Source organism: Protomyctophum parallelum (genome assembly GCF_964188405.1).
Source record: "Protomyctophum parallelum genome assembly, chromosome: 7".
Lineage (NCBI taxonomy): Eukaryota > Metazoa > Chordata > Actinopteri > Myctophiformes > Myctophidae > Protomyctophum > Protomyctophum parallelum.
In genome coordinates, this window is record NC_139705.1 from 1,563,759 (window position 1) to 1,635,847 (window position 72,089).

General features: G+C 42.4%; 1 protein-coding gene across 1 annotated transcript; it reads left to right on the forward strand.

Moving 5' to 3' along the window:
* The first annotated feature begins 8,363 nt into the window (after nt 1–8,363).
* LOC310861683 (uncharacterized protein) lies at nt 8,364–38,743 on the forward strand. The gene is made up of 8 exons (XM_083769249.1): nt 8,364–8,881; nt 30,872–31,022; nt 32,600–32,667; nt 32,920–33,029; nt 34,199–34,290; nt 35,504–35,970; nt 36,053–36,138; nt 36,189–38,743. The coding sequence occupies exons 1-6, from the start codon at nt 8,561–8,563 to the stop codon at nt 35,920–35,922; spliced, it is 1,161 nt and encodes a 386-aa protein (XP_083625375.1). The 5' UTR covers nt 8,364–8,560; the 3' UTR covers nt 35,923–35,970; nt 36,053–36,138; nt 36,189–38,743.
* Nucleotides 38,744–72,089: the final 33,346 nt, after the last annotated feature.

Here is a 72,089-nt window from a genome sequence, read left to right on the forward strand (position 1 = left end):
GTGTGTTCCTCCTGTGTCTCTGTTGCCTCTGTTGCCTCTGTTGCTGTCCTGTCCTCCTCCAGCCTCTGGGTTCCTTGGTGACAGCGCTGCCGCCATGAGTCACGGTCAGCAGCAGCAGCCTCCAGGTCCTCAGGCCTGATCTTACATTTCCTCAGTGAGGTCTTCAGCTGGTCCTTATATCGCTTCTTTGGCCCTCCTGCCAGGCGCTGGCCATGGTGGAGCTGGCCATACAGCACTCTACGGGGCAGCCGATCTTGGGGCATCCCTATCACGTGTCCGAGCCAGCGCAGTTGGTGCTGGGTGATCATGGCCTCAATACTCCTGCAGTTGGTCTTAGCAAGTATTTCAGTCTGAGGTACATGATCACGCCAGGTGAGGCCAAGGATGCACTGCAGGCATCCAACATGGAATCGCTCCAGGGCCTTGATGTTTCACAGCTGTAGAGGAGGGTGGTGATACCTGGTAAACAGAAACTTTGGTATGCACATGAAGATTGTTGTTTTGGAAGACCCGTCGCCATAGTCTCCCAAAGGCAGCTGATACCTGCTTGATCCGGTTTTGGATTTCACTGTCGATGCTGCAGTCTTCAGAGAGGATACTGCCCAGGTATTTAAATGATGGAGTTATTGTCAGTGGCTTGTGGTCAATGGTGAAGGCAGGCAGGGTGTGTGGGGTACTGGAGCTCCAATGGCAGACCACTTCTGTCTTGGTGGTGTTGACAGACAGCCCCATCCTGCTGTAGGCCTTGACAACCACAGCAAGGATGGACTGGAGGTCCTGTGGAGAGTGTGCCACAAGAGCACAGTCATCTGCATACTGCAACTCAAGGACCTGCTCTGTGGTCTTTGCCTGTAGCCTCCTGATATTAAAGAGGTTTCCGTCCAGTCTGAAATCCACTAAGACACCACTGCTGGACTCAAGCTCCTTATGGAGAAGATGGGTAACACACAGGAGGAAGACATTGAAGAGCACAGGTGCCAGCACACACCCCTGTCTTACCCCTGTGCGTACAGGGAAGGATTCAGACTCTAGTCCTCCGATGGTCACACGGGCCATCATCCCGTCGTGGAACTGGCGGAGGATGCTGACAAACTTGGCTGGGTAGCCAAACTTGCTAAGCACACTCCAGAGGAGCTCCCTGTTGACAGTATCGAAGGCCTTGGAGAGATCGATAAAGGCCATAAATAGGTCCTGGTATTGTTCCCGACACTTCTCCTGGAGTTGCCGTGTTGTAAATATCATGTCAACCGTACTCCTATTCTTCCGAAACCCACTGTGACTCAGGTAGCATTTCCTCTGTGATGGTATTAATGAGCCTTGGCCAGTACCTTGCCAGCAACAGAAAGGAGTGATATCCCCCTGCTGTTGCCACAGATAGACTTGTCACCCTTATTCTTGTAGATGGCGACAATGTTTGCGTCCCTCCACTGTTGAGGGATACTCTCATCTTCTTAGGCCCTCATTATACACTGATGAAGAGCACTGGTGCAGACGTACCCTCCCTCCTTCAGGAGTTCAGCCGGAATGTTGTCAGCGCCAGGAGACTTGTTGTTCTTTAATGCATGAACAGCTGCTCGAACCTCCATGAAGGTCGGTGGCTGACTGAGGTCATTGATTGGGTGGGTGTTCAGGTAGTTCTTCCAGTATGGTTTGGTCTGTAGAAGAGTGTTGGTTGAGTAGGGCATTGAAGTGTTCAGCCCACCTCAGCAGGATCCGGTTTTGGTCCTTCAAGTGTGTGAGGCCATCTGCTGTTTTCAATGGGGTAACTGAGCCGTTTTTTGGGCCGTATATGTTTTTATAGAGTTCTAGAAATTGTGCATGTCGTTTCTATCTGCAAACAGTTGTATTTCATGAGCCTTACTTGTCCACCATTCATTTTGCAGTGCCCGCAAGGTTTTTTGAGCTTCCCTGCGAGCTGCCTGCCACTGTTGCTTGAGTGTTATGGATGAGGGGTTGTAAGGTCGCCTTATGTGCTTTATGCATCTTGTCCAGTAAGTTCCTGATGGAGTCTGAGTTCTCATCAAACCAGTCTTGATGTTTTCTGACTTTTGCATTGACTTGACCAACACCATGTCCACCAAGTACTCCACTCCATATCCTGTTGTTTTGGCCTACACGAGCATTGAAGTCGCCAAGCAGTAGGATCTTATCAGTCTTGGGGATCTGGCGGAGTGCCTCATCCAGAGACTGATAGAAACTGTCCTTCACGTCGTTCTCTGATGGCATGGTTGGTGCGTACGCAAAGTGCTTCTTTGCAAGGGGGATACGGAGGATCAGCCGTTCACTGATTCCGACAGGTGCTTCAGTCAGGCTTGGTAGAAGGGTGTTCTTGACTGCCAGTCCCACACCATGCAGGTGTTTTCCACCAGGAGGGAAGCCTTTCAGGGATCCCTCATCCAGCATCCTGGTTTCACTCAAGGCAGTGATATCGAGGTTATAAATCCTCAGTTCAGCAGCAACTAGCGCTGTCCTGCGTTGGGGTCTGTCACAGTTGCCACTAGAGTCCAGGAGGGTTCTCACATTCCATGATGCCAGTTTCAAGCATTTCGTTAATATCGTTTTGTTTTTTGTTTTTTTTCGACCGCAGTATGGAATATCCCGACAGGCGCGGTAACCTGATCATGTCCAGGAAAGGTTTGAGTGGGCAATTTTTGGGCCACCTTTTCTAGGCCCCTCCCCAGTTGGGGTGAGCAGTGTGGTCCTAAATAGGGCTGCTCAGTCGCACAGGGGTCTGCCGAAAACAGCTGCCACTCAGTCCCAGCTGTTAGCGACTATAATAGCCCTGCGCCGCTGACGTGTAGAGTTCCAGCTAGAGGCTTCCAGTTTATTCAAACCTGCACCCGTCACCGAACACCCCAGCGCCGCCAGACTTCTTGGTTGGTTGCAGATGTTCTGTCACCGGGGTCAAAGTGGAGACCTGCGCAGAGAAGTTTTTAAAGTGCCACAGGGGTTGCGCAGTCCTCGATAGCACTACTTGACTGTAGGAGGGTGGATTCCGGTGTCAAGGGGAGCCCAAGGCGACCAGCACCCTCCCCAGCTGCAGCCTTTTGTCTTCCCAGACTAACCCACAAGGCAGCGGGGCAGTGGTTGGGTGATGCCAGGGCGTGTCCACACTGTGGGCCTGCACATCACACCTCTAGGGACCACTGCAGCTCCGAGATCCCCTGTCCCGTTAGCCTGGGCCCGCAGAGCCCCAGTTACCGTGCATGGCCACAAGGAGGCCTGGCAGGAGTCTTGGTGAAGGAGACTTACACCAGAGGCTGCTTCCCCGTTCACCACAACATGGGCTAGCCAGCGGCAGTCTGTAAGCGAGAGGTTAGCAAGCTGGTGGGAAGTAGACATGCAACCTTCCCTCTAACTACTGCACTAGACGCATATATAGTAACATTAAGGACTCAAATATTCTGATATTAATTGATATCCTTAACTTCAACTCTCTCCTCAGTATTTGGCACAGATTTTTTTTTTTATCTATGTAGAAACATTGCATGTCACCACTCCCTAGTCAATGTACATCATGTCCTATATGGGCTGACACCTACGTATACAACCCAACCCCTGTTATTATTTCTGTCAGGCTCCTTATTATTGTACCAGCTCAGACAAGTAGGGCTGTTCAGAATATGTGTGCAGTATACTATGCACACGCATGCTGATTGACTCACAGTCACAGATGCACAACTTAATACAGGCCTCTAGTGTGATGGTACTTAAAGGTATTATGACATTATTTATAACATAATTTTAACAACATTAAAAGTCGTGGCCATGGTCCTTCAAACGTGTCTAAAAAGTTTGAACACTCAACTCCACTCCAGTATTTCTTGCCAGGAGTTTTTGTGTATGTGTAATCTGCATCCTGAGAAGGCATGGAAAAACACATTCTTTTAGCCTGTAGATGTCGGTAATTCCCCCTTTCCTGTCAACCCAAGATGCCTTCTTTGACAACTTGGTAGGAACGTCACCGTCAAAAATAAAGAGTCTTCATCTAGGGCAGTTGGTATCCAGTGTAAGGACTTGTGTTGATCTAGAAGCCATTATTAGTAAGTATTACAAAGAAACAAAGTCGCGGTCAAAATGAGGAAGCAGGGAGGAGAGGCACTAGGGGGAGGAGAGGAGAGGGGCGGAGAAGAGAGGGTAGGCAGGGAGCAGAGGGGAGGGGGCGGAGGTTTAGCGGAGATCTACGTATATTACTGCCGTCCAACCCGATGAGACATTTTTGCATAATTATTCACAAAAGTCCAGAAAGCAGAGAATACACTGAATGTTCAAACTTCGTTTTTTTTTTGTGACATTGATGTCAAGAAAAGCCAAAAAAGCCAAAAAATCTACAAAAATGTGTTTTAAATGTCACAATCCCTTTAAGTAAACGTATCTGCAATGGAGAAATGTTGCAAGTAAACGTCCAGAATTCAAAATGTACTTGAGTAAAAGTACAAATTCGTATGAAAATGTACTACCATGAGTAGAAAGTACTCATTATGCCGAATGATTAGTTCTTTCAACTCATTAAAAACTTTTGAAAATAGCAGATCTACAAGCTCACGCATGCGTCCAGATGTGACACATTCCGAGCTTGTAGATTTCGGCCATTTTTAAATGGCCGAAATGTACATGGTTGAAGTGGTTAATGTATGTTTTGTAATAATAATACATCTACAAATTAACTACAGTTTTCAAATTGTAAGAATACAATATTTGGATCTGAGATGTATTGGAGTAGAAGTAGAAGTATACTGGAAATTGGAAATACTCAAGTAAAGTACAAATGTCTCAATGTTTTACTTAAGTACAGTACTTAAAGGGATATTTCACTTTCAAAAAACCTTTTGATCATTTCATCTTCTACTCAGGCTTATGTGAACACCCCAGACAGTTTTTAAGTTACTTGATTCAGTATTTAGATTAATATGCGCTCAAGGGCGCATACATATACTCAAGGGGTTAATATGCTGCATTACTACTGTATGTGTGCAAGACCCACACATCATTCGCTGATCTGCGGCAGTCAGCTGACCAATTGGGCGGGCTACTTAAGCTCACTTCTTGCCTTCCTCTGCATATGGTTCCTGGTTGTTATGTGATGTTTACCACCCCAGAACCACCGGTGGGCTCTGTTATTTATGTTCCCCATGGGTTTTTTTATTGTATATCTATCTCCCTGTTCTTTATGTTTTATGGTGGTGTTTAATCGTGCCGAGCAGGGAGAAAATGCAGCAGAGCCCAACACCAATATAAATATCATATGCACACTTGTATTCCCATTCTATAATAAATATCGGTTAAATGTATTCTTGAGTTAGCTGCCCCGACCCCTTGCTATGCAAACCCTTCAAACTTCAAACTCCGTTTTAACCATGATCGGACAAAAATGTAAAAAGAACCAGCTCATCCGCTGAACAAACTTAAGTGAGGTGCTGGATCCACAAAGGGAACATGAGAAAAATAAAGGGAAGCTCTGCACACTCAGATCTACGCACAATCAATGTATTTATTTAGCAAGCTTTCGGTCTACTGACCTTCCTGACCTGTGAGGGGGCCATGTTTTATCATTTACTTTTCATTTACTTTCATTTATTTTTAATACTTATTTTGGACAAGAACCAGGAGGCCGGAGGAGACTAAAGCATCAAAATGAATGAAAAATAAATGAAAACAGTAAATGAAAAAACACGGCCCCCCAAACATATAATGACAATAGGCCTATCAGTCACCAGAAAAAAAGGTTGGGTGTTTTCAATGATTCTATCTTGGTTAAAATGGAGTTAAAGTTTGTTTGTAGGAAGAGGGCAGGCAGCTAAAATGAATATCAAATATCTAAATACTGAATCAAGTAAACTTAAAAACTGTCCGGGGTGTACATAAGCCTGAGTAGACGATAAAATACCCAAAAGTGTTTTTGAAAGTGAAATATCCCACGCCATTAACGGCACCGATACTGCTACTCATATTATAGGATGGGTTGAATGCACCCACAGTACACATTTCACCACAACTAAAGGACACACACACACACACACACACACACACACACACACACACACACACACAAAGCTGTTTGTCCCACCACTTAACCTTCTAACACCTGCATTAATTTCTACTTGCAAAAAATAGATTTCAACCTTACTACTACTACTACTACTACTACTACTTTGTACTACTAGGACTGAGACTAAAAAATATGTTGAAAAAAATAAAAAAAATAATGTTTGATGAAAAATCTATAATAATTATATAATAATTATATAATAATATAATAAATTAATAATTTACATTTTGGGGATATCTTTCACAATAATGAATAAAACATGTTCTAGACATTCTAATGATCACAAAAACACATATATTACAATTATTTTACCTACTTTTATTAGTGTAGGCCTAAAGGTCAAAAGTCTTAGGTTAAAAACATTTCAAAATTGCACAGAGTCCAGACATTTTTTTTTTGTGTGAATTTCAGCCTCTGTGGGCGGTATTTATATGCAAATATCATAGCAGTTAGGGGTGAAGTGTCTTGCATAATGGCCTGGGACACCTCGACACATTGCCGGGCCACCCGGGAAGCGAACCAGGGACCTTGTGTTTCCTGGTTTCCCAGACAGCCTATATGTCTAACCATTCAGTTGTGCCCTTATCAGTGGGGCAAGCATTAGTCAGGTCAGGTCAGGTCAGGAGGTGTTGGTCCACTTGTATCACCGGGACCAGCTCCACATGCCTGTTGAAAGCCCCAGAGAAACCCTAGTGCTGCATGTTCTATAGGTGTGACCACACTGGAGAAACCACACCAGTGCATTTGGTTTCGTTTTACGCTCTCAAGAGTTAAATTATTTTTCTACAAATCAAGTCTACAAACTACACAATTAGAGCATGTTGAAGAATTGTTTGCCTGCGTTTGCCTGCTATCTCAATACAGCATGGAATAAATTGTATCCCATGATAACAAAATATTCCACGTTTTGGATCTGAGGGGGTAAATCTCATCAAACGGTGGTCTGTGGCTCAAATGCTGAATAAATAATGGATCTTGATATGAAAAGAGTTGGAAACTACTGTTGTAGATAATGCTGGGTGGTTATTGTTGTAATCTCTAAATGGACCCTCGTCTGGTTCTGACAGACTGGTAGTGTGTGCAGGCTGGGTGGTGTGTGATAATCCAGTTGCGTGATCTGTTCCTTTGGTACGGCGACTGCATGGTGGTGGGCCCGGGAGAACAATAACGTGACACGAGACAGTATCATGCTAAAGGTTCACAAAGTTTATTACACAAACAGGGAACATATATAGTGCTGGATCATAATGACGTGACAACAAGATATGAGACATAGAAACGTGACATGATAATGCAGCAAGGCTGACCTTACTGGTGCTGAGATGTCTCTCATAGCCTATCCATACAGTATGCTACAGTACAGGCAGTATGCAATACATATCAAGTACACTGTATCTCAAGTTCAATTACACAGACTTAGATGTACCAGTACCATACATGGAAACTTATAACAGTTATTGCTGTCAGGAAGAAATCTCATATTCTAAGTTTTTGTGTTTTTTGAGAGTGGCTGCGAGCCTTAGCCTGAAGGCCCGCAAGATCCTAAACTCTCCCCCCAGCCAAGGTGGGACTCTCCTTTAGGCTAGTGGTTAATATGGTGGGCTTCCTGCCGGGCATGTGTGTGTGTGTGTGTGTGTGTGTGTGTGTGTGTGTGTGTGTGTGTGGATAGGTTTGCATTAGTTGACTGGTCAGTCAACTAATGGTAACCTAGTATAGAAGCAAGAGAGAGAGAGATAGAAAACAAAAGAGAAAATGCAGAAGAGGAGAGGAGAGAAACAAACAATGCATGGATGAGTGAGAAAGTGAGAAAGAGGGGAAAAATGTGGAGAGAGAGAGAGAGAGAGAGAGAGAGAGAGAGAGAGAGGGGGGGGAGAGAGATGGAGAGAGAGAGTACAGCGAGCGAGGGTGGGGATGTTTTTGCGTACCAGTCAGTGCCGTGTCTGTAATGTGAACTGTGCGCATGCACGCGTGTGTGTGTGTGTGTGTGTGTGTGTGTGTGTGTGTGTGTGTGTGTGTGTGTGTGTGTGTGTGTGTGTGTGTGTGTGTGTGTGTGTGTGTGTGTGTGTGTGTGTGTGTGTGTAAGGGAGGATCCTCGCTCGCTCTCTAAAAGCCAGGAGTCAGGAGGGGCAGTTCGGCAGAACTGAACGGAGAGAGAGAAGGAGAGAAGCAGTCAGAAGTGAGAACACTCTGTCTGCACACTTCACTTCAACACACACACACACACACACACACACACACACACACACACACACACACGCACACACATGCACACATACATGCACATGTACTGTATGCAGGGTATGCAGGGTCACTGACCTACTGAAAAAGGTATACACACACACACACACACATACACACACACACACACACACACACACACACACACACACACACACACACGCACACAAGCACCCTTTTCCGAATTATCACACAGACAAACACTCCTGGAATCATCCTGGTCTTGCACTGACAAAATAAAAGGGATACTTCAGGATAACTTCATTTCCCAGGATGCAACAACAACAGTGGATTAACTCTGGCCTCCCGGGGGTCTGGACTGAGCAGCAGCAGCAGCAGGGCGTCTCCTCGGCCCACCACCACCGGACTGCCCAGAAACAGGCCGGGACCATCCAGGGGGGACTGGGGATCTCCGGGGCGAGGAGGAGAGGGGCCGATGGGTGGGTGTTGGTTTGGAGCTGGGTGCTGCTGGGGTCCCTGCTGCTGCCTGGGGCCTGGAGCTTCCTGTCCGAGGAGCAGGAGGAGCTCATCGTGGAGCTGCACAACCACTACCGAGGCATGGTGTCACCCAGCGCCTCAGCCATGTTACCTCTGGTAAGTACAACTACATGGTGTCACCCTGCAGCGCCTCAGCCATGTTACCTCTGGTAAGTACAACTACATGGTGTCACCCTGCAGCGCCTCAGCCATGTTACCTCTGGTAAGTACAACTACATGGTGTCACCCTGCAGCGCCTCAGCCATGTTACCTCTGGTAAGACAAGTGGTGGGAAAAGGACTCCCATTTTTTTGCTTACGTAAAAGTATCAATAATGTATGTAATGTAGAAATACTACGTAAAAGTCAGAAATACAATGTTTTCAAAAAAGTACAAAAATAAAACTAGTCATGCAGAATGTCCCATTTCACACATTTTCAAATGTTTAAATTGTATAACAATCTTGGCTGAAATGTATACAGATTTGAAGTGGTTAATGCATGTTTTGTAATAATACAAAACTACAAAGTAACTAGTAACTAAAGTTCTCAAATAATTGTAGTGGAGTTAAAGAACAATATTTGCCTCAGAGATGTAATATCCTATACTGAAATTTGGAAATACTCCAGTAAAGTAAAAGTATCTCAAAAAATGTACTTACAGTAGGTACAGTACTTGAGTAAATGTACTTTCATTTAAGTCACTTTACACCACTGGTAAAAGAGCTAGGGAAGTTTGTGATCTAAACTGAAGGCTTTATTATGGAGCTGAAAACAGGTGCGAGAGGCCAGCATGAAAGTCCAGAACAACAAAAGCACTCAAGTTGAGTCACATGATAATAACACATCATGTGATAAATTGCGGGGTATCGGATCGGCATAGATTGGCATACTTGCAGATACTGCATGATACTACACCGGTATCGGCAGCTTTTTCCAATACTAGTATCGGTATCAGAAAAACTCTAGTAAGTAGCCTTCCCTGGCAGGAGCATAACGGCTTGATGTACAATCCCTTGGCCATGATGTACATCCTCTGGTCATGACACTATAGTCCAGGGGTTTTCAACTGATTGTGAACCAGGGACCACCACCCTGACTTAGAATCAACCTGGGGACCACTGTTGTGTTGGGTGGGGATATGGGGTAAGGGCTAAGATTAATGCTTTGCCTCCCATGTGTATACATTCCACTGTTTCCACAAGTATAATTTCCTAATAATAATGACTCAACCAGACAATCCGCTGCACTTCCCGCTCTTGAGATGATAACTCCCTTTTTCTGTTGAATTTCTTGACCTCCAATTTGTCAGTAAATGACTACATGGACGGTCATCATAGGTCACCAGGTCATTCAGTTCACTGTTCCTCAACTAGTGGAAAGACATTTTTAAAAAATCAACAAATCCTTGTTTTACTAAATGAATGGTCAGGGACCACATGCAATACTTCCAGGGACCACCAGTGGTCCACGGACCACCTGTTGAAAACCCCTGCTATAGTGTGTCACTGAGACTATATACAGTAGTAGCCTACCCCCAAATGGCCCCAATTAATCCAACCCTTGATGCTGAGAGCAGGGAGTTACCTCTGGTAGTAGCATATTAATTAATTATCATTAGGAACTATCGTATATGCCTACATTTCATTTGTTACTTCTGGAAGGAGTTATTACGTCCTCTCTGTCGGGTTTCCAAAACTGTTACTTTTCAGGATTCAAATTCTAATCTACGTAGCAGATTTTTTTTAGCTTAGATCTGCTATTCTGCTATACTGTTGTGAGACACTATAGACTAGGGGGTCGCCGTCCCGCCCCCTTTCATGACGACGCCAGGCCCAGGAAATTATTCCCAATGCATTTTTCCCATAGACATTTCAAAAAGTATTTCTTTAAATACGGTTACGCCGCGGACAAAGCCAACTCGAGTCGTGACAAATCATGACAATAAACACAATATTTTGGACCAAACAAATAATTACAAAGAAGAAAAACAACAAAAAAAGTGTTGTAGGCTTTGTACGAGGCTTAAAAGGTCTTTAAATAAATACTTTTTGAAAAGTCTATGCGGAAAATGAACAGGGAATCATTTCCTGGGCCCTGGTAGGGGGCGGGACTGTGACGCTCTATTGTATGATAAAGTTATTGAAGTAAGGCACTAATCTACAAGATATTTCAGAATGGAGGTGCCCTGGGAGCAGCCATAGCTGAGGTGTCACATTAGGTGCCGCTTGGCACCTCAGCATTGATTGCCTACACCTGGCCTACAGGGCAAGGTTCTGTGGATTCGTCTTGAATCGTCTATAGACAGACACTTCCACCGATTATGCCATAATGTGTAGCCAGAGAATCAGAGGTCTTTGCCTATTGATATGTCCAGCAGAGAAATGTAAATTCAATGTATGGGCTCGTACGGCAGGGAAGACCAGCACTAGCAGACCCACACCCAATCCTGAGACCAGCCCATATGAACAAACGGTTCTGTAATGCTATATATATATATATATTATTTATTTTTTTGCCTTTATAATAATGATAATAATAATAATTATTATTATTATTATTTATAGTAGCACCTTACAAAACAGCGTTTCAAAGTGCTTTACAAAAACGAAAACAATAAAAGAAAACAGCACACAAAACAGGAACGTTTAAAACAATGCAAAACAAAATATTTTATATTGTTTATAGATGGACAGTCAGTAGGCTGACAGGAAATTGGGAGAGAGATGGGGGGATGACATGCATCATCATAATTTTTCGACCGCGGTCGAGATCACAATGCTACGCCAGACTTCCCGGTCCTTCATTGCCACCCCCAGTTCCTGCCTACTGAAGCACTGGTCCTTCATTGCCACCCCCAGTTCCTGCCTACTGAAGCATGTGTCGCTAGCGATGACATCAGGGAATGACAGCTTTCTACCTCTGGTCCGCCCTGAGGCAGGACTCCAGAGAAGAAGTGAAGATATAACCTCATTGTCAGCTCTGTAGCAGTGGCTCTTCTGGATCGGACCAGTGAAGAAACACGGGGAAGGTTGCCGTATATTAAATTAGTCGATGGGTGGCTCTTCCAAGACAGATTTTGTAGGCGGGTGTAAGTGCCATCCAACCGATTCTCTTGTTTCTTTGAAAGTGTCCATGTCTCGGAGCCATAGAGTCGAATCAGCTCCTAAATCAGCTCGGTCGTCCTAAATACTTTTACTTTAACATCTTACTAAGCTGGGATGACCAGATCTTATGCATGTCACTGCAGGCTGACCAGGCCATACCCTAGTTTGAAAGTCCTTTTGGGAAGAAGATATATGAACCCAAATACTTGTAGTCATCAACCCGTTTCAGAGGAGTGTTGTTAAGTGTTTTTATAATGTGGTTATTGTTGGATTTGCATATGTTTACGTATTCAGTTTTCGTCTCGTTGAGATAAAGACCAACACAGTTGGAGGCCTGCTCAAGAGACTGAAGGAGAGCCTGAGCGTATTCCAATGATTGACTGATAAGCGCAATGTAATCAGCGAAGTCAGTGTCGGTTAGGTATTTAGCAGGATGACGAGAGCTTGTAGAGGTGTAGTTGGTAGCCCTTATCATTGATAGTATCAACTGACATACGAAGAACATAATCAACAACAATAATAAATAGAAACGGGGCAAGTGTGTCACCTTGGAGAATGCCAGCAAGGATGGGGAATGATGGTGTTTCTCCGTCAGGAGTAAGGATGATCGCTGAGGTATTTGAATATAGAACTTTTGTGGCATTGATCATTTTGTCGGGGATACCATATAATTTAATACTGTCATACTGCATTACATGCATGAAAGGCCGTCGGGACCGGGAGTTGAACCCACGGCACAATGCCAGACTGGTTTGCCAGCCAAAGTGCCTGGACCGCTGAGCCACAGCCCAGGCCAATATGTTTATTTAAATCTCTGAATTGCTTCCACTCAGTTTTAGCCTATTCGTCAAATGTACAGTGGTTTTCAACCTATTTCATATCAAGGTCCATTATTTATTGGGCATTTGAGCCACGGACCACCATTTGATGAGATTTTGCCTCCCAGACCCAATACTTTATTTTGTTATCGTTCAATACAGCATGGAATTGTGTACAAAATCTTATCGATGTTGGTACCATAGGAGAGATGATGCAAACATTGATCAAAATAACACATTTTCTACATTCTCAATTTTTGGTTCAAATTAAGTAATGCAAATGTTTAACATAATGAAACCAAATCCATCTGTCCGATCTGCATTGGTTGCGGTGGTAACGACTTAACGACATAGGCATGGGTTAGCCTAATGCTTACTCGCAACGTGTGGAATTGTGACAGCTGCACTGTCCAGGTGTCCAGACTGAGACACTTCGTTCAGACCACGTGGGAATGTGTCTCAAAATCTGATTAGCAAAAATCATTGTCATTGGCTTTTCTTCCTGTTCAGACTTGATAAAAACCATTCTGATAAAAATCTGGATAGGCCCAACATCTGGCTCAGGCTGCCGGTCTAAACATAAGACAGACTTAGTAGCCTACATAGTAAGTTGTTATAGGTTTGCAGTTCCATTAGTTTATATTTATGTTGTATTGACTTTATGTTTTCAATTTCAGTGGGCAAGTGGGCTTGCTTGTGGAGTTTTGTAATTTGTCAATTGCTGCTCTGGAATCAATGTGCATAATTAAAGACTAGAACTGGAAAACACTAAACAGCTGAAAAAAGGGTGGGATTAGTTCTTTAAAAACCAATCTGACCTCCATCAGATGCCAGGAAGATGATTCAGTTTGGGGAAAAGATGGGAGTGAGAGAGAGGACAGCCATAAAGGAGGTAGTGTTGTAGTTACATAGATTAGAAGTGACTGTCCAATTACAGCACTAGAAAACCTGTCTGCTCATGTCAGCAGACTCAGCATCCCCCCCCCCACCTCCCCGGCCACTACTCTCTCCACCCCATGTCTCTTTCTCTCTGTCCCTCTCTCCACCGATCTCTGTGCTTGAGTGCGTGCATGCGTGCTTGCGTACACACACTACTTGTGTATTGTGTAATGGGACAAGAGAGTGGGTGGAGGTGTTTAACTCTTTATGGGGACATGACGTTTACTGGAATGTCTTTGTTCAACAGATTGATTTGTCCGTTTTTTAGTTTTAGTTTTGTTTTTAGGATTTAAAGTTTAACATTTAAACATACTTGACTAGTCTTTAGCTAGTCATGATACAGCTCCAATACAACAAAAAGATATTCAATCAATCATCTTCTTTTACTATACAAACACATTTAGAACTATAGTGTACCTTAGACCACAAGTATGCAAAAAATCATATAGACCCCCTTAGAACATTTATTAATTTGTGTCAATTAATTTAAATATGTGATGACAATTGCAAATAATATTTACTAATAGAACAACAAATCATGTATTTAATTACTATAATAATTAGTTTAAAGACTTAAACCCTAGCCTAGCGTCCCTATTCTGGGGTGAGGGAGCTACAAAATATTTATTTAACATTTTGTAGTTAGCTGGTTACACTACAAAATGTATTACATACTGTATATCACATACGTGAAATGTGTCCTCTGCATTTATACCCTTCTATAGCCTAATCACTAGGAGCAGCATAGGCAGATTTACCATTGGGCTAGGGCTTTTTATTTTATTTTATACAGCAAAAAAAAATCCGTCCGCGTGTCCGAAATACACCGCACAGCCCAGGGGGCCCCTGAAAAGTTGTCTAGCCCGGGGGCCCTATAGGGAGGGTAAATCCGGCCCTGAGGAGCAGTGAGCACTAAGCCATTCTTTGATGCTTGGGGAGCAATTAGGGGTAAAGAGTCTTGCTCAGGGACACACATCAACACATTGCTGGCCTGGCTTGGAATCAAACCTGCGACATCCAGAGCCTCTGGCTGCCAAGGCGGGCTCACTAACCACACTATTGATACAGTATTGATACTTTTAATCAAATAAAAATGAAATGAATGGCATTTTTGTAGCACTTTTTCAAGTGCTCAAAGCACTTTATTCATTGATAGGGAGGTGAAGTAGTCGCGAACAGTCAACGCCAGCATCCTCACTTCCAAGATTAATAGTGGCAAGCTCACACCGACCAACTCATTGGAGGCAATGTAGAGTTCAGTGTCTTGCCCAAGGACACTTGTAGACATGTAGACAGGAGGAGCCGGGATTCGAACCACTGACCCATGGATCATTGGACGACCTGCTCCACCTCCTGAGCCACAAAGTACAGCTGCCCTGCAGCATACATTGCGTAGCCTACTTAAAATTTGAGTAGCCAACTTCTGCCACCACTGGTTGTTTGGGAACTGGAATGTTCCCGGTTTGGTTATTAAAAAAATCAGAAAATGCATTGAGGGTGAACCCTCATTTTCGAATGCAGTCACAGATGCAGACAATAATGCAGACATTAAAACCACCAATAAAAGAAGAATGCACAATTAAAACACAATTAAAAAGTAGCAGCGATAAAGACAAAAATAAAACTGTGTAGGAATAAAACTGTGTAGGAATTAGTAAATAGAATAATAATAATATAAGAACAATAAGAACACTACAAAAAATGCTCAAAGCAATAACCTTGGAATTGAGTCATGTATTAATGAGGTCAATTTAATGTTGTTCTTGAAGCATATTCCAAGTATGTGGGGCACGGTAACAGAAAGCAAATCTTCCCAATGCCTTTTTCTTTGATTCAATGTGATGTGATATTTTTTCCACAGAACAGCCACAGTATACAGTGCTTGGGTCCAGTGGTGTAAAGTAACAAAGTACATACTCAATAATAATAATAATAAATATAGGTGCAAGCAGCTATAAGACGGAGTCAAGTCCAAAAAGAAAAAAAGCTGTACGCAATACACACAATGAGCTACTGTATATAAACATTGATTACAATTTACAATTTAGGCATTTAGCAGACGCTCTTAATCCAGAGCGATTTACATTAAGCAAGAACAAAAAAGCATGGGAATACATCACATAAAAACATTTATCATGAAACATGCGTGAGCTAAGAACGTAACAGTGGAATATCTATATAATGAAACTATACATATAAACTATACTATGCTATACATATGTAGGCTACTATGACGTGCTATGACTACATACAATGCAATTATAGTGATGTCTACATAACATGCTATAAGTCTGTATCAAATGCTATCTAAGTCTACAGAAATGCTATCTAAGGGGGTAGGGTAAGTCCTATGGGCCATGATGGAGTCTGAAAAGGTGGGTTTTCAGACTACGGCGGAAGATTGGGAGTGATGCTGCAGTTCTGACTGCAATGGGAAGTGCATTCCACAGTTTTGGAGCCAGAAGGGAGATGAGTTTGGGACGTGTGGAGCGTTGTCCCGGCGTTTTTAGTGAGGGTACTTCCAGCTTCCCTGCGTTGGCTGATCTGAGTGCGTAGGAGGGTTTGTAGGGTTCATTCATACTTGCAAGATATGGGGGAGCCATACCCTTGGTTGCTTTGAATGCCAGCATCAGAGTTTTTTATTCTGTGCGGGCAGCGACCGGGAGCCAGTGGAGGGAACGGAGAAGGGGGGAGACATGTCAGAATTTTGGCTGGTTGAAGACCAAGCGAGCTGCGGCATTTTGGATCAGTTGGAGAGGCTTAAGTGCACATGCTGGTAGGCCAGTAAGGAGGGAGTTACAATAGTCGAGCAGGGCAGTTTCTTGGAGTGGGCCTTCTTAAATCTGGACTGGTTGGTTGATCCAGCAGGTTGTTCTGTGACAGATGGAGAGAGAGCTGGTTGGAGACAACATGTTCACGCTTTTATAAAGAAATGAATGGAGTGATACCGGTCTGTAGTTCTTGACATCTGAGGGGTCAAGGGTTGGTTTCTTGAGGAGTGGTGTTAGTCTGGCTGACTTGAGGGCAGATGGGACGCAGCCTCATGAGGTTACTGAGGTGTTGATGATGGATGTGATGAAGGGGAGCAGATCAGGTGCGATGGTCTGGAAGGTTGGAGACGGGACAGGGTCTAGAGGACAGGTGGTAGGTCTAGTGGATGTCACTAGTTGTAGAACCTCGTCTGGGGAAAGAGGAGAGAAGGAGGACATGCATGGTATGTTGGGGTTAGTGTTGGTTGAGTCAGATGCCACTTTATGTGGGAGGGGATGAAAGGAGCTGCTGATATCATCAACCTTCTTCTCGAAGTAGTTGACAAAAACATCAGCAGTGAGGGATGAAGGTTGAGTGGGGGGAGGTGGCTTAAGGAGTGGAGAAGAGCTTCCTTGGGTTAGAAGTACAGGATTGGATTTTGGTGTGGTATAGAAAGAGGTTTTAGCAGTGGTTAGTGAGAGGGCCAAGGCAGAGTGAGTGAAAGTGGGAAAGGTCATCTGGTGGCTTTGTCTTGTGCCACTTTCTTCCGGCTGCCCTTAGAGGTGTTCGTTCAGATCTGATGACTGAAATTATTTGACATAATACATCAAAATCACACTTGTGTGAAGTGAGGGGTGCTCTTCTTATCATACATCATCACATTCCGTGCTCAGCCAATCAAATCATCACAAATGTGGTACACACATACACAAAGCAGTGTAACCAGAGTCAGTCTCCTCTGTAAATAGCTGATTGGAGACTGGAAATGACATCACCTTTTTTGTTATGCTGATTGGCTTAAGGCTTAAATATTTCACAATGTGCTCTATAAAATCACAGTAAGAGAGATGAGCAATAAAGAAAGGGTAAAGCCACTAATAGTGCACTAATGTAGTTGCCAGTTTTACAGCAAAATATTGGGGGTATTTAGTTTTAGTTTTGATGTAATTTTGGGGTACCCAGCCTCCCAAAAGAGACAGACAGACAGACAGACAGACAGACAGACAGACAGACTGGCAGGGGTTTCCACAGCTACCCCACAACACAGCGTCACTGTGCAGAAGCTCTCAATGTTTTAACCATAATACTAAATATAGAATAACTAAACATAAATCTCACTTGAATTGGATTGCAATACTTTACAATTTCAATTTTGAAACTGTTGTTTCCACTTAAAAGTTCGTTCGGAACTGGAACTAAAAAAGGTTCCAATAATCTAGAACAGAACCACGTCTAGAACCAAAGTTGTTTTGGTGGAAAAGGGGCCTCAGAGATATGGCAATTATTGAAATAGAATGTTGGTACCAAACACTCCGAACAGGTGAGTGGACATCAGCTTTTCATTGCTTTGCTTCTGTCAGAAAGCAACCACAATGTCCCTGGAGAGGAATTTCCAATAAGCCGCTGTTGCCAGGCAACAAATCCATTTCCAGCCAGGCACAGGCAGCAATAATTTACTCTAATATTGTTTAATAATAACATCCAGAAATTAATAACAGCAGCGGCGGAGACTCATAATGTCCCTCTGACCCAGAGTGGAATTAATCCTGTGGTCTGTGGTCGGAGCCAATTCTACCCAAGATTAACAGCAGACAAAGTGAGCTAATTACTGAGTAAATCGGACGGCTAATGACAAGTTCTCACACTGCATTCATACACTCTCCATCACCACAGAACTGACGACAGAGTACGTAGTATAGGAACAGCGGCCGCACATTCTTGAGGCTGCTGAAAATGCATCACAATTTACAATTTAGGCATTTAGCAGACGCTCTTAATCCATTTACAATAAGCAATTAAGGTTAACACAAGGTAATACATCAAATGCATAGAAATAGTCATCTACTGTAGGATCAGCATATATTCCATATCATCAGTCTGAACAGTATAATGTAAAAAATAAATCACACCCGTGTGAACCGAGTGGTGCAACTCCCCTCTCTCGCAATTTTTGAAAATATATATTTCAGAGCAAATATTTTTGAGTGGTGCAGCCACTCCAAGGAACAGCAATGTCCGTGTTCACCTATGTGTTCACCTATAATGTGACGTTAATGAGCACCAGTATATGACTATGAGTACCAGTAGGGGGCGCTGTTGTGCCAGAAACAGAGAGAGGGATAGTGCTGCACTGTTGCCTGCTAATATGAGAGAGAGAGATAGAGAGAGAGAGAGGTGGGGGGGGGGGTGGGGGGTGAGTTGTACCACTCAGTTCACACGGGTGTGATTTTTAACTAAAATATTGGCTTCTGGGGGGGTCCCTGGAACTACATATTTTGAGATGGGGGTCCGTGGCCCAAAAGAGATCATTCTGGGGGTCCTTGACATGAAAAAGGTTGAGCACCACTGACATAGAAACATGGGTTTTCTCAAAACCTTAAGGATTTAGAAGACTTTTTTTTCATCAGTCCAAAATGGGTTAAGGAGTGGTAGTGCATGGTGGGCCACTTGGAGACACGTAGTTAGTTAAGCACGATTCAGACGTTTAGCTAGAGCAGGCATCTCAAAGTGGGTGCCTTGACGAAAGTCCAGTGATGCCTCAGAATACTTTGATTTGAAATGTATCAATATATCACTTCAGTTTAACCACTTAGACCCTCTTTGTAAAATGAAACTGTACTTGGTATACGTTATTTTTCAGCCCTCAGTACACAAAGTCTCTTCACCAAAAATAGCATATCTACAATCTCACAATGTGTCACGTGAGCTTGTAGATCGGCTATTTTTGGTGAATGTATAAAGTTAGTATAAAGTCATGTTCAGTCTGTCTATTAAACAAATACTCTCCAGGTTTCCTTGTGACATACTGTGTCTTTGGGGGAAAGATTTACATATTATATACTTTTAATATGACAAAAGGTACTGAATTACATTGTTACTTTATAGTATAAAGTAACAGTGTAATTCAGGGGCGCCGTGGATGAAAATGTTATTTACAGGGGTGACCTCAGCCAAAAATGTTCTCTGTTATACAGAGAGACGTGCAAAGTGAAAAATCGGAGCGATTGGCATGAACTGTACTCAGCAAACAACAGGTTAAATAGTCCAGTTAGTAGAGTGCAAAGAAAACAAGTATGTGCTACAACGTAACTGGGATACCAGGTAAACATCAAACCTAGCATCTGTCTAAGCTAAATCCTAGCAAAATAACATACATAATTATAGCATTTAATGGATAACTTAAAGAAAATATACTTTTCTCCATAAAAAAGGGGCAAAAAGTAGTGACATGGGGAATAAGGCGTGCCGGGCGTTGAGGTATCCTTACTCAGTCCTCCTGACTCATTCCATATAGCTTAGAAGCCAGTAGGGAGAAGACTGAAGAGTCATGCTTGGAGCATTACCCAGGGTGTTTCAGAGAAGAGTGCGAGTATCATGGGTGTATATAGGGCTGGCTCATATGCCAGGGAGACATATGCCTTTGATTGCCTTGTAGGTCATCGCCAGTGTTTTGAATAGGCTCTATGCACAGCATGCCGTATTGGAAAGAAATCGAGCCTCCCTACTTCGTTCACAGTTACTTACTGATTCAGTGCAGTACAGTGGTTCTCAAACTCTTTAATTTCAAGGACCCCCATAATTCTGAGATTGTACAAATGGAACCAAATGGACCCGTTTGTACACTCTCAGAGTAGCACACTCTGGAACCCCTCAGGAACATGAGTTCCTGCACCATACTTTGAGACCCACTCCGTCTGGGCAGACTTGAGTGTCGAGCCGCAGACAGAAGAAGCTGTCTTTTACGTAATTTCCGAGTTTTTAGACAGCTGGTGGATGGAAAAGAAGCTCCACCCCCGCAGCTGACTGACGCGACGGACAGATTCCCGGAAACGCTCTCCTCCGCGTCAGTCAGCTTAATTTCCATCCACCAGCTGTCTAAAAACGTGGAAATGACGTAAAACACAGCTACTTCTGTCGGCGGCTGGACGCTCAAGTCTGCCCAGACGGTCTGTGTAGCAGAGTGTTTCCAGTGAACCAACATGCACATCATCACCCAGCTGACTCCAGAATGGAACACTACCTTAATTTGCATCATTGGTAACACATATGGAAGTAAGGAAGGAAGAGCCCAATTTGTTTTTCTTTGCATAAATAGAGCCTTTTGAATGAAACTGAAAGCCAGTGAAGGGATCGAGCACAGAATTGAGGGGAGCGTGAAATGTTTTGGGAGATGGTTGAAGTCCATGGCATGCCGCAGCATTCTGCATCAGTTGTATGGGTTTGAGTGATCATATATAGGCCAAATACATATCAATTTGGCATGAAAAGGTTTGAGAACTGCTGGAAGCTAGGCCTTTGTAGATACGGCCTAATTAAGGTCTTATTTTCTTGACGTGAACAAAATATGATTTATTCTTAAAGTCTGCATTACTTTATACATATGACCCAGTGTGCTCCTGTTTACATTACAGTAGGCTATCTATCTAGCCAGCAGTGTGCGTCTGTTTTTATTCAGCAACTTGTGTTCCTTGAAACTATATGGAGAAATGCTCAGCTGTGCGACAGCTAGTGGGTGTAGCCTCTAGCCATTTGCATGTTCTAACTGCAAACAGCTTTCACTACTCTAAAGTGTTATTGTCTTTCAAGTTCAATTGGGCCTCATGTGCCAACCATTCTTAGAAGTTCTTAAGCGGAAATTTGTTCTTAGACCCACTTAGGACGTTTTTAAGGGGAGGCATACTATGATCCGACGGAGCAATGCTCCGAGGTGCGCTGGGGGTCGGGAGAGGGTTGCGGTTAGGTTTAGGTGTCTGCCCCGGGGGAGGTTAGGGTTAGGGTGAGGGTTTGAGGTAGGTTGTCGTTCGTACCAATGCTCCGTCGGATCAATGTACTGTACTCGTTTTTAAGAAGGTTTTGGGATCCCTCAATATTTTCTTAGCTGTGATTAGTTCGTAGGTAAGAACAGAATCTATGCACACTGTGGAGCACTCTTAGGGTGCCTTTTTTGTTCTTAAGTGCAATCTTAAAACATAAAGGAAAAACAGCGCCCTCTGCATGATGCTCAAAGTTTGGTCTGAGGACCTCAAGGGGTCCTTGAGGAAGTTACAGGCAGTCAACGGCAAAATATTGAACATTTTACCACTTTAATCCCATTTTATACTTTGAAAATATCCAATCTACAAGCTCACAAACGCATCCCATTACTGCCCATGTTGAGCTTGTAGATCGGCTATTTTGATAAATCTTCAAAGCATTCCCCTCGCAGAAATTTTCATATGGGGGTCTGCAGAATGCATGTCAATTTGGGGGTCCTTGACATGAAAATGTTTGAGAACCACTGGTTTAGAGTTTACAACCCAACCCAAACAAACTCACCATACCCATCACATAACCCCCACCCCACCCGCCATCATCCCCCCCAGACACCCCCACCCCATATACCAACAGCCACCACCTCCATTTTCCTGTAAGCTTCCTACCTGCAAGCCCCCCTATCCAATGTCCTCACCATTACATAATGTACCAAGCAGTTGCTGCCTTAAAGCCCCTCCATATCCACCCCCCAGTGCTAAAATGTTTTATATCCACTACTTCTGAACATGACATCATACTATAATTAACCGAATGTCTGTGTGTCCGTGTGTCTGTGTGTCTGTCTGTCAGAAACAGTGCCGTAACTGTGAACACCTGTGTGCTGCAATCACACACAGGTGTGACTGCAGGCAAGGCCAAGGAGTCATGCAAAACCACACCCACCTGGGTGAACACCACGGGGCCAGCTAGGCACTCCAACGTTGAAGCGCTAGACCCTAGTGGTAAGACGAAGGACTGCAGGCGGACCCGTGGATTCATGACGAGGAAACCCCGTGCAGCTGGGCTTTAACATTGAGCGCTCGGTTTCACTTATGCTTTAATCCAAGGCAAACGGTAAAACAGTGAACTATTTAGACTTAGACAAGACACATATTTCCACTCAAATTAAATGTGATTCAACTCAAAAGCTATCACAACGTTTAGTGGTTTTGAAGGTTCATAGCTCTTGAATGCCATACTATAAAATCCCATCATACTACTTATTATTATAAAATGCAGAAAACGGTCCATTCATGTCCATGTCTGATCCTTCTAATTCAGTGGTTCTCAAAGTGGGGTGCAGGGACCTTGGAGATTCCAAAAGGACCCTTGCTTGTGTCCATTTGGGTCCACAGTACGGACCCATTTGTTTCCATTTGTACATTCACTATGGGGGTCTGTTTGTTACCACCGTGCTCAGACTCTTCTGGTGCGCTGTCCTCATAAAACACAACAAACGACGACAACCTGAGGGTCTTTCTCAGAATGACAAGGTCAATGTGTTATTTTATTTCTCCATATATGCCTTAAGTTTACGAAACATTCAGCTAGCCAGACTTCGTCAGTGTTTGCCACACATACTGACGAAAGCTGGAAAGCTGAAAGGTTAATAAAACTTGAGGCATAATGGAGAAATAAAATAACACATTGACCGTGTCTTTCTGAGTGTGGTTGTTTGTGAAATTAAACAAGTTTGAAAACCACTGTTAAAGGACGTCTTCACCCATTTTCAACCCATCTTCATATAATCTGTCCTCTACTAATGCTCGTGATAAAATGGTACAATTTTTTTCTACTCTGTCTATGTCTCAGAGGAGGTTTGTGACAGTTCAGAAACCCGCCTACCAGTGACATCATCAATAGGTGTGTTAAAAAAGGCTTCCATTATAGGATGCTATAACTTTCCAGGAAATAGAACGCCTGCAGTTTCTATTCGCTTGATTTCCCATCGATGAAGGCACTGAAAGGCAGGTTTCTGAACTGTTCACCGCTCTCCTTTGAGATTAGTGTGTAACTATTGGTACCAAATTACAGTATAATGACCATTAACATGAAGATAGGTTGAAAATGGCTAAAGTCGTCCTTTAAATGACAATTCCGGACTACCGATGCTGCCCAGTGGTAGAGGCAAAGAAAAAAGGAAAAACACCCCGAGCGCACCTCAGCTCTCCGACGGTGCACGGCGGGTTTTATAAGCTAAATCGCGTATTTTTATCGTTTGACAATTATTCTTTTGTTTGTTTGTTGACATCTGTCTTTAATGTCGGAGAGTGTCGACAGAGTTTTGTCCAAAATGGGCTTCCATGGCGAACGGCCAATAAATCCCTCCTCCCTGCTCAGAGCTGCAGCGCGCTATATTGATTGATTGAAATATTTATTAACAGTTTGCAGAATTACAGTACATTTCAAGCACAAACTCAATACAAAGACTGTTAACTGTGAGTGTCGACCCAATTAAGCATTAAGAGGGTCCACTTTGTTCAATTCATCAAAACATTTAGAGACGTACAAATAGACACTTCTATATAGTCAAAGAACAGAACAGGAATTCATCATAAAGGAGGTAAAAAGGGAAAAGAAACATATACAGTGAGGGGAAAAGGGGTGGGGGGGGATTCAGATTTTACAGGGGCCAGTTTCGAATTGCAGCCGTCCGTAGGTGCCCTTTGAGAGCGGTTTTGAAGGAGTCAAGGGATTTGCATGTCTTAATGACTGTTGGTAGGGCGTTCCACATTTTGGTGGCATAGGAGCGAAAATAATTTAATCCCTTGTTTGTTTCCAAAAGGACCCTTGCATGAATCTGGGTTGTACATGGTTCGTTGCACTCACGCTATAGACAAGGAGTTGTTTTTTCCTTGATATAATAACATCAGAATTCTGTGAGAAAACGGCTAGTCCAGAATTCTCCTTTAACGAATCCATATATCTCCCAAATTGGTTGGCCAGGCCATCTGAACTTGCACATGGGCATTGAGCCATTGGCACATTTGTTGTTTTCACGTTTTAATAAATCAAATCTGTTTATTGTGGGTGAAATATTTTGTGGGAGTGACAGGCCAGGGTTCACTGAACAACATGGGGTCTTTCTCCTCATGAGAGACCCTTGGTACACTCAAACACCTGTGGTTCTCAAACTTTTCAAGTCGTGAACCCCACAATGTATTTGAACTGGGGACATGACAAGCACATGGAATGTAGGAGTTGATGCCATTACATTTTGTTTGACTCTTTGACAGATACATAGATTTTACAGTAGAGCTTTCATTGATTGTAATTAGATTAGTATAGCTGGCTCAAATATGTTGTTTCTACTTCAATATTTACAATAAATGAAAAGCTCTTCTGCAAAAGTCTGTTTTCGCTTCAAGTCCTTAACTTGCAATATTAAAGAGTATGATTACATGCAGTAACTAGATTACGGTTGCTACTAGATTATCTGTCGCTCTGGATTCAATGGATTCAAAAGATATTTTACAATCTGGGAACAGCACATGAATGTCAACATTATTTTTCTCTATCAGTGGTGATTTACTCAACGCAGTTGAGTTGAGCAACACAGGAGAGACTGTTGAGAAACAACACAGACAGAGAAAAAGACACAGAGCACATTGTTTTCAAGACCTGCACAGATAGCTAGCGATAGATAGATAGATAGATAGATAGATAGATAGATAGATAGATAGATAGATAGATAGATAGATAGATAGATAGATAGATAGATAGATAGATAGATAGATAGATAGATAGATTTGTGAACACAATATCTGGTTCTGCGTGGAAGAGGAGACAAGGATAAGCGATGAATGAATGCACTTGTAGTGCGTGCGTGCACGCGGGGTGTGTGTATGTGTCTCAGCAGTATAGCAGCCCCATTGGGACATTTCCACAGTTCTGTTTGTTTTCTGCTCTCTGCTGGAAAGGGAAGGGGAGATAGAGAGAAAGTGGAGAGAGAGAGATAGAGAGAGAGAGAGAGAGAGAGAGAGAGAGAATTGAGGGGTCAAAGTGTGCATGACAGAGAGGAAATGAGGCAGATTGTTGGGGGGGTAGGGGGGTAGAATATCATAGCTGTTAGGCAGAAACCTTTTTATGGTATTTTTGAGCGGTGCACACCTCTCCAATGAAGGGCTGTGTGTGTCTCTATGTCTCTATGTTTTGTCTGTTGAGATTACAACCCATTGACCCCTGCAGATGCCATGGGGTTGCATTCGGGTCGCAGACGCACACTGTTGAGCACTGAGCAGCGCACGCACGCACGCACGCACGCACGCACACACACACACGCGCGAGCTAGCGCATTGCTGCATCTATTTTCACTACTTTTAAATGTTATGTTAAAAACTTATAAAAAAGGTAACGGTTTTGGTGACAATTCGGGTGGAAACCTCATATGTTACAGTTACTTTTCTTTTTTATCCCACGATTTTGTAACCCAGTTTTCTTTTCACCCAGTGCCAATTATCTAATGTAATCCTGGGCGCTACATTTCCTCTGCCAACCTGGGGGGGCAGCGGACTGACCTCATGCCTCCTTCTATGCATGAGGAGTCCAAGCTTCTTCTTTTCACCTGACAGAGGGTAATTTCCCCGGCCGGACATAGCGCGTGGAAGGGACACGTTATTCCGACCAGTTCCTTTCCCCTCCATCAGGCGCCCCCGGCTGGCCAGGGGGAGGTAGTTTTAGAGACCAGGATTACGGCATGTTTTTGTGAGGGTATCTACCCTAGGGGACACGGGGAGAACATGCAAACTCCACACAGTTAAAGTTACTTTTCAAGATTCGAAAAATAAATTATAACAAAAGTAGCAGATCTACAAGCTCGAAACGCTGCACTATTTCAAGTACAGTAGGGCGTTAATCCATTTTGGGCGGGAACCCCTTTTGGTGTTAGCTTTAGCTATTGAAAAAATAGCAGATCTACAAGCGTTAGCTTTTTTTAATTTGATTTATTTGATATATTCAAGATACAGTTCAAAAAGAGCAGTACAGAATTTTCAGGATTGCACAAAAGTCAAAGAATTAATTCCATTGTGGTCCAAATAAATAAATACAGCATATGGTATAGAAAGAACATATGTTGGCTAAAATCACAATAATGGACTTACGACGACACCATCATAGATCACTAAACAAAACAATAAATACATAATACATAGATACAGGTAAATACAGCAATATTCTAGCTTGCCCATCAGCCAGTTTTTCAACATATTTTTAAAAAATGTTCAAGGACTGGGCAAATTTAATTTCCCTTGGGATTTTGTTCCAGTCCTCCATTGCATATATATTTGGGGGACCTTGATATGAAAATGTTTGAGAACGACTGACATAGAAACATTGGGTTTTTCATAAAACTGTCAGGATTTAGAAGACATTTCTAGAATCGTTCCCAGGTCTAAATGGGTTAATTTACGGACAAAAACACAAAAGAAGTTAGAATATGGAGATAGGAGGTTGATGCACTGATGATATAGTATAGAGTTACATTGCTGCTAGGCTGGTGGTGTTACATCACATCTCATAACTCTCTGCTCCAACAGACCTGACCTGTGGGGGTCAAACAGAAAACAGATCAGCCGGTCCACTGTTGAGAAATACTGGAAAATCCCTACAAAATCTCCAGAAAAAAATGTATATATATATATATATATATATATATTAAGTCCAGAATGGATACTGGTGAATCATGACCATTAAACCTTTGATTCTGTGAAGAAAATAAAGAGAAAACTGTTAAACTAAGGGTATTCATTAAATGTAGTATCATATAATTAAATATTAAATTATATTTTTTTCACAGGATTAAAGGTTTTATGGTCATGATTCACCCTACAGGATCTTGGATGGCTTGATTCTATAGGCCTAAAATAATTGATTGGCAATTTCCCACTGCTATGCCCTATACACCAAACACCTTGTTGCCGGCGAATGTTTCCCCAGAATAGGGAACATAAGGAATCCTGAGTGCCCCTGGAAATCAGTGGGTTTAAGATGTTTTGGACCCAAAAGCAGCTGGGTGAGTCAATGCTTTTAAAAGGGGTTTTTTAATGAACGATTAGTGACTGGCTGCAAACAGAACAGAGTGAACAATGTGTTTTTAAGGCCTCCACATTGATCATGAATCAATCTGGCTCGATTGCCAAAAGCCGAACTGTAGGATATCCCAAATCAGCAGCCATTAAAATTGGTAATTTCATGCACCTGATCATACATTTGGACTCACACATCGGGCACCGCTGACCAGAGAGTACACACACACTATGGCGAAAGGAGCACAGAAAAACACAGTTTGCAGGTGTGATAGTTGTGATAGTTCACTCGGCATTGGTTGATTAAAGGATTGCAAATGACCCTGACAATTAAGCAGGGCAGATAACACAGGACAGGCGAGGACAGGACAGGACAAGTCGCGAGCACATGCACGCACTCGCGAGCTTGATCACAGACAGGTTCAGGGTCCTTCTATTGTCTGAGCGTGTAACGCTGTCCAGATGTTTGGAGACCTCAGCCTGAGGGGACTTACGTACACAGAATAATACAAAATACACATGATATTACACTATACAGAGTAATACTGTACATGTACAGCAAACAGAGTGATACTAAATACAGTACCCTGGGTATAGGACAGATGGGACAAGAGTAGAGGGAATGAAAGAAACACATTGAGAGAGAGACAGAGACAGAGAGAGACAGAGACACACAGAGAAAGAGAGAGAGAGAGAGGAATGTGAACGAGACACCAGAATATTGTTTGTACAGAATCACGAGTGACTAAACTAATAAACACACGCATGTAGCGCACGCATCCACGCGCACCCGCACGCACACACACACACACACACACACACACACACACACACACACACACACACACACAGTATGCAGTGAGTCAGGGTGTTTTGCTACACAATAGCTTGTGTTGCTGTATCCTATAGCAACCATGATTCAAACCACAGGGCCGGAGTTGAGCGCAGGTACAAGTAAACGAACATTGACCTATAACGACCACATTTAATTAAATGTGTTTTTTCACACTTTTAGAGTATATCAGTCACCAATCCACGTTTATGTATTTCTTCATGTCATGAAGGTCACATTTAGTGCCAAACACAAACACACTCAGTGATTACATCAGCAAGCCCTTATGAATAAATACGGGTCATGGTTTCATTCACCTGAGTTCATTCACCATAGTTCCTCCAAACGCAGGTGTTTCCAATTTTAGAGTTCTGCTAGTCTGTAAATCTAATTCACAATGACGGCTGGACCAAGCATTGCTCGTTTTAAACATAAACAGTGTACTAAAATTATGTATCTGAAAACGTTTTAGGTGGAAAAACAGGCAATAACTGTGCCTCAAGCAGCACTGCCTGCCACTGTCTCTCCTGAGAGACAAAACAGCTGTGCTGGGCGAGCTAGTGCGTGTCTCATCGATCCCATAGCCAGAGGGGACGGGATAATCATGATATTGCTATTGTGGTTGGTTGAGGCATAACATATGCCATCGTTTTCATTTAGCAACTTAGCTTGCCAGCTAGCCAAAAAAGCCATTTCATGATGTCTTTTATAGCATCAACACTGAAGTGCGTGAGTACTAGAGTGTTTCAGAGCCTCTGCTTGAAGGCCAATAGCCTAGCCCTTTTATGCTAGTGGTTAAGATGTTTGGCTTTAGTGTCCCTTCCCGCGTGGGAGACCCGTGTAGTGTAGCAGAGCTCAGAGCCCCTGTCTGATGACTAGAAGCCTAATATTGTTAATGCATAAAGACATGATTCTACACTGTCAAATAGGTCTATACATCTATTGTAAGATAGCGTCTTAAATAAAAGTTGTGTAAATGTGGTATATAGCACGTTGTGGCAAGTGTATGTACATGAAAATAATAGCTCGGCCCTCAGGCCCTTGGGTTTCTAACAATGTGGCCCCCTGAACAATTTAGTTAAATTGCCCTGTAAGTATCTTGGGTCTTGTTGACGAGTGAGGGGAGGACGGAGATCAGCCGGTGAATCGGAGCGGCAGGGGTGCAGTCGCTGTACCGCACAGCACTGTTGTGACGAAAACTGAGTTGAGCCAGAAGGTAAAGTCTCAGTCTACTGAGCAATGTTCGTTCCTACTCTCACCTATGGTGATGAAGTGTTCCTACTCTCACCTATGGTCATGAAGTGTTCCTACTCTCACCTATGGTGATGAAGTGTTCCTACTCTCACCTATGGTCATGAAGTGTTCCTACTCTCACCTATGGTCATGAAGTGTTCCTACTCTCACCTATGGTCATGAAGTGTTCCTACTCTCACCTATGGTCATGAAGTGTTCCTACTCTCACCTATTGTCATGAAGTGTTCCTACTCTCACCTATGGTCATGAAGTGTGGGTCATGACCGAACGATAAGGTTGCGGAAACAAGCAGCCGAAATGAGCTCTGATCACCCTTAGAGATAGGGTGAGAAGTGTGTGTGTGTGTGTGTGTGTGTGTGTGTGTGTGTGTGTGTGTGTGTGTGTGTGTGTGTGTGTGTGTGTGTGTGTGTGTGTGTGTGTGTGTGTGTGTGTGTGATGTTGTTGATGAGGACAGTAGAGATGTGACCATTTTGGAAGTGGCATGTACATTTGACCACAGTCTGGAAGAGGCATTCCTTACCAAGGTGCTTAAGTACCGGCGTCTTAAGGATGCTATTATACAGCTTGGCTACAAATGTAAACTACTTGTGTTCATATTTGGAAGCCTCGGTAATGTCCACAAATCAGTCGTGAGGGGCCTGCGGTTGCAGGCATGGCCAAGCCGAGAGCTATTAAGGCATCGGCAAAATTCTGTTCAGTGTCTGCAATAATTGGCAGTCGCCATATATGGAGAAGGCGATGCTTTATGTACCCGTGATCTGTTATCCTGAAGCACTTGTTGTAGAGCTTTTTTAAAGTTTGCGCATCCACTATTGTTTGTGATCAAGACATTTCTTGTAAAATGTGAATGCAAATAAAGATGTTAAATGTGTGTGTGTGTGTGCGCGCGCGTGTGCGTCTGTAATCCATGTAACTCGGGAACCGTTCGCCCCACCGACTTCAGATTCGACACACCTGTTCCACACCACCACAGGGAGTGCAGCTCTCGGTGTCGGGTCTGCCGGATACACCGCTGTCTAGAACCAGCACAAAAGCCTCTGCCCGGGCTCTGGATCAGCTAGGGCCCAAATGATATCTCCATATATGGACCTGGCCTGTTCTGACATCACACTGACACAAAAGCCTCTGCCCGGGCTCTGGACAGGGCACAAATTAGCCAATTGATCACACCTGATCACCCCCAGATCTCCATATTATTGATGCCAATATACATTTCTACTTTTACTCAAGTAGATTTTGAATTCTGAATGTTTGCTTTTAACCGAGTATTTCTACATTGCAGTATTGATACTTTTACTTAGAAATGTGAATACTTTAATTTCAACCATGGCTGTTGTGTCTAACATGTTGATTGTCTCATCTGTGTAGAAATGGGACCCCAGTTTGAAGGTGATAGCAGAGGGCTACGCTGCTAAGTGTGTCTGGAACCACAACCCAGAGCTGGAGGAGACCGGAGAGAACCTGTTTGCCAACACCGGTCCTCTGGACCTCAGGGAGGCTCTGGAGAAATGGTTCTTCGGTGTGTACAACTGCATACCTCTTGTCTTCAGCTTCTTAGAATAATGGCCCGGCCGCCCATGTCATTATTTAACGGGAGAAATCTGAAACAAAACAAACCTTTGCGCGCCCACCCATCTAGAAAACAGGCTGGCTAGGCCAGGCTATAGTAACAATATGACTATGAGTCTGACATACAAATAATGCAGTCTGTTTGTTATGTAATAGGAGGATTAAATTATTACTGCCAATTTGTGTTTTGACTGAGGCAAGTGTAAACCTGACGTATAGGCCTGACTCACACGTGCACAACAGATTGATGTATAGCTGATGCATGAGACTTATTTACCGATGCAAGCTCGCAATTCATTTCCAATGGGAGTCACATGGTTTGACACAACATTTGTGTTGTATGCTAGATGCAAAGGTGTGAGTCAGGCCTTAGGCCAAATTATTTCTGGATTAACTGACCTGCTCCAGATTTAGCCAATTGAGTACTACAGACGAAAAACTGTTTAAGTCCACACTAATTATCCATAATGTATAAAAAAAAATGATGGATAAGGGGTCAGGACAACGAGGCCTTTTCGTGGAGGGGTCAGAATAAAATTTGGACTTAAACTGTTTTTCGTCTGTAGTACTCAATTGTTTTGGCCTAAATCACATTGTCTTTGACTTTATTGGCAACATAAAATGCCCGGTGCCGTGTCATTAGTCAGAAGGTTCATTGTTCCGAAATTACTATCCCTATCTCTAACCCTAACCTAAACCTAACCGCAAGCACGGGAGCAAACCTAAACCTAACCGCAAGCACGGGAGCAGTGCATGTTCGGACTAACGGGACATCGGATCTATGGGTAGTTCCCAAATGCCCTAGGTCATACTGACATTGGCCATACTGCAGGGTGGAAACAATGATATGATATTTTCAATAAGGTCAATGATATACAGTAGGCGTGGCCGCAGTGTCACGAATAACTGATTTAGGCAAATCTTTCCTCAAAATTGACTTCGGCCATTATTTTAAGAAGCTGATGTTGTGCAAGCGGAGAAACAAATAACCACGTAACCTAATGCAACGTGACGTAATGCTAGTCTACAGTACTAACCTAAGATAAGTAGATAACATTAAGCTATAAATTGCATAAGCTAATGTACCATTACCACACATAACATAACCTGATCTCTAGGATTCATCAATACAGTATGTCCGTACACATTGTCCATGGCAAAGACTTTGTCTTGTCCGTGGCAAATTTGAGATGTTCTTTTTTACACACCATATTATGGTTTTATTTGTATCATAAGACCCAATTACTGAATGTCAAGTTTCCAGGCTTTATTTATAATGTGACACTGATTTACTATGACACTATGGCATATATATTTTGACAAAAATGTCCACCATAAGCCAGCATGGCGATGTCCCCTGCACACAACACAAGATATTATGTAACCTTTACATGGCTACCTTATCTGTACATCAGATTTGGACTTGGGGTGTTAAAGATTTGATTAATCAAACTTATATTTCTCATGGCTTGTGATATCATCTGTGGTTTGAATTAATGATGTCATCTCCTGTCTTATACCCTGCAGAGAATCTAGTATATGATTACAACAACAACAGCTGTCCTGAGGACAAGATGTGTGGACACTACACACAGGTCAGACACACTTACACACTTACGCAAGTTCACAACGCATCGCAGCTTGATGCATTAGTGAACTTGTAGATTGTCCATTTTCATTGTGCAGCACCGGCGTGCAACTAAGTATAAGTCAAGCTTAAATTCAGACAACAATTATATACATATTGTACAAGTGCGTGTGCGTGCGCGCATGCATGCATGCGTGTGTGTGTGTGTGTGTGTGTGTGTGTGTGTGTGTGTGTGTGTGTGTGTGTGTGTGTGTTACAGATGGTGTGGGCAGACACACACAGAGTAGGCTGTGCCTGGCATCTGTGTAACACAATGGACGGCCTGGATTTTGAGAGAGCAAACTTCCTCGTTTGCAACTACTATCCTGCGTGAGTATCAATCACAGACTGTAATCAAAAATGGATTATGGGAACCCATTAGGTTCTACTGACCCATTTCAAAGCCACTTCTTGGCAAAATTCTAATCTACCATCTTGGAGGGGCTTCACTCAGTAGAGCCAGTAGGAGGCCTAGAAGCATCAGAGTCATATAGAAGAGAGAGTGACATGTCACGCTGGGAAAGACGCTGTAGACGCTATAATTTTTTAGGGGTAGAAGTTGGCGGAAGTAACGATCAAGGAAATAACGAAATATCGTGTCCGGGGGAAATATATCCAACGGATGTTCCGGACCGATACTTCCGCCCATAGCGTGCGTCTCTGCCTTAGGTTGTGACCAGGCTTTTCTCTTCGCAGATGAGTAAAGCTGGGACCGAGGCTAGTCACATGTGGGTATCACATAAATGGTTGTGGCACGCATTCTCAACGTGCGTTGTTCCCGGCCAGAGTATATAGTAAGAGAGTGTTGACACGCTTTGATCTCGCCGCAAAGCGGGGCGCTATGGGCTATAGTTCCAAATATTGGAACTATCCCATTGAGATAGAATGAGCACTTCCGCATTCCATTACTACAATGGGAGTCAACGCTAGTGTCGCCACTCTCCTACTAGATTACTCTGTTCCCGACATGCCTCGTTCCCGAGTTGGTCACGCCCGTATATTAATTCACCCACTGATTGTAATATCTGATGTCATTTGTGGTAATGGGTACCGCACTGGGTATAGGACTTATTTTCAGATTCAAAGATTTATAGAGCTAATATCTTAATCCCTCGTGGCCTGTCTCTCCTCCCACTTTGTGCAGAATGTGTCATTTCTCACTGTAGCTCGTGTCAAAAGTGACCATGACATATTGAACCACTTAAACCCTAGATGACCGCCGGTCCCTCAGGGGTCTTCTAAAGGTCTGTTCCTTTTTTGAGAGGAGCTATAGCCCCTCCACTGGATGGCTTTTGAAATGACGTCATATGGCAACCAAGTCTATGGACTATTAATGTTTGTTTAGAGCACTTTTAACGGAAAAGGTTTGCCAGCCAAGTCTACGGACTTTTGCAGTTTAGGGCACTAACGGATGACGTGAGACGTCATGTGGCCAATATAAATACGTGTGTGCGTGTGTGTGTGTGTGTGCGTGCGTGCGTGCGTGTCCGTCTGTCCAGAGGGAACTTTGATGAGGAGAGGCCATACGTAGAAGGAGATTGGTGTTCCAGCTGCCCTGAGAACCTCCAGAAATGTGAAAACAATCTCTGTGGTACGACTAACTCTCCCCCCCCGCTCTCTCTCTCTCTCTCCCTCTCTCTCTCTCCCTCTCTCTCTCTCTCTCTCTCTCTCTCTCTCTCTCTCTCTCTCTCTCTCTCTCTCTCTCTCCCCCTCTCTCTCTCTCCCTCTCGCTCTCTCTCATGCTCTGATGAAGGCTCTCAGCCCAAACGCGTGTTACATTTATCGGTGGTGTGCCAATAAAACAAATGTGCAAACTGGGTTTTGGTTTTAGCACTCCACAAAGACACATTGTTGAGGCACACCCTTTTTTCGAACTCTCTCTCTCTCTCTCTCTCTCTCTCTCTCCCTCTCTCTCTCTCTCTCTCTCTCTCTCTCTCTCTCTCTCTGTGTGTCTTTGTCTCTGTGTCTCTCTCCATCTAAAATGTTAGGGAGGGACTATAGAGCACCGAAGTCTGACGTCACTTTCAGTAGAGGGCGTCAGTCCCCAGGTTCATGCATTTGTTTAGTTGCATTGAAATCCCCATTGAGGCGATTTTAGATCGCCTCATATAACAACTGTGTTTGAAAAATAAACATGTCACCCCGGCCGCTTAACTCATATGGATATGAAGAATCAACTGACTGAGAGAAAACGCTAATGTTACTGCTGCTGAATTAGTTAGATTTTCGCTAGAAGCAGACTGTATCATATATGAGTGACTGAGTGTTGCAAACGATACAGAGACACCTCCCTGACAATAACGATACAGAGACACCTCCCTGACAATAACGCCGAGACAGCTTGTTTATTTTTGGACCACAACGCTTATAGTAGACGATATTAAGATCACCCCATGTTATTCTCCATAGAGAAATTACTTCCGCGAACCAGGGGAATCGAAGGGATGAGCGAGTTACGTCAGGACTTCGGTGCTCTATAGCGGAGAACTAAGACAAGTCATTTTATGATTAGTTGTCTGCAGGTGTGTCACTGTCACTCTCCGACAATATTTCAGCACACATCTGAGTATAAATCAGGCATAATTTAGTCGACTAAAATACATTTTGGTCGAGTAAAATAAAATTTAGTCTCTAAAATACATTTGTACTAAATGTACTGAAATACATTTTAGTCGATCAACTGTACATGTACAGTAGTTGACAAAAATCTCATGGTGGGCCATTTAGTACATTTTTGTTGTGACTGCAACAAAAATCAAGATTTGCCGTCTAAACGACTGCTTCCCTAATTCATGCCATTTCAGTGGACGACAGCGTGGAAGATATGGAGGACGACGACGACGACGAGGGCAATGCCGTGACCGACGAAGGGGTCGTCACACCTCCGCCCGCGACCCCCCCACCCGCTACGCCCGAGTCATCCCCCGAGGCCTCTCCCGACACCCCTCCGCCTCACCCTGGTGCCCCTGGCACCCAGCCCCCCGCCTCTCTCGACACCCCCGCACCGGAAGGAGAGGAGCAGGAGCTCACCCAGAAGGAATTAGACCAAATAGCGAGTAATACAAAGGGAGAGGGGGCAGGAGAGAGCGACAAGAAGAGAGAGATGGAGACCAATAGAGAGAAGGAGATGACGAGGATGAGTGACGCAGCTTCGAGTTTGAGATCAACCGTTTTCCAACTGGTTTTAGTCTTTCTGACTGTAGGGCTGATAGTAAGAGAGTAGAGGAGAGGAGAGGGGAGGAGAAGAGAGAGTTGGAGATGGGAGGAGAGGGTTGGAGAGGAGAGGAGAGGAGAGGAGAGGAGAGGAGAGGAGAGGAGAGGAGAGGAGAGGAGAGGAGAGGAGAGGAGAGGAGAGGAGAGGGGAGATTGGTTCATCCGACAGGAGAAATTCTATTTTCAGCTTCATCCCGCTGATGACTGCTGAGGATTGGTTCAGAGAGTGAGGAGAGGAGAGGAGAGGAGAGGAGAGGAGAGGAGAGGAGAGGAGAGGAGAGGAGAGGAGAGGAGAGGAGAGGGGAGATTGGTTCATCCGACAGGAGAAATTCTATTTTCAGCTTCATCCCGCTGATGACTGCTCCAGCTCGGGGATACCGTGTCGTGTTCGTGGACATAAAGACCGGGCCAGGAATGGAACCATTGGACCTTGTGATTCCCATTCAGCTATATGGCCGGAGGAGATGAGAGGAGTAACTTCGATCTCTGACTGTGAGCATTGACTGCTCACATTTTTGGTCTTCACTCGTTTGACTGGAAGTTGTGCATTTCAACGTCTTCATCTCATCTATTAATGACTTTGTTAATGATTACCCTCTTATAATATGATCTATTGGTTACTATTAGTCACTTAGTATTCACATACATTGTTCATGTTTGTCTTAATTTGCTGGGAACACCAGGTGGGTGGGGTTACGTCACAGAGTGCCAGGTTATATGAACGAATTTGATGAATACTGTTGTATGAATGGATTTCAATATTGTCCTGTCCTTGTCTAAACATTGTCCTGTGTTTAAAACCCCACCCAATAGGCAAATATTATATATATTTAAAAAAAAATATTAAATAACAAAATTAAACAAATAGTTTAATCGATCAAATCGATCAAAACTCTCTGAGTTATGTTGAATAAAGTTCACGATATGGGAGTAAATATATACTATTGTTTCTCAATGTTTAAGGGTCCACATTTGTAACCCTGAGTTAAAATGACACCGACATGATTTGAGAGTAAACTGGAAAAGGATCTCTGCCAGGTCGGGTTGTTGGCTACCTATACCATATCGGGCCTCAAAACTTTCAATGAAGTCAATCCATAGCCAATTGGATGGAAAATCTGACTGATACGTCTTGATCACATGACTGAAATAATGCGTACCGATGTGTGTTTTTGGAGTAGCCAGCAAGGCACAAAGGGGTGTGGAGTTTGCGTCATGATCCAAGGAATCAACGTATGGCTAAAGAGTTATAGGCCAAAAGAACCATGAAGCGGCCTGTTATAGAGCCACAAGGATGCAGATTTGATCATTTTGGAGCAGAGGTTCTTCCTTAGCCTACTGGGAGTGTGTTGAGAACTTAACCCATTCTGACCTGAGATCAGATTCACACGAGGTTTCCCACTGGACACACACTGGTCTGATGAACCCATTCTGACCTGAGATCAGATTAAAAAAATTTCAGTCAATCTTAGATTTAAAAAAAAATAGCAGACCTACGCGCCACTCGGTGGCGCGATATGAGCTTGTAGATCTGCTATTTTTCAATAGCTAAAGCACGACATGATGCTGACACCAAAATGGGTGCCCGGTCAGAATGGGGTTTAAGTTCCACGCAATGCGGTGCCTGAGATTAGCTGTTCACAGACAAATGGAGAGATAAAGCAGATGGACCGGGGCGAAAACATCATCTGCTGACCATGGCCGCGGGAAGATATTTACAGTACTGCTGATCGTTCAGTAGGGGGGGGGGTACGCGCCTTTTGCACGCGCATTTCCGTGCAGAAAAGTGGGTTTTACTTTCCCTCTCCACACGCATGAGCAAACTGACACAGGCAATTAACCAGGATAAGGCGCCGATACTGTGATGCAGCATTTTTAATAAGGCCTAGTCAGAAATATGTTTTGATTAAAACTATTATAATTTTCCCCCTCCTGTCCGAGGGGGGGGGGGGGGGCTGTGCCTGGGGGTGTCCTGCTGACCTTCGACTGTCCGGTCTGGCGGAGATCGCCTACCAATTGAGAACCATTGGTCTATATTATTACCCTCCACATCTAAATCTGTTGATATCATCTCATCTCATATTAATGATGCAATGACACTGTACTGGACTGTTCTTTATGTTATTAGTCTCTCAAGACAGGCTGTTTTCTCACACTGTTTCCATAACATCGTCTCTGTCGGCCGTGTCAGATGGAAACCGTTCACATCTCCAAAACTGTTACTTTTCAGTATTCAAATCAAATGTTAGAAAATAGCAAAAGTAACAGATTGTCGCTGCGTTTTGCGGTGTTTCGAGCCTGTAGATATGCTATATTTGTATGCTTTTGTGTGTTATCAAGTAGGCCGTTCATTTACGAAAACAGAAAAACACAAAAAGTTAAAATATATGGAGATGAGAGATTTCTGCCCGTCAGCAATGATATGCTTCCAACTATACCGTATCAGCCTGTGGAACGGAAGCACAAAACATCTGTAGAAACCAAAGCAGATGTCCAACCTTCCCCCACTGCAGTCATGTAAATAATACGTCCCACAGTAAACCAAGGCAGTCGAAGCCTATCTAGCCTGCAGCTTAGCAGAAATGGAAATTCAAAAATATAGTTTAAAGATATTTAAAAATATGTTTTCTTGAGCGAAAATGACAAACAGATGACCAAACAGTTTCCCCGATGCAACCTTTCGCGAGGTGTCTAGTTACAGACTCCCTGTAGCACTTGAAGATTGTGGAAGAGTTGTCTGGATTGAGAGACTATACTGTATATTGTCATTCATGTAAATCTCTTTCACAGAATTTCCAATACGATATAGTAAAAGTCATTATTAAATAAGAGCCATGTGTTTAAAACAAAATGACTTTGTTTCCATGCACACCTAATCTCTTTTACAGTTTTATTCGGGATAGCCTACCATTTATTTTATGTATATTTTTTTGTTACTGTATTATGCTATACAACCCTCCCTCAAAAACAATTGTGTTTGCACAGTGGTAAATGGTGCATTTACATAGGGCTTTTATTATAATTATTAGGAGTTCAGTGTCCTGCTCACATGGGAGCCCAGGATCGAACTGGGAACCTCAATGTTGCCAACCGGCTGATCTACCAGCCACTCTACCCCTGAACCACTGCCGCCCCATGGATAATAATTCTGTATTTTGTGATTTTGTATATCAAAAGTCCATAAAACTCCAATTTGAATTTCTTCCTCTGAACGAAAACGTGCTGCGTGATGACGTAACAAGTGAATCTTGATTTCATTCACCTGTTTTATTCCCAATGCTATGTATGTAACACAGCTGATTTTGATTACAGACTTCTCATTCAAGATGACATCCAGACAGTGTATTACTCATTTAAAACGTAACACTGCTAGCATTTATTGATATAATTATAATTTTTATTATTGATAAATTGTGATATAATTCACGCCAGCATGTTTCCCTGTTCAGCTCTTATTTTGAAGAGCCAAATTTCCAGACCGGAAGTGATGAACTTATGATAGGGTGTTTGACGATGCAAGATCTCTTCCTTGTTTACTGTCCGGTCTAATGGAGTATAATGGAATGCAACACAGAGTCTGCTCTGGGCCGTGGAATAAACCTTGTTTTGAAACAGATAGAGTGGATGTTTATGTGCACGGTGATAATGATTGCGTGGTCCTGTGTTATTGACAGCACCAGCTAGCAACCCGGCGCTAAAGTGAGTATAGCATTATGACTTGATCAATCAAAAGCACTATATAAGCCCAGTTGCCGTAGAGCTACGCCAGTGGTGTTAAGCGTAACATTGATTAATTGCCTTTAATTGACGTTGATTGATGGCAATGACTGTCTTTGTGTTAATCAGCAGTTCAGCACACTAAAATATGTACATCTGAAAACATTATAGGTTAGAAATTAGCCACATATTAGCAAACATATACAAACATTCTGCACGGATGTAGCGGAGCTAACGTCCCATATAGCCTGAAGAGATGTGACGCTCTGATTGGTACAGAAACACACAGGCTTCCTTTTCAGACTGAAACTTAAAAAAATAAAATGGCCAAAAAGTCTTCAACCAAATTCGCATTGTTCGACACAGCAACTATAGCTCGCTCGGTGGTGTCTCTACTCTCTCGTGGCTCGAGTTTGCTTGAGACGGTGCCCCTCCGAGGGGCCTGGCACTGCCCATAACTGCGACATCCCACCCCATCTCTCTCTCCCCATTTCCTGTCAGCCCTGTGCTATCCATAAATAAAGATATAAAAAGCACCATGCCATGCAAATTGTTTGCTTCTCTGCTCCCTTTGTTCTTTCCTCCCTTTCATGTTTTTTAGCCGGCCATTCATTTCCTCCCTTTGTCCTCCATTACTGCTGTTTTCTCCAAAACAGACCTGGACAAGCAGCATATGTACATACAGGTATATAGAGCAGTACAGGCCGAGTGAGGGCAGGTGAGATTATTCATTCACAAGACGTGAATGAATAAGAAGTGAGTGGGGCGCCCCCTGCTGGCCGAGTGGTCCAGGCGCATGCCACATATAGGCTCTGGCCTGACAGAGTATCGTGTGTTCGAGTCCATGTCTCTCCCCTTCTCTCTCCCTCTTTCCTGTCTATCTTCACTTGAACTATATCGATAATTAAAGGCAGAAAAAACAAATCTTTAAAAAAAGAGAGAGTGCAGGGGAGATGGGTGGATCCAATCCATGGGAACAGGATGAGGGTCAGTTATTCTTAAAATTGTTTTTAATTTTTGAGGGGCCCCTCCTATATATACAGCTTTTACGTCATCTTGTCCCCACACGTCTCATATTTGCCATCGACAATGAAAGGAGAAATTTGGTCAAATGTCCGCCAAATATGACGTAAAATGTCCGCAACACAAGGCATTGACAATGAAGGGAAAATGTACGTCATCTTGTCCCCCCACACGTCTCATGTTAATGTGTGGAAACAGGCATTCTGATTGGCCAGAATGAGATGATGCATGATGATGTACGATGATAAGAGCGCCCCTCACTTCACACGGGTGTGATTTAAAAAAATATATATTATTTTTTTTATTTCAAGGATCCCCAGTTTACTATGCATTATGAGTGTACAAATAGAATCAACTGGACCTGTGTTGTTACATTTGTGCACTCTCATACCAATCATCTAATTGGGGACCCCCTGGAATCCCCCGGACCCCTCTCTGAGAACCACTGGACTAGATTGATTGATGAGTTTCTTTAATAATCAGATGATATACTAGTGGGGTCATTCATTTCATACATTTGAGGTCTAGAGACTTCCACAAGTCAAACTCATTACATATCTGTGCCAACAGATGGCACCAAATATCAGCAAAACTGTTCTGTTTGAATCACAACTGAACAATGTTATGAGCTTGTGATTGATACAGGCATCAGTAAGCAGGAACTGGGGATGGCAATGAAGGTCCGGGAAGTCTGGCGTAATATTGTGAAATCCACGATCTCGGCCGCGGTCGAAAAATGATGATGATGATATAGTCTCAATGTTATAGGGCTCAAAGGTAGCACAGATAAATAAATTAAAATACTCGCACACTGTGGGCTCCGATGCTAGTGAAGTGCCTTCATTTGCACAAAATTTGACTGTAACATTTCGAGCGCAATGTCTGGTAGGTCAAAGGTAGGTCACTTTAACCACTTACTGCATGAGGAGGAGTTATTTATGCCAATTGATTGTTTGATTGATTGATTGACTAAAAAACATGATATGTTTCCATTGTGTTCCTGTCTGCTGTTTATTAAATTCATCAATATCATGATCAGTGCTGCAGTCACTGTCAACTGTATGGCCAAAAATGAAAGTGTCACAGAATGTCTAGTTAAAAAATGGTGAGCTCAACAAGAAAAGAAGAAAAGATGTTCCTACGAGCATGCAGTCACTTCCAAATAATACTAAAATGTAGTGTTTCCTGCAGGAAAAAGGGTTTGGCAGGGTGCTGGGCACGAGGGGGGCCCTTCTGGTGCAGATAATTTTGATTAATTGGGGAGGCACTGGGGAGACACTGCATGGGGAGGCACTGGGGAGACACAAGGGGAGGCACTGGGGGACACTGGGGAGACAATTTTGTTAAAATGATGGTTTTATGTGGACACACCCACCAGTTCATTAGGTATGCGTGAGTTTAACCATAGCACCACCCACCTAATCCAGTCCCTCCGCCTCCTCCTTTAAGACCACCCACTTGTCCTAGTCCCTCCCCCTCCTTATAAAAGGACAGCCCATGGCTCTGCCCTTTTGTTTACAAAATGACAAATTGGTGTCTGTAATGTAACAAGAACTCATGTTTTTGTGAATGTTAGAAGTGAACACTTCCCATATTTCTGAGATATCGTATAAGCACCATTATGCACTTATACTGCCACCATCCATGTATAGGCATATAATCCACGCATCCATACCATATCAGATCTGTTTTTTCTATTTTTTTTATAATCATTTATTTATTTCCCCCAATTATATTGACCCTATTGCCACAATCAGCTCAGCTCATCATCCAATTCAATCATAGTTTAACAGCAGAAACAATTAATTTGATAGATCATTTAGCATGAATAATTTTATTAATTTGCCAATATATTGTAGGCTATTGATTTCCTCCAGCTAAGCACCCTGGCATTAAAACTGTCCAAAACACTTGCACTGCCCTAGGCACATGATGCTCTGGACAGAAGACTCTCCACTCTTGCAAAAGTCGCCAGATTTAAAGAAACAAGCGGCCAAGTCCACAAAAATAAGTCACAGATATTGCCTTGAATATTTATGAAAACGTTTCAACAACACCAATCCTTTTAACAACATATTAATTTGAGGGTCCTTCACATGAACCATTGGTCAAGTCAACCACATCTCCCCTGAAAGTAACTTATATGAAAACAAGCCCAAGTCGCTTGTAATAGCCAGACATGGCAACATGACTTCCAGCGCGACACAACAACAGATTCTTATTCTTGACTTTACAGCCTCGTATAAGTATTAGGACCTATATTGACTACAACAGCCAACAAGAATGCACATGAACTGTGACACTACACTCTGTATCAAAGCCTGACCACTGTGATTATAAAAGAAACAACCTACTCCTTGAGAACAACAAGAGCAACTATACAGCAGAGCAGGTAGGAGGCTGGTTTGTTGTGGTTTCCTTGATTATCCTGAGGACCCGACGTGAACATTTACTTGCTTCCAATCTAACGGAAAACAGTCTGCTCTGCTGTGAACTGGTAATGTGTGAAATGACTGTTTCTGAAAATCTGCCACACAGTTATGCACAGAGCAACCAACTGGCTGGCTGCGACGTTCAGTTCACACGTGTGTATGTGGCAGGCAGCTCCGCCCACAGAGGTTGTTGTATTTAAAAATATATATAGAGGGGGAGGTGCGTGTGTGCGTGCAATTTTTTTACGTCACACTATCCGTGTTTACTTCATTGGCCCGTTTGACCGTCAAGTGTTCAGCCTCCAGGAAGAAACCCTAAATACAAAGTTATTACACCATTGCAAATAAAAACGACTCCAGGGTGTCTAATGAAGTACTGTCACCCCATAGACACATGAAAAGCTGGAAAAATAAAAAAATTGTGGCACTCCATCTTTTAGTTGCTTGTTGAAATATTGATAGTTGGTAGCTCAAAAATATTTCCATCCTGGAGGCTAATCTTTCCGGTGATAAAATGGCCACCAACGTAATCAAAAAAGTCAACCAAAGAACAAGATTCCTTTACAGGATCTCCTCACTGGTCAACAAAAACACCTTGAAGACCCTAGCCTGACCTAAGCAGAGACATTTCTGGTCTAGAGGGGCGGGTCGCGCCTCAGAAATGCGCGCACCCTGATTGGATCTCATCGATCTGTCCGTCACCCCCGGCCCCTCCTCTCCCCCCTAGTGCAGCGCTACGTCACATCATTTAGAGCGACGCCCACCCGGAAGGGTTGACTCCCACTTTTAGACTGGTTCAGCCCACGGCTTTTTCCAGGCTTTCATCTTTCGCGCAGACGAAATGAAAGCCTGGGTATCGAGGCTATGAAGCAGTGTTGCCAACTTAGCGGATTTGTCGCCATATTTAGCTTCTTTCCAGACCCCCCTAGCGACTTAATTAGTGAAAAGCTTCTGGCGAGAAATTTAGCTACTTTTTCTGGTGAATTGGGGATAAATCGTGTTGACAGTCGCCAGAGATAAAAACCCTCATTTTTATTAATTTTCCTTCTCAGCCTAAAAAAAAAGAAAAAAAAACTCGGCGCGTCTGGCTCAGTGGTTTCCTCGTCTCGGCTCGGTTATGTGCACATAACCGAGCCGAGTCGAGGAAGCCACTGAGCTCTGCTGTGACAGCAGAGTAATCTAGTAAGAGAGAGTAATGACACTCCCGTAGTCCCGTTGACTCACATTGTAACAATGGAATGAATGCGATCATCATCATCATGGTGTGCTTACACCCAGAGCAAGAAAGGAGGAAGCAAAGCACTGGCAGTGGCAGCTCACTTTAGTCTGCTAGTAAAAATAAAATACACACGCAAATGCATAAAGTATTAACTTTCTAACTCCTGTATGGATCAGAACAAAATAGCGTTCTAAACGTTAGTTGAATTGAGGTATGTTTTTTTTTAATTACAATGCGTTTAAACGAGCAGCAAATTTTCCGAGTTCAGACAGCACAGAGGGCTCTGACTGAAACTAAACTAACGCTGTCGCTGGCGTGTCGAAAAACCCCTACACATTAACCACGCCCCACTGCCCCAGCGACGGATCCATGAATCAGTTAATTATATATATTCTGAAAAATAAAAGTTTCAGTGGTTTTTTTTTCTAAAAACTTTAGTTTACCTACCTACCCAGTACCCACGTCGTCCACTCACTCTACTCTACAACCTTAGCAGGCAGTCGCACAGAAGCATATTACAGGCTTACAGCATGGCTAACTCTAAGCATTACACTCAGAAGTACAGGAGGGAGTGGGAAACTATTCCTGAATTCAAGGGATGGTTAAAGCCATTGCCAGGCAATGACACACGTGCATATTGCATGTATTGCAAATCTGACATTTTTGCAAAAATGAGTGATATTAAAAAGCATGTGGCTTCCCAGAAGCACATACAAAAGGCAAAGCCTTACAACAGAGCTACACAAAGCACTTTGCCTACCATCAACATTCATATAGATAAGGCAAAAAGGGCAGAGGCAACTATTGCCCTGGCTATAGCAGAGCACTGCTCCATGCTGGCATGTGACCACATTGGGGAAGCCTGCAAAGTGGCGTTTGCAGATTCCACTGCTGCCACCAATTTCAAAATGCATAGGACCAAGTGCACAGAGATGGTAAATGGATGTCTGGCTCCATACTTTCTCAGGCGTTTGGTTTCGGATGTGGGTGACCAACGCTTCAGCCTCCTTCTTGACGAGTCCACTGACATCAGCGTGTCAAAATACCTTGGGGTGGTGATACGTTACTTCAGTGAGACTAAAAACAACGTAGTGTCAACATTTCTAGGGCTTGTCGAGTTGGAGTCTGGGGATGCCAGGGCTATAGCCAGAGCTGTTTTGGCCTTCATGCAGAAATGTGGACTGAAAAAAGAGAAACTCCTAGGCTTAGGAACAGACAATGCCTCTGTAATGACAGGGGTCAACAATGGGGTCCACAAGGTGCTGAAGGAGGAGTGTGGGACGGAGCTTGTCCTCATCCGTTGTGTGTGTCATTCCCTGCAGCTGGCTGTAAGTCATGCCAGCAAGGACACAGTTCCACGCAGCATTGAATACCTTGTGCGGGAGACCTACAACTGGTTTTCAGTGTCTCCCAAACGAAGAGAGGCTTACAAGGCCATATATGAAACCATCAACCTTGGTAATAAACCACTCATGATCACCAAGGTGTGTGCCACACGCTGGCTTTCAATTGAACCAGCTGTCACACGTATTTTGGACCAGTGGGAGGAGCTTAAGTTGCATTTTAGCGTCACAAAAGCAACTGAGCATTGCTACATGGCTGAGGTGTTGTACAATATGTACAATGACCCTCAAAACGTCCTATACCTGACCTTTCTGAAGTCAGTGTTGGGTGAGGTACAGCAGGCCATTAAGGCTTTTGAGGGGGAAAAGGCAGACCCAGTCAAGCTGCTTGATTGCTTGATTAGCTTGATCAAGTCAGTCAGCAGCAGGGTGCTAAATCCCCTGGCAAAGGTTGATGTCCTCAATGAGCCCATAGATGGGTTCATCAGCCCCAAACCCTATCTTGGGTACCTTTTTGAAGCAAAGGCAGATGAGGCCCGCTTGCCAGAACAATTGCTGAGCAACATCAGAAGTAGATGTGTAGCATTCATCATCGCCCTGACCAAAGAGCTGAGGCAGAGATTGCCTGACAACATAAAAACACTTCAGGGCATGTCTGTCTTCAGTGTTGGTGGGGCTCTACAGCCCATGAAGAGCTTTGAAGAAATCCTAAACATTGCCAAGCTCCTTGGGTACTCTCCCAGTGATATTGATAAGATCATGCAGCAATGGCGTACAATCCACCTTTGTAAGTGGAATGAACTGCAGGACACCGTGGGCTTTTGGGTTGAAGTGTGGCAGTTCAGGGATGCAGCTGACAGCAACCCATTTAATGAGCTTGCCATGGCTGCCATGTCCGTTTTGTCTTTGCCACACTCAAATGCTGAAATTGAGAGGGTTTTCAGCCAGATGAGTGTGGTCAAGACAAAACTGAGGAATCGGATGTCATTGCAGACCCTGAACTCAATCCTGTACATCAGATATGGTCTGAAGCTGTCTGGAGATGCTTGCTATCAGCACAAGCTGCCTGACACCGTTTTGAAGCAGTTTGGCACATCAGCAGTGTACTCTTTCAAATCAGCTCCTCCCGCAGCCACAGCATCAACATCAGCAGCACCTGCTGAAGCTGCAGTGGACCAGGTAGATGATATAGTGCAGGACCTGCTGGATGTTAGTGACGATGACTTTGACCTGGATGATATGTGAACCTGTGTAACACAGGTTCAATGTCACACATACACGGCTGTGTAGGTGTGAAATAAATAAAAATCACACCAGTGTGAAATGAGGGGCACTCTTAACTTAATTAGTTTCTATCTATCTATCTATCTATCTATCTATCTATCTATCTATCTATCTATCTATCTATCTATCTATCTATCTATCTATCTATCTATCTATCTCCCTGTCTTCAAATTGAATTGATATTAAAACAGTTGCACTATGTTTAAAAGGCGATTACACACGACATAAATTCTCTGTTCATTGTCAATGACATTTAATGTCTGTGTTGGCCGATTTGTTGAGAGTTGAGACACATATTTCTCCTTTCATTGCCACGTGTTATGATGTTACGGTGACGTGTTAAGAGGGGCTAGCACACCTAAAAAAAAAAAAAAAAACAACATGAAAACCCCCAAAAAAATCTATCTATCTATCTATCTATCTATCTATCTATCTATCTATCTATCTATCTATCTATCTATCTATCTCCCTGTCTTCAAATTTAATTGATATTAACAGTTGCACTATGTTTAAAAAAGGCGATTACACACATGACATAAATTCTCTGTTCATTGTCAATGACATTTAATGTTTGTGTTGGCCGATTTGTTGAGACACATATTTCTCCTTTCATTGTCAATGGCAAATGTGCCACGTGTTATTATGTTATGATGACGTGTTAGGAAGGGCTAGCACCCATAAAAAAAAAAAAAAAAAAACCTAAACCCAAAAAAATATATATATAAATAAAATCCTCTCCAAGGACCATCACCTTACCGTGGTGGAGAGGTTTGTGTGCCCCAATGAACCCGGGAGCTGTGTTGTCTGGAGCCTAGTGCTCCTGGTAGGGTTTCCCATAGCAAAGTGGTCTCGGGGGAGGGGCCAGACAAAGTATGGTCCAATACAATTAAATTCCTGTTAACAAAATACAAATTTTGTTTTGATGTCAGTTTGATGTGAAGTTTCATGGTGATATCCAACTTTGTCACGTCACGTATCAGCAAGAGATGATACAAAGTGCACATAAATGACAAATGTTTTTCTGGGCTGGCTACATATTTTCGTTGCTAGGGTCGTCTAAAAGTCGCTAGGGACGCTAAAAAGTCGCTAGGGGCGGCGCGCGCTACGCGCGCGCATATCCCACCTCTAGCTACTTTTAGCTACTTTTCGAGGAGCCACTAGCTATTTCCGTTACTGGGGAGTTGGCAACACTGCTATGAAGACCCTAACAGTAGCCCTCGTACAAGGTTTCTTCGACTATGCATGCACCTCTTGGTACCACAGCACTTCAAAGGCCCTTAAAATAAGGCTCCAGACTTCCCAAAACAAACTTGTCAGGCTCCTACTTGGCCTCACCCCCCGAACCCACCTCACCCCTGCCCACTTTGACAGGCTTAGGGTCGAAGACAGAGTACAGCATCTTGCAATGGGTCAAGTCCACAAGATTCGATACACCACCAAGATACCCATGTACCTGTCCAAATACTTCCTTAATGTCAACGAAGTCCACACCCACAACACCAGAGGGAGTTCAACAAACCATGTGCAACCCAGATTCGGCACAAACAAGGGACTAAATTATTTTCGCTCCTATGCCACCAAAATGTGGAACGCCCTATCAACAGTCATTAAGACATGCAAATCCCTTGACTCCCCCCCCCCCCCCCCTGTTTCTTTTCCCTTTTTACCTCCTTTTTGATGAATTCCCGTTCTGCTCTTTGGCTTTATAGAAGTGTATATTTGTACGTCTCTAAATGTTTTGATGAATTGCACAAGGTGGACCCTCTTGTAAACAAGTGTAATGCTTTATTGGGTCGTCCACTCACAGTTAACAGTCTTTGTATTGAGTTGTGCTTGAATTGTAGCCTACTGTAATTCTGCAAACTGTGAATAAATATTTCAATCAATCAAAAACCACTGCTAAGGAGTAAACGTGTCATGTCCTTTGCATTGTTTGCAGGTCTCTGGTCTTCTTAGGTGTACTCTGTGTGTTGGGCTCTGGGTTCGGAGGCTACAACATGGCCATGGCGGCCATGAGTCCTTGTCCCCTACTTCACAACTCTACCATAGGAGAGGCTCTCATTGTAAGTGGGGATGATATAGAACATAGAACCATGTACCTACCACCCCCCAGCATCTTACTGTCTGGAGGACCATGTGACTGATTTGATTCACTGAATACTTCATAGTACGACAGTTTGCAGAAAAAAAGCACTGGGAAGTATAGGCTACAGTTCAATCAAGGTCTGCTCATAGGATTTAACCCATTTTGACCTGAGATCAGATTAAAAAAACGTCTTCTACATCCTGACACTTTTCTTAAAAAGCTATGTTTCTATGTCAGTCGTTCTTCGATTTTTCAAAAATAGCAGACCTCGCCACTCGGTGGTGCGCTATGAGCTTGTAGATCTGCTATTTTTCAATAGCTAAATCATAACATAACACCAAAAGGGGTTAAAGACCTGTGAGGTCAGATGTAGAGAAAGCGGGAGGGGAGCGCTGCACGACACGTTGGCCTCGTTCCACCGCCTCCCTCATCGACGTCGGGGACATTAACGCACGCAAAATGTTTGAGCGGCTCCCTTTGCGAGTAGACTGACTGACTGACTGACTGACACGGTAACTCTGGTGTGTTCACCTCCAGGTGGTGTCGTTTGTTTCCTTCACCGGAAGTCTGTCCTTCGTGAAGGTGATGGTGGGAGTCATCTTGAGAGACAGGAGCCACAGCGCCCTCGTGTGGTGCGGCGCCGCGGCACAGATCGGCTCGCTGGTCGGCTCGGTCACTATGTTCCCACTGGTCAATGTGTTTCACCTGTTCAAGTCCGGAGACCTCTGCAACACTGCATGTCCTCTATGACAGTATAGTTCTATTGGTTCAACTTGTTCAAAATGTGGCTTTAACTAAAATTAAGATCAGAAAACATATTACTCCGGTTTGGCTTCACTACATTGGCTTCCAGTAGTTTTTAGGATTGACTTTAAACGTATATTTTACTTGTTTATATAGCTCTCAATGGTCTGGCACCTTCCTACCTCTATGACTGCCTGCCTAGATATGTCCCAAACCGGCCCAAACCGCCTCAGGTCTTCTACTGCTGACCTGCTCCAAGTGCCTATAGCGCCTACAATGGATTCTATAAAACACAGTGAAGCAGCCTTCTGCTTCTATGGGCCAACGGCTTAGACAGGCAGCCTCTGTAGATAGCTTTAACCTTTTTTATTTTCTCTTTTTCTCTGTGTTTATTCATGCCCTCAATGTTTTAGGCCTTTTTTTTGCTATTATTTTAATGTTGTTTTATGTTTTTACTATTATTTTAATGTTATTTTATGCTTTTATTTTTATGTGATATGTGATCAGAAATCGGGGGCCGATTACATAATTTCCAAATTATCGGATATAACATGGGGCTATGATGTTAATCAATTTGTTGAGAAATAAAAAAACATAGAATATCCTTGATTATTTGATGAATCGCAAAGTAATGTAGAGTAATGGCTTAGAAAGTCATGGATATAGTTGCAGTCCTATATACATCCACCACAGCTTCCACCTTCCATCACTGCACTTTGATGCTGCACAGGCTGATCACGTCTCATAGAAATGCACGATACAACATACAGACAGTATACCACCATATGCCATGTTACAGGATGCAACATATGTGACCAAATTTGATTTTTTTTTAATTTTTGTTTTTTCATTTCATATCAAAGCAGGGAGTCATAGCTTCAAATTGACATATTGGTTGTTCAGTTTGACCCACCAGTTTTGGAGATATGGCTTATAGAGTGATGTCTTGCAGAAAACAGCGAGTTGAGAAAACAGGCTTGAAAGGTTCACTTCTGTGGTCTCACACCTAGCTACATGTTTAAGCATTATTTTCATATTTACACTTATTTCAGACATGCTCTAGTATGTGAAGAGTCTGCCTGTGCTATTAACTCATTTTAAAAAAGAAAAAAAGTTTTTCTCCTCTGGTGAAAAGCTGGAATGTGCGCGATGGCAATCTCTCAGTCAAATCTGGTCACATATTATTATGTATCCCTGAACTGCCACACTTCAACCCAAAAGCCCACGGTGTCCTGCAGTTCATTCCACTTACAAAGGTGGATTGTACCCCATTGCTGCATGATCTTATCAATATCACTGGGAGAGTACCCAAGGAGCTTGGCAATGTTTAGGATTTCTCCAAAGCTCTTCATGGGCTGTAGAGCCCCAGCAACACTGAAGAGTAAGACAGACATGCCCTGAAGTGCTTGTATGTTGTCAGGCAATCTCTGCCTCAGCTCTTTGGTCAGGGCGATGATGAATGCTACACATCTACTTCTGGCAAGCGGGCCTCATCTGCCTTTGTTTCAAAAAGGTACCCAAGATAGGGCTTGGGGCATAGACTGTAAAAAATATGGACAAAGCGTTCCCCGGGTCTAACATGGACGTAAAATGAAGCCTGTAATTCTATATTAATTCCTGATGTAAAACGCCATATTTCTAGATCCGTTTTGGCCCAGCTGGCCATTGGCTGGCTCCGTTTTGGCCCAGCTGGCCATTGGCTGGCCCAGACAACGAGGCGGGACTTCCCCACAAAATATCTGTCTGACTGCCCACCTGGTTTGGGGCTGATGAACCCATCTATGGGCTCATTGAGGACATCAACCTTTGCCAGGGGATTTAGCACCCTGCTGCTGACTGACTTGATCAAGCTAATCAAGCAATCAGGCAGCTTGACTGGGTCTGCCTTTTCCCCCTCAAAAGCCTTAATGGCCTGCTGTACCTCACCCAACACTGACTTCAGAAAGGTCAGGTATAGGACGTTCTGAGGGTCATTGTACATATTGTACAACACCTCAGCCATGTAGCAATGCTCAGTTGCTTTGGTGATGCTAAAATGCAACTTAAGCTCCTCCCACTGGTCCAAAATACGCGTGACAGCCGGTTCAACTGAAAGCCAGCGTGTGGCACACACCTTGGTGATCATGAGTGGTTTATTACCAAGGTTGATGGTTTCATATATGGCCTTGTAAGCCTCTCTTCGTTTGGGAGACACTGAAAACCAGCTGTACGTCTCCCGCACAAGGTATTCAATGCTGCGTGGAACAGTGTCCTTGCTGGCATGACTTACAGCCAGCTGCAGGGAGTGACACACAACGGATGAGGACAAGCTCCTTCAACCCACACTCCTCCTTCAGCACCTTGTGGACCCCATTGTTGACCCCTGTCATTACAGAGGCATTGTCTGTTCCTAAGCCTAGGAGTTTCTCTTTCTTCAGTCCACATTTCTGCATGAAGGCCAAAACAGCTCTGGCTATAGAGCGTCGCAGTCCCTCCCCCTTTCAGAACAACGAGTGGCCCAGGAAATGAATCAATGCATTTTCCTCATAGACTTTTCAGAAAATATTTATTTAAAGACCTTTTAAGCGTCGTACGAAGCCAACTCTTGTCGTGACAAATCATGACAACACACAGTCACACACAATATTTTGGACCAAACAAAGAATTAGACAGTAGGAAAAAAAACGGCAGGTTTTAACACTTTTTTTTTTCTTCTTTATAATTATTTGTTTGGTCCAAAATATTGTGTGTGATTTGTCACGACAAGAGTTGGCTTCGTACGACGCTTAAAAGGTCTTTAAATAAATACTTTCTGAAAAGTCTATGAGGAAAATGCATTGAGATTCATTTCCTGGGCCACTCGTTCTGAAAGGGGGAGGGACTGCAACGCTCTATAGCCATGGCATCCCCAGACTCCAACTCGACAAGCCCTAGAAATGCTGACACTATGTTGTTTTTACTCACTGAAGTAACGTATGACCACACCAAGTTACTTTGACACACTGATGTCAGTGGACTCATCAAGTAGGAGGCTGAAGCGTTGGTCACCCACATCCGCAACCAAGCGCCTGAGAAAATATGGAGCCAGAACGCCATTTATCATTTCTGTGCACTTGGTCCTATGCATACGGAAATTGGTGGCAGCAGTGGAATCCGCAAATGCCACTTTGCATGCTTCCCCAATGTGGTCACATGCCAGCATGGAGCAGTGCAATAATTGCCTCTGCCTTTTTTGCCTCATCTATTTTCTTGTTGGTGGCAAAGTGCTTTGTGTAGCTCTATTGTAAGGCTTTGCCTTTTGTATGCGCTTCTGGGAAGCCACATGCTTTTTAATATCGCTAAGTTTAGCATAAAAGTCAGTTTTACAATACATGCAATATGCACGTCTGTCATTGCCCACGTATGGCTTTAACCATCCCTTGAATTCAAGAATAGTTTCCCACTCCCTCCTGTACTTTTGAGTGTAATGTTTAGACATGCTTCTTAGGTTTGCTTCTGTTGAAGACTGTGCGACTGCCGTGCTAATGTTATAGAGTAGAGTGAGTGTATACGACGACGTTGCGTGGGTAAACTAAAGTTTTTAGAAAAAAACACTTTTCAAAATATATATATTATTATTAACTGATTTGTGGATCCGTTGCTGGGGCAGTGGGGCGTGGTTATGTATATGGGTTTTTCGACACTGAGGCAGCAGAGGCACTCTGTGCTGTGGTCTGAACTCGGACAATTCGCTGCTCGTTTAAACGCATTGTAACATTGTAACAAACTATCCTTACACCTGGGAAAAACTGAATCCATTCTCTTCGGATCAAATAGTAATCTCAGCAAGGCTGATGGCTTCTTGGTTAAGTGGGTGACAATATTATCACACGCAAAGATGAAATTACCTACCTAGGTTCCATCCTGGAGGCCAATCTTTCCGGTGATAAAATCACCGTAATCAAAAAAGTCAATCAAAGAACAAGATTCCTTTACAGGATCTCCTCACTGGTCAACAAAATCACCTTGAAGACCTTAACAGGAGCCCTCGTACAAGGTTTCTTTGACTATGCATGCACCTCTTGGTACCACAGCGCCTCAAATACCCTTAAAACAAGGCTCCAGACCTCCCAAAATGGTCAGGCTCCTACTTGGCCTCACCCCCCGAACCCACCTCACCCCTGCCCACTTTGACAGGCTGGGATGGCTTAGGGTCGACGACATGAGTACAGCATCATGGGTCTGGTCCACAAGATTCGATACACCACCAAGATACCCATGTACCTGTCTAAATACGTCCTTAATGTAAACGATGTCCACACATGAGGGAGTGCAACAAACCATGTACAACACAGATTCGGCACAAACAAGGGACTAAATTATTTTCGCTCCTATGCCACCAAAATGTGGAACGCCCTACCAACAGTCATTAAGACATGTGAATCCCTTGACTCCTTCAAAACCGCTCTCAAAGGGCACCTACGGACGGCTGCAATTCGAAACGGGCTCCCGTAAAATCTGAATCCCCCCCAACCCCCTTTTTCCCCTCACTGCATTATTTTCCCTTTTTACTTCCTTTATGATGAATTCCTGTTCTGTTCTAGAAGTGTCTATTTGTACGTCTCTAAATGTTTTGATGAATTGAACATGGTGGACCCTGTTGTAAACAAGTGTAATGCTTAATTGGGTCGTCCACTCACAGTTAACAGTCTTTGTATTGAGTTTGTGCTTGAAATGTACTGTAATTCTGCAAACTGTTAATAAATATCAATTTCATATCAATATCAATAAATCAATCAATAATATAAAAAAAAAACATATACCTCAATTCAACTAACGTTTAGAACGCTATTTTGTTTCCGATCCATACAGGTTAAGCCCTGTTCAGACCTGAAGAAGCTAGAAGAAAAAGCTAAGCAAAAATCATTTTGACGCAGCTTTTTTTTTGAGAAAGGGGGCGTGTACAAGGTACCTGGCACTCAAGCTGCCTGGACTGGCTTTGAGACAAAGAAAACAGGCAGTTTGAGCAGATGCGCATTTGAAAGTCTAAAATGTAAAATAGCGACTGTAGAGGAGAAATAATTATATATTCAGTTACATCATAACCTATTTATCGATGAATAAATAATATAATCTTGGTAAACGTGTTTGTAAATAACCGAACGAGACTACGGACCGGATCTCAATCCTCCCTCTTTTACCCCGTCTTCAGTGCTCATCTCCCCCCACTCCGCTCTCCTCTCCCCCTCTCGGGCGAAACCCTCCGGGCATTTTTTTAAATAGCGGCTCTGCATGTAATGTTAATGTTGATTTAGCAAGAGCATACCGTAGAAATACAATTGTATATATCCAGCACGTCGTAAAAGCAATTAAATCAGCTTATGTTTACGTGTGGTTTCCGGACATTCAGTCCCAAGTCTCCCGGGGAAGGGAGACCCTATCGCGGCGCTGTCTGTCTGTCACTGACCCTCCTCGGCTATCGTGGCAGTAGCTGGAGACCGCTCCTCCACCACCCCCACCGTTTACACTACAGCATCAGCACATTTAAAGTTTGCTTTTAATTAGCAGATGATGTGAAACTTGGGCCACTATAGTAGCCTATAGTAGGCATACTTTTATTACTCCAAAAAAAAACACACACACACACACACACACACACACACACACACACACACAGGGGGGGGATTGTGTTCTAGATCTATAAATATAGGCTATCTACTGTCTTTCAACTTTTGCTATGAGGTTCATCGATAGGCCTACATGAACGCAATAAACCAATTGAAATGATTCCCTCAAATAAATCTTATCTATATGCGATTGGTTTATCGATTCAGAACGCAGCAAACAAATCACAAAACACGGGCAACATATTGCATAAATAGAGGGGGTACATACCACTGATATAAAGGCTATTAATTATTTTTTAAAGGTAAAAGTTTCAACAATCAACATACAATGCAGCTACCGACACACACACACACACACACACACACACACACACACACACATGACGACCACAGAGAGGGCTGCTCCTCCCCTCTTCTCGGGAAAAGGCAGCGGGTCCGACACGAAAAAACAACCGGTATTGTTTAGTTGTTTGTCTATCTATCTATATCTGCTAATTTATCAACCGTGTGTGTGTGTGTTTAGTCCACAATCCGCGTCAGCGACGGATAGCGTTCTGGACTGGTCATTAGTCCATATCTTCGGCGGTGAGAACCGGGGGGGTGAATGCAGGAGCACTTCTCCCCAGAAACCGTGCCAATCCACTGGGATAGAACTGGCTCGTGACGGAAGTTACGGAACACGGAACACAACCTGTTTTCACCGCTTCGACAACTTGTTTCTCATATAAACTTTCATTTCTTTCGATAAATATGCTATGGTCTTGCCAAATATCCATTCATATTTCATATACAGCCCTTATTTAAAAAGTATTTTTTTTAATGCGGAGAATCGGACCGGACAGCTCTCGGAGAGGCTTTTGGTTTTGTGAAATGAGCTCAACTCCGCCTCCTCAAACCACGCTGTGCTCTGATTGGCTAGACGCAGCTTTTAAAAGCTTCAGCTTTTAAAAGCTGCTTTAAAGTTAAGTTTTGAGGAGAAAAAAAAACGCACAAAAAAAAAAGCTGTTCATTCCAAGCTTCAAAACGCAAAAGCTGCTCTGCATAGAGATAACATGCAGGGACCACGAAGCTAAAGCAGAAGCTAGCTTCTTTGGTGTGAATGGAGCTTACGAAGGTTAATACTTTATGCATCTGAGTGTGTATTTTATTTTTACTAGCAGACTAAAGTGAGCTGCAACTAAGTGCTTCCTCCTTTCTCGCTGCAAGAAAGGAGGAAGCACTGGCAGTCTGTGCACATAACCGAGCCGAGGAAGCCACTGAGCCAGACGCGCCGACCACTTTTAGTTTCGCCAACTTAGTGGATTTGAGGCTGAGAAGGAAAATTAAGAAAGATTAGGGTCTTATCTCTGGCGCCTGTCAACACGATTTGTTCCCAAATCACCAGAAAAAGGAGCTAGATTTCTCGCCAGAAGCTTTTCACTAATTCAGTCACTATAGGGGGGTCTGGAAAGAAGCTAAATATGGCGACAAATCCGCTAAGTTGGCAACACTGCACAGGTTGGGAAACACTGCCTAAACCACATCATCATCACTCTGCCATGTCTCACCCTTTGAGTGTGACAGTCACACAATTTAACCCTTTACCACGCACCACGCCACACATGCCATTTCACACGCATTATAAATAACAATTTTCGTGTAATAACGCGCGCTCATGTGTGCGTCCTCACAAACGGTAAAATAGCCGATCTGCATGCAGCGCTGATACTGTATATGCAGTAGGAGGGTAAACAGTGGACCAAATCGTCAGCAGGGTCCCTGACTGTGTGACGCATGGAAATGAGCCATGCAGAGTTTAACATCGCTTCGAAATATTTTTCATGGAAGACAATATAGCCCCCACAACTACAAGTTACAACAAGTGAGTAATTGTCAAAGTGACCTGTGACTATCTCTCTTCTATACTGGTGTGTGGCGTCTCTTGCGTGATATGAGGAAGTAGAACGGTGCCAGTAGCCCGTGCACGTTATAGGGACAAAGTCGTCTGTGTGTGTGTGTGTGTGTGTGTGTGTGAAGTGAAGGGGGAGGGGCCGCATCGCGACTTGTTTCTGTTCAGAGAGAGCCCACAGATGTTTGAACTAAGAAAATGTAAAAAATAAGGCATTTTCCCACATTCCAGTTTTTTGACTTTTTAGAAGATTTTTTGAGTGGTGCAACCACTGACCACTCCCTTACGGAGCTGATGTGTGTGGCTGGCTGGGTCTGTGCACTATGTGTGTGGCTTGCTGGCTCGCTGGGTCTGAGCACTATGTGTGTGGCTTGCTGGCTCGCTGGGTCTGAGCACTATGTGTGTGCCTTGCTAGCTGGCTGGGTCTGAGCACTATGTGTGTGTGTCTGGCTGGGTCTGAGCACTATGTGTGTGGCTGGCTGGGTCTGAGCACTATGTGTGTGGCTTGCTGGCTGGGTCTGAGCATGCATAGATAGATAGATAGACAGACAGACAGACAGACAGACAGACAGACAGACAGACAGACAGACAGACAGACAGACAGACAGACAGACAGACAGACAGACAGACAGATATCTTTTTCATTTCTACTTTAAGCATGAGGAGGCTGTCAGTGCAGGGAGAGCAGCTGGCATTTAACAAGGCTTCGGACGGCGTCGAACGCATTAAGACACTACAGTCTCACTCTTGACATTTTCTGAAATATGGCACTGTGGCAGCCCAGTTATCGTTCTTTACTTTGTGCACACACACAAAACCAGTTTGGTGACTTTGGTTTCTAGACACTCCCTACTTTGTGTGTTAAAACAGTCGACCATTTTGACACAACCTCACAACCCGGCCACAACACAGAGAACTGAACACCATGCACTCCATTTTGCCACATTGGATTCAAGCCTAAAGATTAATATCGGGTAGGTGTTTTTAATCACTTTACTGGAACTAATGTCTAGTCTGTTTTAGGGGGCATTCCAACAGGTGATTTGTGAAGGCATGGATTACAACCAATAAGGAACCAATAAATAAACGTTTACTTTATCAAAGTTCCTCCTCCTAACAAAGCCAACTACTGCAAATTATTTTGAAATTATACAGGTAAAATAAATAAAAGATATAATAAACTAGACAAAGTGCCAATCGGCACAGGTCTCCACCAGGGCAGGTCAGGTTGTGGCCTCATGGTGGCGCTATAACAGGCTGTTGAGGAAGATTTGGGCCGGAGGTTCGTGTTGGAGGGATGCAGGTACAATGTTTTTCCATGTGTGCATACATAAGTTGTATACAGATCGATGCAGTTATAGCTAAAAACAGGAATTGGCCTGTTATAGCGCCACCGTGAGGCAGATTTTGAGGAAAAAATTGTGGCATGTCGTCCTCGGCCTAGTGAAAATGTGCGTGTATCATTTAACGGAAATTGCACACTGTGTTTGTGATTTGTGGCCTTTTTTCGAAATGGACGAATCGTGTGAGCTTTGGAAGCCAATCTTAGCCAATCAGGATGGAAGATGGGAAATGGTGGCGCTCCGTGTTGATCACATGACTATGGAGATAGTGTATACCGATTTGCGTGAAATTTGGATAAAATCTGAAGGAGTAATAATAGAAAATGTGTTTTACATATGTCGGTCTCCTGGTGGCGCTATAAAGAGCAGATGTGAAAAATTCCAGGCAAAGGTTTTTCCTTGGCCTCTAGGGAGTTGGCATACAAAGTTATCCACAGATCCGTGCAGTTAGAGGTAAAAACACTTTTCGGCCAGTTATAGCGCCACCTTGAGTCTGAGTTGAAATTGTTCATGTGGCATTTCGTCCTCGGCCTAGTGGGAATGTGGGTGCACAATTTCACGGAAATCACGCGATGTGTTCATGATTTGCAGCATTTTGTTTGAAACTGAGCACTCCTGTGAACTTTGGAAGCCAATCTTAACCAATCAGGATGGAGTCTGAGAAATCTGAAAGAGCGGTTTCGTTGAATGGCTCTAGAGAGACTGTGTACCAATTTGCGTGATGTTTGGACAAAATCTGTAGGTGTACTGTGCAAAAACTTGTTTTGCACAAAGCGGCCTCCTGGTGGCGCTATAACAGGCCGTTCTGGAAAGTTTGGGGCAGAGGTTCATCGTTGGCATCCAGGGAGTGTGTGTGCAAAATGTGGCATCGACCGGGTTAACGGTGGCCGAGATTAGCTGCTCACGGACACACGGACGGACGGACACACAAACGGACGGACACACGGACGGACGGAGTGCAAAACATACTCTCCCCACATGCCTTCGGCCTGGTGGAGACAATTAAACCAGAAATAGTGTGGTAAACACTAGTTATTTCAGCTGCTGTTACTTTTTCTTCTTGTTTGGTTTTAGTACAAACGTGTCCATGCATCGTGAAGCCTCCTTTTGATCAACACGTTGCTTCACGTCGTTATTCACCTCCTCCGTGTGTCACTGAGAAACGACTCTAATTACAAATGTCACAGAAGACTCTTTCAATATGCCTTGCAGCCCTGTCTGAATTCTGGCTTCTTCACCCACGGATAAATATAGTTCCCCTGTGCTTGTTGTAACTGCATTTAATTTTCTTCCCCTTTCTCCTCGTTGTACTGTGTTTCGTGCGTTGTTTTGTTTTGGTGGGTGTTACTGTTCACTAAACTAGTATCCGCGCTGCATTGATTTGCCCCCTCTCTGCCCGGCTGTTTGATTGACAGCCAATCCTACCTATCTACACGCACACACACAGTCACGGCCCGCCCCCCTGGCCCTGTCATGCCAGCCTCCGCAGCTCTGCTGTTCTCCCACAGACCCACAGCGCACATTTGAAAACTGGAGCCTGTCTATCATAATGCGGGACAACGTCTCAATTTGCGGGACGCATGAAAAGTCGTTGAAATGCGGGACAATCCTGCACAAAGCGGGACATCTGGTCACCCTGTCGAATGCATTAAGACAATAGAGTCTCACTCAATAGAGTCTCACTCACATTGTCTCACTCACATTGGATTCAAGCCTAAAGATTAATATCGGGTAGGTGTTTTTAATCACTATAAGCTCAATATGTAAGTTTGTCACCAAACCTTGTCCCCTTCACATTCAGTAGATCCCGTGATCGTTTGTGGCCAGATGTAATTTCCTGGTAATTTCTAGTAGGACTAAATTTAATTAAATCACAACTTGAATCTTGATGCAAACAGCACAGGGAGTGTAATAAATGATACAATACAGGGTCTTTCTAAAATATGTAATGACAAAAAAGTCATTTCAGTAATTTGCTACTGAATTGAAAAGAGGAAAAGAAAATGAAAAGAGAAAGAAAATACTGGATTTGTGTAAAATAAATAATTTGTCTGGAATGTAATGTTTGAAAACTTGTTAAAATGGTACGGTGAACCTAGCATGGTGATTGAATGGTATGGTGAATCTATAGGTGATTGAATTGTATGGTGAACCTACCATGGTGATTGAATGGTATGGTCAATCTATAGGTGATTGAATGGTAGGGTAAATCTATAGGTGATTGAATGGTATGGTGAATCTATAGGTGATTGAATGGTATGTGAGTTGAGTGAATGCTTCAAGTCTAGTTCCATGTCCATGTCTAGTTCCAACTCCAGTAAATGTCCATTATTACAAAACCCTAAACCACATCCTGCTTATCGTTCTTTACTTCGCGCACACACCCACACACACACACCAGGCGCGGCCATATAGGAGAGGCAGTAGAGGCATTGCCTCAGGGCCCGCGGGGGGAGGGGGGTGCGTGGTAGTAAACTGTATACTCTCTCTCTCTCTCTCCCTCTCTCTCTGGCTCTCTCTCCCACAAACACGCTGTTAAGTTACCACGACTAAAGACTGCATTTCTACATAGAAAATTAATTTCGTTCCCGCGTCATGGGCACTACTCATTCAATGCATTTTTCCATAGATAATACCCTTCTGAACTTTGGGTTAAAAGTTCTAGGCCTACTCATAATATCCTGCAGTATTTTGTCACAGGCCAGAAATGTATGTAAAAGTATATAACCAAAAATGTTGTGCTGCTGTTTTTGCTTGTAAAATGTGTTATATTGATTTTGGCAACACAAAATCTTTATGTGTCATAAATACATATACCTAACATCTGAAACAAGTACTGGTGCCTTAGTTTATGTGAATCTAGATCATGAAATGTAGCAAATTTGTTTAAAGAAAACCTTCAGCGGCCTCACGGCTCCTGGGACTAACACACACCAGATAGACATTTCAGTATGCTTTAAATACAACTCAAGACAGAGACATCAAAGGGAAAATACAAAAGGTGGTCTCTGGTTCCCCACCCCCATTGTCCCCCTATATGGTAATAATGGTCAAGTCACAGAGCTAGGAACACAGTAGGTGCATGTCCTAACATGGCAAACAACCCCCAACTATTTGTTTGTGGGTCATAAAGTTAGTGGCCACGGGCTACACTGAGATTCCTAGCCTGCTAAGGACCCTCATGTCATTACATGTTTGCCCAGCTGAGAGACAAAGTAATGTCACACTATATACAGTTATTTAAGCTATATTATTGTGAATTGTGATTTCCATATACCACACTATACTATACTATACTATACTATACTATACTATACTATACTGTTACGCCAACATTTATGTATGGGCGATTGGGCGTACATACTGTAGGTGGTTCTGGACAACTACCTATCCAATCAACTCGACATCAGACATAGAAATGTACCTGGAGTCAGCAGCAATGCACATGCCGAGTTTAAAGTTGGTCGGTTGGACGATTTTCGAGATACGTCTATGCACGTACAGAGATTTTGTGCATTCATTATTTAATACTCCTATCTGTATCAATAGGAATGTGTATATTAGAGTGTTCTAGATGTAATCATACATCAGAGCATTTTAATGTGTTTAAAATAGACGCCACTTTTGTCAAAAAAATAAAAAGATCACTCGTTTTCACGTAGCCATAGGGTGCCAGACACACCCAATCATAATGATAAACATTCCAACGTGTTTGTAATGGTCCAAAAACATGACAGACACAAAGTTTGCATGTGTAGCTCATCTGGTTTTACAGCCAAAACAGTTTTAGTTAGCAGCTATTGAGGTCGTGATGGCGACCCCAAAGGTCGCCAGCTGTACATTAATGTCAGATGCTGTGACACTTTGTGAAACTTGAATAAATGTTTCATACCATATGTTGTAATAATTCTGACCTTTATTGCATTTGTCTTTAGTCTTGTCCATTTTTTGCATTATTCAATTTAGGGGGGTGTGGTAACAATTTGATAGATTTGTAGCCTTTGTGGGCCGAGGTGCACTGCTTTTATTTTCTACCTTTCATTACACAGTAGGTTGTGACAATTTTTATGTATTTAGCTTTTGGCTAAATGTACTATGTGTATGCTTCATGTGCTGTGTGCCAATCACTTAAGTTGAAGCATTTTCTTTAACAAATTTACTACATTTCATGATCTAGAAATTCTAGATTCACATATGAATAAACTAAGGCACCACTACAAAAACAGCAGCACATTTGCTTATTTTACTGTCCAATGACATGAAATGGCACAAGGGAAAGACTCCACAAAAAGACCACCCTCCAAAAATCGGCGCGCTACGAGCGCCCACACATGTGCCCTTTTCTGGAGTTTGAGCCCCTGCCCCCCCAGTGCTCTCTGCACGGCCCTGCTATGCTGTGAGCCTACATTATGTATATTCATTGCCTCAGGTATGCTGCAACTGAGACACGTTGAGGGTTCTGAAGTGGTATTTACGGTCCCGCTCGGCCTTTCCCTGCGGGCGGGGGTTGGTGGTGGGCTGTCAATCTTGCCGTAGGGCCCGAGGCACATTCCAGCCGCCACTGACGCACTCACACACATCATGCGTTGTGCGTACACTGGCAAAATCTGTTTTGTCTTTAGACACTCCCTAGCCTACTGTGTGTTAAAACACAGTCGACCATTTTGACACAACACCAACACAGAGAACTGAACACGCACAACGAACACATTCAATTGTTTCAGCATCTTGTTCCAACATCTCAGCATGATCAACAGTAAATAATTAGTTGTATAAGGAGAAGAGACTGGAGCAGCGTGGACATTTAGAGCCTTTTATTTAGGTGCTGAGTATACAAAACGACTTTAGGCTCTAAATGTCCGCGCTGCTCCAGTCTCTTCTCCTTATGCAACTTTGATGTCCCTGCACCTGTGAAGCGCCGGATCAGCCGTTTTAGGCTTGAGGCGCGTTGGTAGACTCCCTTTGTAGTAAATAATTAGTGTTGCTGCAGGAGTGTGAATGAACCGTGCGGTCACTGGAACAAAGCCACCGTATTAGCATTTGAATACCTGTTCTGTGAACACCGTAAAGGTGTGTGCAAAATGACCAGGGGGAGGGGAGCTTCAGCCTTCAGTCAGTGTGTGCTATTTGGCTTACTATTGTGTCAGTGGGTGCTTAACTCTTTGCCAGATCCAAGGCATTTCAATGTAGTTTTTTTTTGTGACCAACTTTTTATTTTGTTTTTTTTAAAAGAACCCCGGGTTAGCACAGACATTACAGGAGAGGGAAACAACAATGGTGCATACGTATAACATAATACATGTTTCTTTTTCTTTTTTTCTTAAAAAAGACAATTATGATGAAAACCAAAACAAAACATAAAGAAAAACACGTGGCAATGATGTTTTAAAGGACAAACAACAATGGGTTAGACTTTGTTTACAGAAGTATAAGAATTCGACCTAACGGAGTCCTGATTTAACTTTCTGTGCCGCTGTGAGTAGGGCTTGGATGGAATCTGTCTTTGCTCCCTGTGCTCGAGCACTGGAAGCCTCCAAACTCAAGACGTCGTAGTAGGATATTTTCCAACGGTGGATACTAAGGTTATGGGGTGGTTTCCATCTCATTACCAGCATCTTTTTTGCAGCAGTTAAACCGGCAAATAGCACTCTCTTCTTGTGAAGTGTTAGGCTTAGAGATGAATCATCATTTAGCAACAGGATGTGTGGTAAACACGGTATGTTTGTCTCAACTATATCGGACAGAAATAATGCCACCTTTGCCCAAAAGGCTAATACTCCTGGGCATTCCCACATCATGTGTATGTATATTCCGATGGGTTTTAGTGGACATAGTGAGCATAGAGGACTTTGTAGTATTTTAATTTGGCAGAGTTTCCTGGGTGTAGAATAAAATCTTAATTTGTAATGGGTTAGTTGATTGTTATAATTACGAGACGTTAGTGGAATATTATTCCATACGTTCTGCCAATTTATTCTGATATTATAATCTTTTAGATCTATGTTCCATACAGTGATAATACCTGTAGTAACATTAAAATTTTCTTGTAATTTATTATATAACCCGGAAACAAAGCCACTTTTAACATTTATACCACTCAATACAGTCGTTAAAGGATGAACTGGTAATGGTTGGTTCCAGGGGACTCCATAAGTGCGCATCGCAGTACGCAACTGTAAATAAAAAAAGAAAGATGTACCAGGGAGATTGTACATTTGTTTGAGCTCTTGAAAGGATCTGAGACCATATTCATTATATATATCCGATAATTTGTGGATACCTTGTCTTTGCCAATTCGGAAATATGATTGGTCTTTCACCCAACTGTAGGGAATTATTCTCGAAAATAGGGGTGTCTAGATGCCATTTAGTATCCCACTGTCCAATTTTGGCGATATGTTTCCAGGCATATATCGAGTGTGCTATAATTGGACCAAATTTAGTGTGACAAAAGGTGTGTGAGAGACCGGAAAAGAGAATATCTTTAAAAGTATAAGGAGATATAATATGTTTCTCCATGTTCACCCATGGTACATCGACATCATTGTGGAACCATCTTAACAGCGGTCTGAGCATAAAAGAGAAATAATACCTTTCGAAATTAGGGACCGATAGTCCTCCTGCCTTCCTGCTGTTTTGAAGTGTGGAGTTACTGATCCGCGGATTTTGCTCATGCCATATGAATTTAAATACCAGGCCCTGCAGCTTCTCCCAGAATCCTGGGGGAGGTGGTAAATGAATCATACTTACAAAAAAAAAAAAATTGGGAAGTATATGGGTTTTTATCACAGAGAGCCTAGCTGAGAAGGAAATTAATAATAGAGACCAACGATGTAATTCATCTGTTATCACCTTCTTAAGACTCTTGTAGTTTTTTGACACGATTTTGTCAATGGATGAGTATATATCTATTCCCAGATATCTGAAACAAGAGCCCACTGGTATTTCTATATCCAACTGGGGATTACTTATTGCTGTATTTAATGGAAGTAAGGTTGATTTATTCAGATTTATTTTATAGCCTGAAATAAAACTAAATGTTTTAAAAATACTTAAAACTGCTGGTAGAGACTGTGGTATGTTGTCAAGAAATAGTAACAGATCATCAGCATACAAGGAAATGTGATGATGCGTATTATTGACTGTTATTGGTTTTATTTGCTGACATTTTCGAATTTTTTGTGCTAAGGGTTCAAGAGATATTGCGAATAATAGTGCGGAGGCGGGGCAGCCCTGCCTAACGCCACGTCTGATGGGGAAGGATGTGGAGCTCTGATTAGATGTAATGACCATGGCCGTTGGATTATGGTACAATATTTTCAACATGTTTATAAATGTGTCTCCAAATCCCATAGTTTTCATGGTATGCCATAGATAACCCCATTCCAAACGGTCAAAGGCTTTTTCAGCGTCGAGTGACAACACCGCACATGGTGGTGCTTTTGGAGCTTTGTCAATAATATGTAATAATCGTCTTAGATTGTCGGAAGCAAATCTTTGTTTGACAAATCCAGCTTGATCTGGGTGAACCAATATTGGCAGTGTTGTCTCTAGGCGCCGAGCAAGGACCATAGCATATAATTTTATGTCTCCATTAAGAAGTGACAGGGGGCGATAATTAGCACAAATGTTCCCATCCTTCCCCTTTTTCTGTAACAATGTAATGATTGCTGTACTGATATCTCTATTAAAACTTCCTTTCGTAATGGCAAATTGAAACATCTCAAGTAGGATTGGGCCCAGTTCGTTCCAAAAGGTCAAATACAGCTCTGGTGGAATACCATCGAACCCTGGTGATTTCCCCTGTTTCATTTCCTTAAGTGCATCGTATAGTTCATCCAAGGTAAAAGGGGAATCCAATGAGGTTATTTGCTGTTCTGTTAATTTGGGTAGATTCAAGTTTTCGAAAAAGGAGTCTAAATCAGCTTTTGAGAATTGTGCTTCAGAAGAATAAAGTTGCTGATAAAAGTATTTAAATTCCTGATTTATTTCATTCGGGTCGTTTACAATCACTCCCTCTTTATTTTTGATTGATGTGATATCTGCTTTTCGTTCGTTATTTTGGATTGACCTAGCCAGTAGAAAACTTGGATTATTTCCATTCAAGTACTCAGTTTGTCTCGTTCTGTGAGCTAAAAACTCTGCTTTTTGTGCCAATAAGGCATTTAGTTCGGACTTCACTTTAGAGAGCTCCCTTTCCCTCACTTGGTCATAGTTATTTTGTTGCAATGCAGTTAATAATGCTTGTCTATTTTCCAGAGTGGATATTTCTTGGAGATGAGCTTTGTGCAGAGGCAAATGATATTGAATTATTGCGGATAAACCCTTTAGTTGCATCCCATAAGAATCTCACATCCGTGACACTGTTTTTATTAATATTAATGAAAAAAATGAAGTCCGATCTAAATTGCTCACAGAACGAGGAATCCTGTAATAACGTTAAATTAAGTTTCCATCTTGTAGCACGTTTTGGGCAATTTTCAAATATGAGTAGACACCGATTTGCATGGTGATCAGATAGGGACATGTTAGAGATGTCTGCCTTTTTAACACAACGAAGAATATTAGGGGATATTAATATGTAATCAATTCTTGTGTGTGTTTTATGTCTATTCGAAAAAAAGGTATATTGCTTTACACTTGGATTATAATGTCTCCAAATGTCGATCAATGAGTGATTAGATACCAGATTTTTAAATGCAGTTGTGGATGGGTTGCTTGTATTTGCACCTGATTTATCCAAGTCTGGTGATAACACTGCGTTCATATCAGCACCAAAAATGATCCCACAGTCTGAATACTCTTGTAAAATATTTGTTAGTTGGGCGTAGAAAGCAGAGTCATGGGTATTAGGGGCATATACTGATAACAGCAGGACCTCTTTGTCACAAAGAATACCTTTGACATAGGTAATTCTTCCAGCTGAGTCATTTCCTTTCTTGATAATATCAAATCTTATTTTTGTAGATATTAGAATTATTACTCCTTTTGTTTTATTGGCGGCAGATGAGGAAGCTATGACCAGATATTTATTATTTTCTAATTTATCCAAATCTTGTGCCATTATGTGAGTTTCTTGGAGTAAAGCTATATCGATCCTTTTCCTATCCAAATATTCGAGACAGCTGCTATACTTGATATTATTATTTATTCCCTGTACATTCCATGAGAGTATGTTTATTTTTGCCATAATAGGTTTATGTTTTTAAAATGTATTTTTGTTTTGGCCCTTGTTGTTGTATATGGCTTAAATGAATTCATGGTAGAGTAACAAGGGGTTTAATTGTCGAAACAAGGATTTAAGAACAAAAAAATAAATGGTATAATACATAAGCATCGTGGAGCCCCTCCCCAATTGTAGTCTGGCATCAACCCATATCCCTCCCCCCCCCCCCCTCCCCTCCCCACCCGAAGACGGTCATGTGGGCAGAACATCTTAGTGTTCATAGTCCACATAGCCACCTTCCAACCTCCCATTCTCTGCCTATTGCAGAGTTGTGACATGTTAGCTTGTCAAACAGCTCACTCTGTTGGTCTCCCTATGTAATTGGCTTGAACAGAATAATACAAAATTAGGGGAACGCCAATGGAGAATGTCTCTTTCTTTCTCCTTTTCTTCAGATACACTAAATTAAGTATTAATATAATGTAATATGTGGTATTGCCATTATCACACAATTAATCATAATGACAGCAACCCATACAGCATCAATGATAATAATACCAGCAACAAAACAAAACAAAAACAAAAAAAAAATGCAACATGAATGGAAATATAGCGAAACATGTCTATCATTGGTGCTGTCACTATTAAATAATACTAGCAATAATAAGGGAAATAATATGATGAAATAATATGAATACAAAATGATATGATCTATTCTAATGCACCGGCACAAATCATGTGTCGACATAAAAGAACACGCTCACTGGCACACCCACACACACGCATACGCCCACACACTCACAGAACAAAGTCACGGAATTATATAAACCAAAATATAATAGTGTAGACGACACACACACACACACACACACACACCCACACACACACACACACACACACACACACACACAGAACAAAATCACGGAATTATATAAACCAAACTATAATAGTGCAGACGACACACACACACACACACCCACACACACACACACACACACACACACACACACAGAACAAAATCACGGAATTATATAAACCAAACGGTAGCACTTTACAATAATGACCCGTTATAAAGCATTTATAAACGTTTATAAGCAGTTTGTAGACTATTAACAAATCATTATTAACCTGTTTGTTGACATTCGTAAATGATTATTAAAACCGTTATAACTATGGTTACAAATCATTTATAAGGTATTAGTAAGTAGTAAACTATTCATTAATAAGCCATTTATATACATCTGTAAATGATTATTAAATCATTTGTAATGACCCCATGATAAAGCATTTATAAACGTTTATAAGCAGTTTGTAGACTATTAACAAATCATTAACAACCTGCTTGTTTACATTTGTAAATGATTACTAAAACCTTTATAACAAATTTACAAATAATTTATAAAGTATTAGTAAGTAGTAAAACTATTCATGAATAAGCCATGTATAATACATCTGTAAATGATTATTAAATCATTTGTAACTGATGTTATATAATATATACAAGCTATTTGTATATTTGGGAAATGTGTTTGTTCATGTTTAACATATACTTTGTAAAACATTCCTAAAATATCTATAAATCCTTAGTACATGTTATTAAGTGGAGGAGGACAGTCATACTCGGATACGAGTGACCGCCGATGATGATGAAAGTGACGACAGTTCATCATTTACAACTGTCTGTTAATGTTTGTTCATGTTTAACATATGCTTTGTAAAACATTCCTAAAACATATATAAATCCTTAGTACATGTTATTAAGGTCCCTATAGTAAAGTGACGACAGTTCATAATTTACAACTGTCTGTTAATGTTTGTTCATGTTTAACATATGCTTTGTAAAACATTCCTAAAACATATATAAATCCTTAGTACATGTTATTAAGGTCCCTATAGTAAAGTGACGACAGTTCATAATTTACAACTGTCTGTTAATGTTTGTTCATGTTTAACATATGCTTTGTAAAACATTCCTAAAACATATATAAATCCTTAGTACATGTTATTAAGGTCCCTATAGTAAAGTGACGACAGTTCATAATTTACAACTGTCTGTTAGTGTTTGTTCATGTTTAACATGTGCTTTGTAAAACATTCCTAAAACATATATAAATCCTTAGTACATGTTATTAAGGTCCCTATAGTAAAGTGACGACAGTTCATAATTTACAACTGTCTGTTAATGTTTGTTCATGTTTAACATATGCTTTGTAAAACATTCCTAAAACGTATATAAATCCTTAGTACATGTTATTAAGGTCCCTATAGTAAAGTGATGACAGTTCATCATTTACAACTGTCTGTTAATGTTTGTTCATGTTTAACCCTACATCATTTTATGTTGAAGATGTTGTGTTGCTTTGTGGGTAATCCTCAGTACAGAGGAACTCCATGCTGAGGGTAAGATGGTCTCCTGTTTGCTCAGGCACAAACAAATTAATTACAAACATCTAAGCTTCATATAAGTGGCCAGATATGCACTCATGTTTACAAAGTGTTATTCAGTAACATTTGTTTTTGTATGACATGGTATCATATGACATTGTTTATTCAATTGTTTGAAAAACGGTTAGCATGTTAGCTAGCTGTTAGCACAGCTGTTAGCTGTGCTGTGTAGCCTGTGTTACATGATAATTCACTGACACTCCATGTAAGTGAATTTTCAAAAACGAATGTTACTGAATAACACTATGTAAACATGAGTGCATATCTGGCCACTTATATGAAGCATAGATGTTTGTAATTAATTTGTTTGTGCCTGAGCAAACAGGAGACCATCTTACCCTCAGTATGGAGTTCCTCTGTACTGAGGATTACCCACAATGCAACACAACATCTTCAACATAAAATTATGTAGGGTTCATAATTTACAACTGTCTGTTAATGTTTGTTCATGTTTAACCCATGTTTTTATGTTGAAGATGTTGTGTTGCATTGTGGGTAATCCTCAGTACAGAGGAACTCCATACTGAGGGTAAGATGGTCTCCTGTTTGCTCAGGCACAAACAAATTAATTACAAACATCTATGCTTCATATAAGTGGCCAGATATGCACTCATGTTTACATAGTGTTATTCAGTAACATTCGTTTTTGAGAATTCACTTACATGGAGTGTCAGTGAATTCTCATGTAACACAGGCTACACAGCACAGCTAACAGCTAGCTAACATGCTAACCGTTTTCCAAACAATTAAATAAACAATGTCATATGATACCATGTCATACAAAAACGAATGTTACTGAATAACACTATGTAAACATGAGTGCATATCTGGCCACTTATATGAAGCTTAGATGTTTGTAATTAATTTGTTTGTTCCTGAGCAAACAGGAGACCATCTTACCCTCAGTATGGAGTTCCTCTGTACTGAGGATTACCCACAATGCAACACAACATCTTCAACATAAAATGATGTAGGGTTAAACATGAACAAACACATTAACAGACAGTTGTAAATTATGAACTGTCGTCACTTTACTATAGGCACCTTAATAACATGTACTAAGGATTTATAGATATTTTAGGAATGTTTTACAAAGCATATGTTAAACATGAACAAACATTAACAGACAGTTGTAAATTATGAACTGTCGTCACTTTACTATAGGGACCTTAATAACATGTACTAAGGATTTATATATGTTTTAGGAATGTTTTACAAAGCATATGTTAAACATGAACAAACATTAACAGACAGTTGTAAATTATGAACTGTCGTCACTTTACTATAGGGACCTTAATAACATGTACTAAGGATTTATATATGTTTTAGGAATGTTTTACAAAGCATATGTTAAACATGAACAAACATTAACAGACAGTTGTAAATGATGAACTGTCGTCACTTTCATCATCATCGGCGGTCACTCGTATCCGAGTATGACTGTCCTCCTACACTTAATAACATGTACTAAGGATTTATAGATATTTTAGGAATGTTTTACAAAGTATATGTTAAACATGAACAAACACATTTCCCAAATATACAAATAGCTTGTATATATTATATAACATCAGTTACAAATGATTTAATAATCATTTACAGATGTATTATACATGGCTTATTCATGAATAGTTTTACTACTTACTAATACTTTATAAATTATTTGTAAATTTGTTATAAAGGTTTTAGTAATCATTTACAAATGTAAACAAGCAGGTTGTTAATGATTTGTTAATAGTCTACAAACTGCTTATAAACGTTTATAAATGCTTTATCATGGGGTCATTACAAATGATTTAATAATCATTTACAGATGTATATAAATGGCTTATTAATGAATAGTTTACTACTTACTAATACCTTATAAATGATTTGTAAACATAGTTATAACGGTTTTAATAAT

Bases quoted from the DNA above. Each gene is read 5' to 3' on its own strand.
- LOC310861683 (XM_083769249.1), top strand. From the start codon at position 8,561: ATGCAACAACAACAGTGGATTAACTCTGGCCTCCCGGGGGTCTGGACT. The intron at 8,882-30,871 runs GTAAGTACAACT...TCATCTGTGTAG, and splicing joins CCTCAGCCATGTTACCTCTG to AAATGGGACCCCAGTTTGAA. The intron at 31,023-32,599 runs GTGTGTACAACT...TATACCCTGCAG, and splicing joins TCTGGAGAAATGGTTCTTCG to AGAATCTAGTATATGATTAC.